General features: G+C 43.5%; 1 protein-coding gene across 1 annotated transcript; it reads left to right on the top strand.

The window, feature by feature from the left end:
• Positions 1-42,311: 42,311 nt before the first annotated feature.
• Positions 42,312-43,616, top strand: LOC139839040 (uncharacterized). The gene has a single exon (XM_071829084.1). It carries the CDS (start codon positions 42,312-42,314, stop codon positions 43,614-43,616), a length of 1,305 nt encoding a protein of 434 aa, XP_071685185.1.
• Positions 43,617-72,089: the final 28,473 nt, after the last annotated feature.

Below are 72,089 nucleotides of genomic sequence, written 5' to 3'. Positions count from 1 at the left end.
CCTGTTCCACATTTGGATGATTTTTATATAACAAAGATTGGAAACAAACGAGAGGGGGTAGCGAATTGTATGTACAAAACAGGTATTGTTGTTTTGATGACAGTCGTACATAGTAGGTGATGAATTATGGTGTACTGCTGTTTATAGATGAGTTGGCGTGGTGCATATATCAAGAAAATAGATGAAAATGAATAACCTACTCCTAGAAGGCTGGAATTGGTTTCTTGACTTGCGTCATATATACATGCTGATAGTACCGTATTAGTCAGCACTGTAAATACCGAGGAGTGGTTTTGCTCGCGTCAAGGAAGCTAGATTTTAAAAATAATAAATAAAAGTAAAAAAGACCCTACGTCGATATTTTTTCAATCGCTATCCTAGAGGAATTCTCAATCTTTTTCAGCGGGAACACAGCTCTCCTTCTGATAATTAGTTCCCTGTACACCTGGGGATCTCCTGGTTGTATGTAACGTAGTTTCTCAGTACCAGCATGTTTGCGCCATGTCTGTACACTACTAGAAAAATCCTCCTTTAGTACCGGTTTCAGAGAGCTTTTAGTAAGGCTTTTGGAACAGGTACTAAAGATTCGGGACTAAAGCCTCCCCCTTTGATACCGGTTTCTTACGAACTGGTACTAAAGGTGCCACCACGTGGGTACGGAGAAACCCGCGGAGCTGGACACATTTGGTACCGGTCTACTAAGGGTACCAGTGCTACTTTTTTATATCAATATTTTTATCTATTTTTTCGCTCTCTTTTTTATCTATCTTTTAGAATTTTTAATATTTTAGTTATTTGACAAGTTTAGTCTAACTACATTTATCTCTAGTCAAATTATTTACTTGTGGTCAAACTTCCCGCTCGGTCACCCATCCTCCCACTACTCTACCACTAGCACGCTTAACTTTCAAGTTCCTACCCATCTCACTTCCAAGTGCTTCGCGCGCATGTTATTCATAGTAGTATCATATCAATCCTATTAACATGTTGGTCACGACATCACACTTCTTTATTGTTTGCATTCCACATGATTACTTTAATAAACAAAAGTAAATATGTAAAAATAATATTAAATAAATAAATAAACAATAAATTTTTAATTATTTTTTACTTTTTAAATATATTTTAAATTTTAATTTGTTTTTGCAAAATAAAAAACCTGAAAATTTGTAAATCTAAAATTTTACTAACCTTTATGGTTAAGTAATAGTAATCTTTATGCAGGAAGGAATTGTTAATTTAAATTTAAAATATAAAATATAAAATCCTGAATTTCTGGTGAAAAATAAAATACTCCTGCTTTCATATTTCCATTTGGAATTTAAAAATTGGCTAACCAGGTAAACCCCGGTAGAATTGAATGTAACTTTTTCCCACGATTATTTTGATATATTATACGTTTTTTCCGATGTCGTATGTAAAAGTTAATGCCATTTTACCTTTTCCTAAACTTTTTATGCAAAAAAAGTCGAAATTTAAATTTGTTAATTTTTTCTAATAGTAGGTTGCGTACATATAGGAATCTCCAAACATTTTATTTTTAATTTTTTTTATCATTTTCTTTTATATTTTGCAGAGCTGAAAAAGACGATCCTCGTGTTTTATTTGGTGGCCGGTGAAGACGTTAGACGAACGGATTTGGCACTTAACCACGTAGGAAGAGAAAGAAGGAAAGAGAGATGTGCCAGATTGACAAGGTTCCAAATGCACAAATTAGTGTGGTTCAAACATAAGTGCCCACCTTTTTCAGGCATGGAACCCAATATTCTCCAATTCCAGTTTTCTTCAATATGCTCCGCAAACCACAATGACCATGAGAAGCAATTTTTGATGCTCGCTTAGGCAGTCAGGGAGATCCTATCAAACCATTACTAAAGTAAGTAATTGGAGTTATAGGCTACAAATTACGGTGTCGACCTCGTGTCGTGCGGGCGACGTGATTGCCATCAATGCTGGTCATTGGCGTTGCTTTGCCGCGGCTCCTCGAAGGGATTGTTTCTTCATTTGCGTTCAAGTTTCGCATGTCTACTCTTACGATAGAAGCATGTCAGGGAAAGCGCGCGCTCTTTTACTCGATCGAAAGCCATATATTCTTCTGGTGAGAGAATTCCTCAATCTGTACATGCGGTGATTCCATCAACAATCAAAATACAACTATTGTTTACTAGCGAGAAAGCCCAACAAGGAAAGGGGATGCCAATTGAAAGATAGAAAGAAGTTGATAGGAGAAGGAAGCCATTTCGTCTTATCTTTGCGGTGGTTAATGCCATATGTTCCTGATGGAGTGGCGTTTCGAGATTCTGGGCATGGCCCCATGGGTATTGGCTTTATTGTACTGTTTCTCCTGGTTTTTTGCTAATTAATTAGGCATCTTCTTATTAATTAATGGATAAAGCAAAGCTTCTTCCTCCATTTTTATTTAACATACTCGTTCACATAGCTTTCTCGTGAACTCTCCGCAGGCGGCACAGCATGGGTCTGTGAGGCTGACTCGTCACGAGCTAGTTGCCAAATGTCAGTTGATGAAACTCTTATTTTCGACCAATCATTTGAGGCCTGTGCTGATTAAACCATGAAACTGAGACCTTTTAGGTAGAGATCACCATGTACAAGTTGTTATTTCTTCAAATTAAGAGAAGACAGACACAAACATTAAAGCTTCCACAAACATATCTCACTAAAATAACAAAATAGGTGTGTCATTCGTAGCAGTTGATTACTAGTACCCGAGTACTTCCATGTCGTGTTCTTCGTCATTCGTGTTATTTGTTACGAGTGTAGATCCATGGTCTTTCTTTATGATCAACCAAAGCATTTGGTAGCAGGATGTGCCATAGAGCAGAACCAGATTATTTATGGATCGTGTATTTCGCAGAGGCCAGCATACTACATCAAAAGTTTTTGGATAAAATCAGGTAAACGGAACAAAAATGTGTGTTTAAAGTAATGTAAGCTGGATGAAGAAATATTGGGATGTCAAGCGAGCCTGTTCGCTGCCATCGACCGACCACGAGAGTACAAAGTTTGCCTGCGTGGAACAGATGGTTGCCAGCTAGACGAACAGGGATTGTGGCCGAACACGCGGTGGTCAGCTAGACAAAATCGCATGCATTTCCGCTGACTACGCGGGCCGAGCAGGATACACGGAACGAGTCTACGAGGCCCACTTAATTTTGGAAGTCTATTTACCATGTCGCGAGAAGCTTGTTTATGTGGCGCCGGCTAAACCAGTTCTATGAGCTCAAGCATCCCCTTGCATGATGTACTGAGTTTGGACCTTGATCGATGTGGAAACCATTTTGCTGACACATCCCAGTCTTACGTAGACAGTTGAATAAAGACAGTCAAATGACGCCTCGAGGGCATGTCCCAATGCATTTCTATATATCTTCTATTTTGTTTCTCCTCACGCGTTTTACATTTGGATACTTTATATAACAAAGTGTGGGAGCAAAAGAGAAGGGGGTAGGCTAATAGTACATACAAGTTACAACACAAGTAGTGTTGTTTTGATGATAGTCGTATATAGTAGGTAATGTATTATGATGTACTGCTACTTACAGATGAGGACGGGTTAGTACCTGCTATCAAGAAAGTAGATGAAACAAGAATAATGGATGGCCAATAGGTTGGAATTGATTTCTTGACTTCTGCCATACATGCTGGTAGTATGGTACTCCGTATTAGTCTGTACGACAAATAAAAAACCAAAACTAAGGTTATCGCGTTTCAAACAAAATTTGAATTTTGCATACCAACTTTAGAGATATTTCCCTTTACAATAGTACTAATAAGATACAGTAGTGCAATCGCGAGTAGCTTGCTCCATCTCTTTTGGTTTGTCAGATCCATCTCTTAAATCACAATATCCAGATAGGACCTAACTAAATGAGAAATCATAAATTCGGTTGATTTTACATTAAGAACTGGTATTAGATAGAAATTCATGTGACTATAGACCTAGAGTTAATGTTTGTCCATTTCAGAAAAGAAGGAACTTACAAGAGGACTAAAAATTTGGAAGTACTTCGTCCGTCCCCATTTGAGGTGGCACCCTTGCTTTCCATGAACTAACATTGACTGGCAATTTAACCCTTAATACATTAGTCATCATAAACCACATACATATAGAAATTTTATCCGAATGTGAATAGAGTACTATAATTATTTTGTCATATAATTCATGTTTACTTGGTCAGATTATTGGTTAAACTTGAACATTAAATAACGTGTGTGCCACCTAAATGGGGATGGAGGGAGTATTTTTGTTGGGAGTCCAAAAACTAAAAGGAAGGGAGAAAGCTACATTCACGTTGGTGTGAGCCACCTAAATGGGATGGTGGCTTTTTCTAACAGAATCATTTTTATTGTTGTTGGCTTTTCCAATAGTCATCTTAGTGTAGTTCAGCCACTGAAACATGTATTAATGTGTGGTCCTTATGTTTCAGTTTCTTACTTTTCTATGTATCAGATGCAGCAACGGCCTCGGCAAGTGAGAGCGATAGCACCGGAGGAATTCAGTTTTGGTGAAGCTCCTCGAGCGTGGAGCTCCTCGCGCATCGAGTCGTATTTTTCCGGGGGTAAAACCCAAGCCCTGGACTTTCTTGGTTGTACTTGAACATGGCCTTGTTGAAAACATTTTTTGGGAAACTCTGACTTTGTATAGGGTTAAAATCTAAGATCTTAGATTAGACGATGATAACGCTTGTGCATTGTTTTCTTCTCAGAAGTGTTGCTTTTGGAGAGACTTTTTTGTAATCCGGGTGATGTCTTTGGTATTTATTGAAGTGTTGTTGCAGCGTGTGACTGATCACCGTGGTGTGGTATTTTTATCTTTTTTTATTTTTTTTATTTTTCATTGGACATATTTGTTGGATCTCGTTGAAGATGAAGGGCTTCTCAAGGATCTCGTTGTAATTTTCATTTTTCTTGGCCTGCTTTGTACCGTTCGATTTATTTTTTAATGCCAGTGTCCTATTCGCAAAAAAAGGCTCCGAGTGTTCCTTAATAAAAAAAGTGTAAATAAGGAATAAACTATATGAAAAAGAAATTGTATCCATATCCTGCAAGTTCAGATGAACACTACCACCCAATATAACGAACTGCAACCTGTTGTCAGCTTCGTCCGAAAGAACTCACAAATTGGGCGTACCATGCATGCACATGATATACTTACAATAAAATAATCAACTTGTAGCAGAAAATAATTATTGCAATTGTATTACCTCTCTGCTATGTTCTTGGCCATTTGAATCTTAGATTTTTCGCTACTAGAAAAACAGCTACCAATAGCCCAATGTTTTTTGATATTAGTGGCGCACCGGCGGCACGTACACCTCCTATTGCGCCACTGATATTTGCACTAGTGGCACACTTTAGGGTGCGCCATTGCTACACTTTTTACGATTTAAAATTTAGATGCCAACTGACCACGGGTGACATACAAGAATATTCCCTTCGCTCACACAAAAGTCTTTTCGACAACATGGGAAAGGCAAGGAGGTCGAGGCCTCTTTGTCCACTGCGTGAGCGGGCCACGCCTCCGGCGATTGGAGGAGCCAGCTAGCCGGATTTTGTCCAGCGCATCGCTTCCCTGCCGAGCTGCTCATTCTCGATGCCGCACTCCCTCAGTTAGCGGGGGAGGGATGAACTAGAGCACACGCCGCAATCGCCTCCGCGTGTCTTGTAGAGCAAGGAAGGGGAGGCCATCGCCGCGGGGGAGGTCCGTCGCCATGGAGCACACGATAGTGGGGCAGGCCGGCAACTGCAAGGGAGGTCCGCCGCCACCGAGCATGAAGCATCTGGGGAGGGTGTCCCCACGCGAGCATGGAGCGGATGGGGAGGGCACCGCTGCGCGAGCACAGAGCAGCTATAGACACTACCTCACGTACCCGGATTACCGGTAGTTTAGGGAACGGCGTTTTATGAAACTGCCACTAAGAGCAATTCAATAATATAGCCAACTGCTGGCTATAACAAGATATCATGTCATTTGTAGTCACCATAGCTAACATGTACAATAGTTGGCTATAACTTTACTAACATATGGCCCACCTTTCACTCTCACATAGTGCCTAGGAGCACGGCAAGAGCTGACTATTGCATAAGAGCTCACCTTCTTTCGCTCTCCCCTTCTCTCTCATCCAAGTCATCTAAAATATATTATTTAATGTTTTATAGTCAGCTGACTGGACTCTATTGTACTTGCTCTAATGCTAGCTTCTTGGGCATTTTCTTAAAGCTGCCGTTGATGTAGAGTTAATTTTAGGCAGTTTGGAAAGTGCCGCTAATGTTTGCAACTATGTAGGCAGTTTAAGAAAGTGCCGGCAATATTGGCGTGATTACAGGCATTTTGAGAACCGCCGTATGATGGAACAGCGGCATTACATCGTAGTAGTGCCGGCATTGTTTGCTAATTTTCTGAAAAACTCCTTGAAAGAATAACTTAGGAAGAAAGGTCCTACACCTCTCTCATCAGACATGCGTGCACGCGATGTCGCCGCCGGCGGCCGAATCCGCCGCCGCTAGCCTGAACTAGTACATCGCCATATCCTCCCTCGGTTCCCCACCGCTGCGGCGCTCACCATCGCCCACGCGCACGCGCACATGAAACCCTAGCCGTGGACCTAGGGCTCGCGGCACGGCTCCCGCGCATGCGCCTCTGGCTGCATCTCCGGCTGTCCCTCCTCGCCGAATAGCCCTTCTTATGCGCTCTCCCACGACGCTCTTCCAAGAGGCGCACAGGTTCATCGCACCATCGCGGGCTTGTGAGCTCGAGGCCATGGCGGTGGGCAGCGGACTGCCGGGAGGCGGGGCTTGGTTGGCGCTGCGCTGGCTAATCCCCGACCAGGTGGAACGAGCCCGGCGAGAGTGAGGATTTCGTTCAGCATCATGGTTCGCTCGGTTGCTCTGCGGTACATTGGAGGCTCCTTGCCGTCCTCGCGCGCTTGATGTTCGATCAAACGCCGTGTCCGGGTGAAGGTACACTGTTATCAACCAGACCATATGATGCTTTTGATCTTAAGATCGCTGTTGGTGTGAGGAGAGAGGCAGCACCCCATACCGCCCCTGCCGGCAATGGTTCGCTGACACCGCCTCCATTCGTCAGTGAAAGGCAGATGCAACGCGCTTAGAGGAACTGTGCTGGAGGCTGCACCGCATCTGCCACAAGCCTACTTAAGAGCAGGTCTAACAGACCCCGTAAAAGGGGCAAACCCGTATAATAACCGCCGATTTGAGGGTTTCGCGTCTATCCGGCCGTCTAGCACGCCCCGTAAAAACGTCCCCCGCATCGTTTTTTGCTGTTTTGGACTACGGGGCGGGTCGTCGCCCTCTACTTGTGCGGGGTGGGAGCGGGGATAGTGGGCGAAACCACTATCCCAATTCCGAAAGCGCGCGCGGACATTTCAGTTGTCCCCATCCATTTCCCCCCGCGCGCCGCCGCAGCCACCCGCGCGCCGCCGCCGGGATCCGTCAGATCCGCGCCCCTCCGCCGTCCGCCGAGCCGCGACCTGCGTCGACGCCCGCCGCACCTCCGCCGCACCCCCGCCGAAGTTCCGCGTCCCTCCGCGCGCGTCGCCGCCGTCCAGCCGTGGTCTTCTCCGCCGTTTGTCGCCGGTGAGTATTCCGCCGCGTTCTTCTTCGTTGCCGCCGGTAAATTGGTCGGATTTCGGGCTGATGTATGGTACCCCGTGGTAGATGGCTTCGGAGGATGTGCACATGGCGGATTTGGAGGCGACGTCGACCGATTGGTCGTCGTCGGATTCCGATGATTCCGACATCGACGAGTTGCTCAACGACGACGAGACGGAGATGATGGTGCTCCTGTTCGGCTTGAAGCAAACGGAGGACCGCATGAAGCTGCTGGATCCGCGGAAAGGATCCGTGATGGGGCGTATGTGCATTCCGCGGAACCGCGCGCTCGGCCACGAACAGCTGATGCAAGATTATTTCGCCGAGGTACCGACCTATCCTCCCCGCCTCTTCCGTAGACGGTACCGAATGCGTAGGTCTTTGTTCGAGAGAATCGTCAAAAATTGCGAGGCAAATTGCGATTATTTCAAGCAAAGAAGAAATACTGCCCAAGTCATGGGATTTAGCCCATATCAAAAAAATTCTGCCGCCATGAGGGTTATTGCATACGGTATACCAGCAGATTATACCGACGAGTACCTTCGCATAGGTGTGCAAACAACCACGGATTGCGTGCGTATGTTTGCCAAGATGGTGATCAAGTTGTATGGAGAGAAGTATCTCCGAGCTCCAAATGAGGATGATACAAAAAGGCTCATGGAGATCAATGAAAAGAGGGGGTGGCCGGGGATGCTTGGTAGTTTGGATTGCATGCATTGGACATGGAAAAATTATCCAAAAGCATGGCATGGAATGTATTGTGGCAAAAGCCGTGATGCTACCATTGTTCTTGAAGCTGTGGCCTCTCAAGACTTATGGATTTGGCATGCTTTTTTTGGATTGCCGGGGACACTCAACGACATCAACATCTTGAATAGATCCCCTTTGTTTGCAAGACTAGTTAAGGGTGAAGCTCCACCTTGTAACTACAAAGTTATGAACAATGAGTACACCATGGGATACTATCTCACAGATGGTATTTACCCTAACTATGCAACCCTTGTCAAGTCCATAAAAGAGAAAAAGGACAGGGCTTTGACAAGAAAGGAAGCTTGCTTCACCAAAAAATCAAGAGGCATGCCGCAAAGATATTGAGAGAGCTTTTGGTGTCTTGCAAGCAAGGTTTGCAATTGTTCGGGGTCCTGCTAGGTTTTGGGACAAGGAAACTCTTGTTGATGTCATGACATGTTGTGTCATTCTTCACAACATGATCATTGAAGATGAAAGAGGTTTGAACTTGCCATGTTTCTATGACAATGTTGGCACCCGAGTGCAGCCCGAGAGGAACCCTGATCGGATTGAAGCTTTTCTTGCAGCTCATCGAGGCATTGAAAATGCCGAGACTCATCACCAGCTCACCCAAGATCTAATTGATCACCATTGGCAGTTGCATGGCCAATGAGTTTTTACATTCATTTCCCATTGTTGTATGTGTGAAACATTCATTTCCTATTCTTGTATGTGTGAAACAATTGTTATTTGTTTAATTCTTCCATTAGAACATTTATTGTAATAATTATGACGATTATTGTGTGATGTAAAACATTTATTTTATGTGAATGTTGTGTTGGTTTTAATATCCAAATTGTCAAAACACCCTGTTTTGAGGGGCCGGAAACTCGGACGAGCTAGCAGAGCCCGTATCCCCACCCCGTAAAACAGAATATTCTGTTTTACGGGGTGGGGATACGGGCTCTGCTAGCTCGTCCGAGTTTTTGGCCGGCGAAAACCGGATACAGGGCCCTTTACTCGTGTTATACGGGGCGAAAAAATACGGGGCCTGTTAGACATGCTCTAAGAGAGTGGCGTCGCCTCGAGTCAGAGGGATGTAGCCCGAGGATCGCGGCTGCGGCTGCGGCCATGCCATCCACTACACTTCTGCCGCAGGAGACCGCGCCGTTAGGGATCCTCTTGCTCATGGTCCTGTACCTCTGCATCTGCCTCCACTTGGGTTTTCTACACCTCGTGGCTCTTGTAGTAGATCGTGATAGTTAGGTATTGGTAATTTCTGAAATTATTTGATATCTTTCCATTCTATTATGGCCTGTCTAATTCTTTGAGTATCATATCTGAATTTTTTTGTGTGTACTAGTTAAGAAGATTTATGGGCTCTGAATGTAGTTCCACCTCAGATAATTGTTTCCTTAGCTGTAGCTATATTGTGTATTTGATCATTATGTGCTAGTCACATAACATGTCCACTGTAGCTATATTGTGTATTTGATAAGAGTGCATTGCTGCATACATTTTGTTAGTTGACTGTTCACTTCTTTGTGCACGAGTTTTTACTCTATATGATTTGGATGAACATTTGGATGTTCTTCATTTCTGAAGAATCATGCACATCAATCTATGCATATTTCAGGACTATGTGTCCTAAATCATAATATTAATATTAATGAGAGTAGTTACTAACTTTTAAATTTTCACTCTTTTGTATTTTAGCATGTCTGATGCTTTCCATTTTTGTACTTTTTTTCTATCTTCTATGATAATTTCTTCCAAAATCGATCATCATTTGACCCTCAAGTATAACTAGTCTGAAACTTGTACTCCATTTCACGCCTTGGATAACTGTCTGATATAGTGATATGTGTATTTTGATTCATCTAGTTGAAAATCTGATATCGAACTTTCCTATGCTTCACGTCTTTCCCAGTACTAGTTTCTTACTTACAAAATCCAACAACTTACTTTCAGGCAGTCTGATAGTCACATTCATGTTTTTTTTTTCAACACTTCACTGATGTACAATTATTATTTTAGTTGGTACCATAATTATCTGTCTTAATCCCAACAACTTTCTTGTATTCTACATTTCTACTCCTACTAGACATGGTGGCTCTGTTTTTGATATCTACTGTGGTATCCATATAGTTGAGCTAAGCATAGCTACTGGGCTTTCAAATCACGAAATTACAAGCATATTCTTCTTTAGTAATGTCATTTCTTTTGAGCTGTGCATATATGCGTATCTCTTTCATAGAGAATTAAATCTTGTGTATCTACATTCTCTGCTTTTAGTGCAGAATAATGCAACAGTAACACTATGCCACTGATTTTACTTTGGACCACTGGTCTATGAATTGTTCTAATTTAGTGCTAGTTGATAAAAGTGCATTGTCCTACATGATAATAAGCGCAGCAGTAACATTATGTGGTCTTGAACGAAACTTCATATTGGAAGTATCATTCAGTAGACTTCAAAAATAAATTGTATAGTGCATGCTTGTTATATCTCGTGAAAAGTTGATATGGTTACTGCTATTAACTCTTGTGTTCATTAATTTGCCTTGACAGGGATCTTGGAAGTCAAGGATTGAAAGGTTTCATTACTGATGAAATAAGTCATCTGACAGACTTGGTATGCTTGTAAGTATCATTGCACACACTTCAGTCGATTTCAACTTGATCCAGGTCAACATTGGTACTCAGAGTTTCCATGTATCGATGAGCTTGAGTTCCATGCTTGAATTAGCTTTACAGGAACACATGGACAGTACTTTGAAATTTAAAATCTTCTAGTATTATAGAAAATTGGTTGACCTTCTACTTGGTGTTTCCAAATTCAGTTTTGAGCTTCATAGGTTGAGTCGGTACTACTCTGAGTGTTAAGAGTAATGTTTTCTTATTTGAATTTACTATGATGTTTTCTTATTAGAGGCCAGAACAATGTTGATTGACAGATAGTGACAAGACAGCAGTCGCAAATTTTTCCAAGTGTTCCAAGTGAATCTTTTGGAACATAAGAGCATCTCCAGTTGCGTCCCCCAAACCGTCCCCCAAACGGCGTCGGATTAAGCGTTTGGGGGACGTGTTTTGTTCGTGCCGCGTTTGGGAGTCGTTCCCCAGTCGCGTCCCCCAAACGCCACCAGCAAACATTAAATAAGGATTCAACCATTTATTAAATATAGCATACAAATAAATATGTTTGCGGATATTGTTTTCAAATTAAAATACAACAAACAATAAAACAACTAAACAAATGTAAATAAATAGGGCTAGATCAATGTGTCGCGGCATTTGCTGATAATCCTTTGATCCTCCACAAATGCTCAACGAGATCAGCTTGAAGTTGCTCGTGAACATTGCTATCATGGATCTCTGCGTGCATGGCGAGAAAATCAGCAAAATCCGCAGGCAACTCATGATCAACCTCCGCAAGAGGGCCTTCACACTCATAGGAACCAACATGTGTCCTGGCATGATTCTTGCGGTCATCCTCGATGATCATGTTGTGCATGATCACACAAGCCTGCATCACCTCCCACATTTGGTCGTGAGACCAGCTTAGAGCAGGGTACGGACAATTGCAAATTGAACTTGAAGCACACCAAATGCCCGCTCGACATCCTTCCTGCAAGCCTCCTGTCGCGCAGCAAAGTGGGGATTCTTGGATTCGATATTGTTTTGACAAAAGTGGCCCATGTTGGATATATGTCATCGGCTAGATAATAGCCTTTGGTATATTGGTGGCCATTGATCTCATAGTTGCATGGTGGAGCATGCCCTTCCACTAGTCTGTTGAACACCGGAGACTGCTGCAACACGTTGATGTCATTGTGTGATCCCGCCATGCCAAAGAAAGAATGCCAAATCCACAGGTCATAATCTGCCACAGCTTCAAGCACCACAATGCAATATTCATGACGCCCTTTGTATATACCTTGTCAAGCAAACGGGCAGTTCTTCCATGACCAGTGCATGCAATCGATGCTTCCAAGCATTCCAGGGAATCCTCTGGTAGCATTTTGTGCCATGATCCTTGCAGTCTCTTCTTCAGTTGGCCCTCTCAAGTAGTATTTGCCAAACTTTCCCACCACAGCTCTACAAAACTTGTACATGCACTCAATGGCAGTAGACTCACTCATGCGAAGGTAGTCGTCCTATGTATCGGCAGGTGCTCCGTATGCAAGCATCCTCATGGCGACGGTGCACTTCTGAATCGACGAGAACCCGACATCGCCTACAGCGTCATGCTTGAGCTTGAAGTAGGGGTCGAACTCTCGAACACCGTGGAGGATATTCATGAACAAACCCTTGCTCATCCTTTACCGGCGCCAAAAATTGTCGGCATGTGTTGCGTCATCTGCGAAATAGTCGTTGTGCAGCATGGTATGCCCCTCCATCCTCTGTCGGGGCTTCGACTTCTTTCTCCTCGGCCTTGATCCTCCGCGGCATGGCCTCTTCCTCTTCTCCGCCTCGGCGTTAAGCACGTCCTGAAGGGACGCGATGATCAGCAAATGCTCCCGGAGGTCGTCGTCGAAGGCTTGCTCGTCCTCCAGCAGTAAGGCAATCATCTCGTCGTTGCTATCCATGTCTGAAGCAAAATCAATGGTTAAAACTGTGCCGCGGCAGACGACGCAACGAACATCGGCCAATCGCACGTACCTGGCAAGTCGTCGAGCACCTTGTGTGCGCGGAGGCGGGGCGGATTTGACGCCGCCTGGGACGTGCTGGTGAAGCTGCAGCGGCGGAACGACCGGCGAGAGTGCCAGCCGCGACGACGGTGCCGACTCTCAGAAGAGATCAGTCATCGAAACGATCGGCAAATCCAGCGACGGCGTAGGGGTGGGAGGCGCGGGAGGGAAGGAGCGACGAGAAAAAAGGCGCGAACCAACGTTTTATGGAAATAGTCGCCGACATGTGGGAGCCCGCCTCGCTGTTCGTTGTGTCCGGCGTGCCCGGAGCGTCCCCTGTGGGGCGGGGACGGCCTCGGGGCGCCGGACACCGTATCGGGGCGCGCCAGACAAAAAGCGGCTTTGGGGACGCGGCTGGAACGGTTTTTTTGTCCGGCGCGCCCCAAATCCCTTTGGGGGATGCGACTGAAGATGCTCTAAGGTCGTTGGTTTACATATGTAGAAATTACTAATATGGCACCTCATGTTCCCTTCACATGCTTGGTGCCTCATCTGTTTTTAGGCCTCTGACACTATCCTGGCTTACTAATCTGGGCATTTTCGTGATGATGCTTACCTACTCATGTATTGGTTTCCAAGTAATTTTCATGACGGTGCTTAAATACTCATGCACCGATGCACATGCCTACTATCTGTACTGTACACTATCTTGATCATTCCATCTGCACTAGCTTGATCATCATATTCTATGAACTTTCTCTGAATTTATATACATATTCACTATGGATACTGAGATTCAGAGACGATTTAGCACATGACAGTAGAGATGATTTTTTTCCATCCATATTTCATACTCCTTCATTGAGTACCTCCATTTTTTGACTTCTTGGTAATATCGATTCGGAGAACATGATTTACTAATTCTAGCAGTATTCTGGAACTTGTCTACTAATTAAATTCAGAGAAAGGAAAGCAAAACAATCTGCAACTTGTCTACTGAATAAATTCAGATGAAATTCAGAGAAACTACAGAATTCGGATTATACCTTCATGTTGATCTTCTTCATGTATGATGCTTTCAGGTGGACTGAAATTCAGGTCGGGAAGAACCATGAGTCAATGACTGCAAGTTTCATATCAGGAATAATGAGAAAACTGGGATGCGTTGTTGCTGCTTCTGCAGATCGTCAGTGGTGAGGCGTTGTGCAAGTAGGATCAAGGGGGGCAGCGACCAGCGAGCTGATGTTGGGTGGAGGCCAGCGTGCTACTCTACTGAGGGTCGTCGGCCGGTGATCCTCTGCTTGGTGCGGCGTCGAGCTGCTGCTGGGGAGCAGCTAGGTGAGATATAGGTGACGCTAGGAAGAAGGGAATTACCACAATTGCTATCGTTATTATTAATTTGTGGAATTCACTGTAATTTTAACAGCCGAGGCACTAGAGCATGTTCTAAATATTGTTTCTGGACAATGTTCCAAATGTTGGTTCTAGACCTGTTGGTTGCATCACCATGATAACTGCATATACTGATTCTAAATTTGGTATCCTGTAATTTGGGATGCGGAATATATACTGAAAATAGCCTTACAATATAATAGAAGTCATCTTTCAAAAGTTTTTTGTTGAAAGGAATACGGTAGGGGAAACCCCTACAGTGATTTTGTTTTAAAATAATAAGAACCCAAATTCGTGTTCTTGGAAACTTGAACCTAGATGGCTGGGTTGTACATCCACTTCCCTAAACAAGTAAGTTAGACTCACTTCTTATTATCTTTCAGAAGTGCCAGAAAAAAGATTCCATAGCATCTTTTAAAAGGACTGGCAAAAAAATTTCATGACATTTTTATAAGTGCCAGCTAAAAGATTTCATGGCATCTTCCAAAAGTGCCGGCAATAAAATTTCATGGCATCTTTTGAAAGTGCAGGCAAAAAGATTCCGCATCATATTTAAAAGTGCCTGAAATAGTGAATGGTGGCATTTCGGCTGTCTAATTGTCCAGGCGGTAATGATAGTATCTTGTACCTGAACCGGTGGCTCACTTTTTCTAAGTAATGGGGAAGAGGACTGAAACATGCCACTGAAAGACTCTACTGAGATAAAAAGATGGGCTGTCAAAAAGGTAGAGGAGGTAGGATGGGCAGTTGGTCAGATCTAGTATGGATCGTACATGGACGATAGTTGGAGTCGGCGGCTCTCCTAGGCTTCCCTCATCTGGGATCCCTGCGGAAGAGGATCAAGTTGGCCCTTGCGAATAACTTGATGCACTATCTCCCTTCAACCCTTTGAGCGAAATGTAGCAAAAGGAAGGAAAATCCATGGACCGACCCCATTGTCTCCACCCCGTAGGAACTACGAGATCACCCCAAGGAAGTGCTTAAAAAACAATTGACGGCATTTTTCGAAAAGTGCCTGCAAAGAGCTATCTCGACGGAAGCAAATCCAACACTTTTTTTGTGCCTCCAAAAACAATTACGGTACTTTTAGTAGATTTGGCGGCACTTTCAAGTGCCGGCAATCTACGTACGTTAGGTAGTGGGAAGGCAACGCCGCGCTGACGAGCAAGTCGAGCCACTTCGCGAGGAGTCCTGCGCAGCCGCCTTTTTTTCTAGGCTTGCCGTGCATGAATGGAGGATGCATGCATGCTAATGGAGGAGGAAAGGAGGATACGGCTGCGCTAGCTCCCTCACCTCCTTTCTCTCTTTCTCTCTCACTTCTTTCTCTCTGGATTCTGGAGAATGCACACATTGGTTCAGCGTAGTGTTGTGACAGAATTATTGGAGAGAGGAGAGAGAGAGTCCACTCGAAGAGACATTGCGCTGAATTATTCGAGAGAAAAGGAAGAACGAGGTGAGTGGCTCACGATATGTGGCAGTGAGCCGCAGATATCTAACATACCAATGGCGCACCTATCTGTGGTGCGTCATTGGTAAGTTTGACACTTTGACAGTTGTGGTCAATCATACCTATAAATAGTGCCGCGTCCCTAAATTAGTGCGCTATTGGTAATTTGCTATCAGTGACGCACCACTAAGACATGTGCCACTCCTAGTAATGTTGGGGCTAACTGTTTTCCTAGTAGTGTTTCTTTCTGATCAACCACATCATTCAGTATTGGACATGCCATAGAGAAAAACCAGATTTATTTTCATGTCATATTTGACATGGGCAAGCATAGCGTACTTCAAACAAATAACGATACAATCGGCTGAACTGAAAATGTGTGCGCAGCTAGCGTATAGTAAGCACTAAGCAGGCAGGATCCTATAGAGACAACTATAATTTTGGTGGTACAGTTAGTACCTTTTGGCCCGTTATGACAAACTCATGGACATGAGCCCTTTAGGCGGAGCTCATCATGTACTGGTGATCGGTTATTCAAATTCAGACAAGACAACCATTATATATAGATCCTAGTTTAGATGTATTTGTATTATTTATTTATTTTGCCACACAAACATATGAACACTGCCATTCAATATAACGAACTGCAACTTGTTGCCATCTTCGTCGAAAGAACTCACAAATTGGGCGTGCCATGCATGCAGATGACATACGAACACTAAAATAATCAACTTGTAGCAGTCAATAATTAGTGCAACTGTATTATGATATTTACCATTCTTTTATGTTTTATGTATGTGAATCTTTGATCTTTCTTTCTGATCAGCCACATCATTCAGCATTGGACATGCCATAGAGAAAACCAGATTTATTTTCATATCGTATTTGACATGGGCCAGCATTGCGTTCTTCAAACAAATGAGGATACAATCAGATGAACTGAAAATGTGTGCGCAGCTAGCGTATAGTAAACACTAAGCAGGCAGGATCCTATAGAGACCACTATAATATTGGGTTATCAAGCGAGTCTCAGAGACTAGCATACCGTTCATAATCATCAGGGGTGTTTACCTGAAACAGACCGTTGTCAACTTACGAGTACGACAAGATCTACACGCATGCTACACAGGCCTAGCAGGATACACTGAACAACGAAACGAATCAGTCAATCAGCTAAGTCATGCCGTGATTGAAGATGAATTGGAGCGTGCGTCCGCCTACCTCTCGTAATAGGCTCGGCCGTTAACGGGTGTACCAATCGTTTTGCTGACACCTCGCACTCTTACGTAGACGGCATGAATAAAGACAATCAAAAGTCCATAGTCCACATCTCTCACACCTTGACAGCATTTCTCGTGTTTCTCTTCTAGTGTGTCTCTCCTTTCTTGTTTCACGTTTGGATGCTTTATATAACAATGCATGAGACGCTAGACAAGAAGTGGGTACCGACTTATTTTGATGATAGTCCTACAAAGTAGGTGATGTTTTATTATGTGCCGCTGCTTACATGTGAGACGAGTTAATGTGTATGATGTATGAAGAAAACAGGTGAGACAAGAACAATACATGGCATATAGAAGGCTAAAATTTATTTCTTGACTTTTGTCATACATGTTGGTAATACCATATTAGCTAGTCCAACAAAGAAAAAAACCGAAATACCGAGGGTTCTCACGTTTCAAACAAGAGCTGAATGCTACGGCGCCAACCTGAAGTACTTTATACTAGTACTATGCAGTCATACAATCGCGAAGAGCTTAATCCATGTCTTCTGCTTTCTAAGGGTCAGCTCTATAAACACAATAGCCAAAAATAACCTAATTAAATGATGGATCGTATACTAATGACGTATGGATGGTCACGTTTTGGTTGATTCCACGAAACTTTGGTGATATTCATGTGACTGTAGTTTTTTTTAGACAACTCGTAGGAGATCTGCGCGTTATTGTATTAAGCTTAAGGAGCGGACGAAAGAAGGTCCGAGACAAAGATAGCGCATAGTACAACCCACTAGGGGACACGACGCACACCCTGCCAAACCACCACTGTCTTACGAAGCCTACTCTACCTCTCTCGTTGTCCCGCCGCAGATAACCAACCAGGACGTCCACTCGTCTAACATGAGGGATAGAGTGGAGGTCATGGCCATGTGCTTGTTCTCGAAAACACGCGCATTGCGCTCTAACTAGAGGGCCCTCATCGCGAGCATGATCAGTGAGTTTGCTTCTCTCCTTCTACCTTTACCAAAACGGGAGGCAGCCTGCACCCACCAGTCGCCTATACCCAGGTTGCCCACCGGCACAATGTCGGGGAGATCTAGGCGCTGCACTAGCCCCCGCCATATGCCATGCGCAAAGCTGCAGTGCAAGGAGATATGGTTGATAGTCTCGTCGATGATGTCGCAGAGTGGGCACAAGGTGTGGGATGGCAGACCCCGTCTGAGCCGCCGGTCGACAGTCCAACATCGTCGCCTTAGCGCCAGCCAAGCATGGAACCGGTGCTTGAGCGGGGCAAAGGACGCCCAGATCAAGGGCGCCACCTTGAGCCCGATGGAGCCATCACTACTAGGAAAAGACCTATAGATGGAAATAACACTACCGGCGCACCAGCAAAACCATGCGCCAGTGGCAAATAGTGTCGGCGCACCAATATGTCACCGCGCCGGCGATGGTGTCTTACTGCCGGCGCACAAGCAAGACAGATGCGCCGGCGATAAATTTCAAAGAGAACCAGACCAGGTCAAAAAAATCGAGCCCCTTACTACCGACGCACCACCATGTTGGTGCGCCGGTGGTAAGTGGTGCGCCGGCGGTAAGGGGAGCCATGATTTTCCCTCTCCACACCCACCCCCCCCCCCCCCCCCCGTGGACCGCCTTTTCAGTTTTGAAAAAAATAAAATAAAATGGTAGAAAATTCAAAAAATAAAATCCTTTGAACTGCCCATGTATTATGTAATCTAGTTTTAAATAAAATTTGAAAAAATGAATTTCGATATATTATGCAAAATGGCGTCATGTTTCGGTAAAAACGGGATTTCTGGTTGCATACGACCTCCGGTGAAAAACTTTTTTATATCAAAATCTATCTACGCGAAATTTCCTATCCAAATTCAACGGCCAGCCGTTTGGTGAAAAAATGGATTCGTCAATTGGATAACAGAAATAGGACTTTTTTCAGGTTTAAGATTTGGGTGAAAAAAAGAAAAAAATTCCCCCGGCGCACCACCATACTAGGTGCGCCGGCGGTAAGCTGTACTATATATTCAAGCTGGCCCTCCTCCCTCTTCTCCTTCCTCACTTCTCCCCCTTCTTCTCTTTCCCTCCTCCTCTTCTCCTTGCAATACTCATCGACGGCCACCTCCTCCTACTACTCCGGTGACCTCCTCCTACTCCGGTGACCTCCTCCTCCTCCGGTAACCTCCTCCACCTCGGGACTCTACCTCCACCTCCGGCCTTCTCCTTCTCCTCCTCTTCCACCACCTCCACCTCAGGCCATCTTCTCCTCCTCCTCCTCCTCCTCCTCCTCCTCCTAAACCACCACCACCTCCGGCCTCATCCTCCTCCTCCTCCTAAACCACCACCTCCGGCCTCATTCTCCTCCTCCTCCTACACCGGCGCGGCAACGACGACAAGGCGACGCACGGCCACTGTTTTTGAGGACCCGAGCTAGATGAACCCGAGCTAGATGTAGATCTAGATCTGGATCGGGCTTTTTTTTGAATTTCGAAAAAACGTACCGCCGGTGCACCAGGCCTGGTTCGCCGGGGATAATTCATGTTACTGCTGGCGCACTAGCTGGTGCGCCGGCGGTAACTCATTACCACCGGCCTGTTCCCGCCGGTGGGCTCTGGTGCACCGGCAATAGCCGTTTTTGGTGCGCCGGCAATAAGGCTTTTCCTAGTAGTGCATGGAAGAGCATCCTGTAGGCAGTGCGAGAGGAGAAAGATCCGTCTCCACTCCACTTCCATCTGAAAACGTCATTACCAAGGTCTTCGTCGCAAACAACAGCCGCCGCGCGAACCGCATCCCACAACCGTAGGTACTGCACCGTGGCGTCCACGGACAGCTCACTGGCAATGTCGAGCACCCATGTGTTGTTTGCGAGGCCATCCTGGATGGATCGCCGTCTGCGAAGCGCCGGCTTGACAATCAGCACTGGCGCGATGGCACCAGCCATGAGGCCGGCTAGCCATGGGTCTTTCCAGAATAGGGCAGCCCTACCGTTGCCCACGACGATCTCCACAGACGCGTTAAAAAGGGCCCAGGAGTCCAGACCAACCTGCAGGTCCAGACCAGCCCATGGCTTGGTAGCCTCCGTCTTCTGGAACCAAATCCATCGCGAACGCAGCGCCGTGTTCATGCGATGCAGGTCCAGCAGTCCGAGCCCACCCAATGACTTGGGCTGAGAAACGAGACGCCAAGCCACCGGACAGCAGCCGCCCTTGGCGTCGTCCTCGCCCAGCCAGAGGAAACCTCTCCTCATCTTGTCGACCGCGTGGAAAAACCAGGGATCCAGGTCCAGAGCTAGGAGGTGATACACGAGGGAGGACGTCATCACCGCCTGTACGTAGACGGCGCGCCCCTCGCGAGACATGAGCCTGGCCTTCTAGAACGGCAGCTTGGCCGCTAGCTTGTCAAGGACCGCCTGGAGGTCCTCCTTACGTGGCTTCCGAAGCGACAAGGGGAGGCCGAGGTAGGTGCATGGGAGCTGAGAGATGGGGCAAGGCAGCGTCGCCGACAACTCCAGGACTTCCTCCTGCGAGCAACAGATCAGCGCGGCGGAGCTCTTCTGGTAGTTAACCAGGAGCCCGGACCTGGCCTCGAAGGATCGGAGCACACCCCAAACGGCCGCGATCTCTCCACGTCCGGGTTTGGCGAACACCACCACGTCGTCGGCGTAGAGGGAGACGCGGTGTCGGAGGCCCACCGCAGCAAGATCCGAAAGCAGCCCCGCCCGCACCGTGGCAGAAAAAAGGGCCTGGAGAACCTCCATGGCGATGACGAAGAGCAACAGCGAGATCGGGTCTCCCTGCCGTAACCCTCGACCATGCTGGAACGCGTCATCGGCGACTCCGTTGACTAGCACACTCGTGGAGGCTGTGCGCAGCAGGAGCGCAATCCAACCAAGCCATCTTGGCCCGAAGCCTCGCTGCCTTAGGACACTAAGCAGGAAAGGCCATGATATGGAATCAAACGCCTTTGCCATGTCGACCTTGAGGAGAAAGGAAGGAATCCTCTTCCTATGCAGGAGCTTGGCCGACTCTTTGACCAGGAGGAAGTTATCCTGGATACACCTCCCACGGATGAAAGCCGTCTGGTTCGGGCTAACAAGCTGCGACATCTCCGGCGCCAGGCGTCTCGCCAATACCTTAGTCAATAGCCGCTCAAAGCTGTGGACTAGGCTGATGGGGCGAAAGTCCTTGAGTCGAGAGCTCCATCTCGCTTAGGGATGAGAGTGATGAGAGCCTCATTGAGGTCCTCAAAGCCTTGGTGTCGCCCCAACCAGACCTCGAGGAGAGCCGCCATGACATCCACCTTGACCAAGGGCCAGCAATGGCGGTAAAACTCCCAGGTGAAACCATCCGGCCCCGGCAACTTGTTGGAGGGCATCGCACAAAGGGCGGCCCACACTTCCTCCTCCGTGAAACGGGCCTCAAGATGTGCCAGGTCCACCCTTGGCAGCCCAAGAGCTTGCAGGGAAAGGTCGAAATCCCTGGGCCGGGCAGTGCCAAGCAGATCCACGTAATAATCCCTGTGACTGTAGTTAACGTTCATCTATTTCAAAAGCAATGAACTTGCAACTAATAATTTGGATATGTTATTTTGAGATGGGCCTAAGAAACTAAAAAGAAGAGAGTAAGATTTTCTAACACCGTTATTTGTATTGTTGGGTGTAATTAGTGTTAAGTTATCTTGGTGTAGTCCAGCTTTGCATATTTTAGTGTGAACTATATACATACTAGAATGAGCGAACAGACACATTGGAATGTATCTAGATACATACAACTCAGAACAAGGTAGATCTTATAATTTGATATGGACGCATACTTGGTGGTCCTTATGTTTCAGAAGAAAAACAAGTGTCTTCTTACTCCTCTCTATATGTACTAGATGCATTTAGTTGACTATGATTTCAATTTTCCTACAAAGGATGCTCCTAGGTGTGTCGTCTATAAAATATCCATCACACTTATTAGGCACTTGAACAGCCTTACACGCGGATTTGTTCACTGCCAAACAAGCAATCATGATTCTTAGGGTACAAATGGTTGCAGACTAACCCTCCTCTCCCGAGCGAGTAGAATCTCGTAACTTCCCGACCCCCTCCTCTCCCGACCCCCTCCCCCAACCCTAACCGCCGCCGCCGGTAGCGCCGCCGGGGCAAAGACCCACGGGGTGTGGCGGCGGCAAGGGCCTTTCCTCGCCGTCGTGGGGGACGGCGGACGGGCTCTCCCCTCCTCGACGCATACGGCGGCGGCCTGGCGCGGATGGTGATGGGCGGCGGTGGCTCTTGCGCTGCGGTCCCCCCTCCCCTCCCGTAGGCTTCCACCCGCAGCACACCGGCAGGGGCTGGTGGTGGGCGGTGGCCAGGCCCTCGGTCTGCGCCATGCCCTCTCCCCCTGCCTCTCGTCGGTGCGTGGAGGCGATATCGGGCTTCTTCCGTGACACGAGGGCGCCCAGGGCAGCAGCCTTGGGTTCGACGGAGGAGGTGGCCCTCTTCTTCGCCGGAGAGAGTCGGCCTGCGGTTGGTGGTGGTGGATCTTTTGATCTATCACCGCGATTCGGCGGCGAGATGGAGGTTCATGGAAGCCAGCGATGGTGTCGCCGGTAGAATGTTGGTTTCGCCAGCCTGGGATGGTCGCCGACGTGGGGGTCTGACCTGAATAAAGGCGGCGGTCCTAGGGCCTCTCTTGCGTGAAGAGGAGGACCTACCGGAGGCCTGGACTCGTGATCTGGCCGGGGGGTTGAGTTCCGGAAGGCTCCGCCGGCGAATGTAACAGTGCTTTGCTTGGAGTTTGCTGGATCGGAGGTATTCGGTCGTGCGCACCCATGTTTTTATTCCGACCGATTGGTTCTGGAGGGAGCGGCGCGAAGCTCTTTTTCTGTGTTGACATCAAGTGACTATGGATCCATGATGAAAGTCGGAAGAAGAGAATTTCATGAAGGCCGGAGGGGAGGACTAGCTAAGGGAGGTTCAAGTCTCCGCGCTGTTGAGGGACTTACTTGGTGTTTCGGGCTTCACAGCGGCGGTATGAAAGTGGGGGTGACAACACATGTGAAGTGAAGAGTTCTACCTTTCAGGGTGAAAACCCAAGGTCTGGCCTTAATTGGTTGTGCCTGGCAATGACCTTGGTGGACGCATTGTTTTGAGAGCGGGGACTATCTTCAGGGTGAAAACCTAAGATCTTTCATCGGGCGACGACGGTGTTTGTGATGGGATTCGTAGCATAGAAAACAAAACATTTCCTACCGCAAGAACGAAAACCAAGCCAAGATGCAATCTAGAAGATGGTAGCAACGAGAAGATCATGAGACTAACCCTCGAAGATTTCCAAAGCCTACGAGATTAGATCTCGTTGTTTCTGTAGTCGATCACTTGCCGCTTTCGAAAGCGCGTAGAAGATCTTGACGGTGCCACAGTCGGGCAGCACCTCCGTACTCGGTCACACGTTCGGTGTTGATGACGACGTCCTTCTCCCCGTTCCAGCGGGCAGCGGATGTAGTAGATCCTCCTCGGAATCCCGTCAACACGACGGCGTGGTGGCGGTGGTGGTGGAGAACTCCGACAGGGCTTCGCCTAAGCGCTACGGGAGGTGTATGAGGAGGGAGGTGTGCTAGGGTTTGGGAGAGAGGGAGTAGGGGCCCCCTATGGTGGTGCGGCCAAGTACAAGGCTGCCCCCTCCCTCTCCTCCTCATTATATAGGTGGAACCCCAAGGGTTTGCCCACAGTCTTCGAATAAGACCCCAATTCAAAAACTGCCTTATGGACGAAACCTAGAGGGACATGGACTCTCCCCTTCCCCCTTTCTTTGGCCGGCCAAGGAGGTGGAGTCCTCCATGGACTCCACCCTCCCACTTGGTTAGCTGGTTGGGTTTGGTGGAGTCCAACCGGGACTCCACCTTCCATTGTGATTTCATCCGGAAGGTTCTAGAACATTCTAGCGCCTTCCATAAATGCACCGGATCATTTCCAAACTTGGAAAGTGACTTCCTATATATGAATCTTATTCTCCGGACCATTCCGAACCTCCTCGTGATGTCCTGGATCCCATCCGAGACTCCGAACAAAACTTCGAACTTCATTCCATATTCCATATCTACTTAAAACGACATCAAACCTTAAGTGTGTCACCCTACGGTTCGTGAACTATGCAGACATGGTTGAGACTCTTCTCCGACCAATAACCAATAGCGGGATCTGGAAATCCATAATGGCTCCCACATATTCAACGATAACTTAGTGATCGATTGAACCATTTACATACGATACCGATTCCCTTTGTCTCACGATATTTTACTTGTCCGAGGTTTGATCATCGGTATCTCTATACCTCGTTCAACCTCGTCTCCGACAAGTACTCTTTACTCGTACCGTGGCATATCATCTCTTGTGAACTATTCACATGCTTGCAAGCTAATCAGACGATATTCCACCGAGAGGGCCCAGAGTATATCTATCCGTCATCGGGATGGACAAATCCCACTCTTGATCCATATGCCTCAACTCATACTTTTCGAATACTTAATCCCACATTTATAACCACTCATTTACGCAGTGGCGTTTGATGTAATCAAAGTACCCTTCCGGTATAAGTGATTTACATGATCTCATGGTCGAAGGACTAGGTAACTATGTATCGAAAGCTTATAGCAAACTGAACTTAATGACGTGATCTTATGCTACGCTTATTTGGGTGTATGTCCATTATATCATTCATTCAATGATACAACCTTGTTATTAATAACATCCAATGTTCATGATCACGAAACCATGATCATCTATTAATCAACAAGCTAGTTATACAAGAGGCTTACTAGGAACTCCTTGTTGTTTACATAACACACATGTATCAATATTTCGGTTAATAAAATTATAGCATGGTATGCAAACATTTATCATAAACACAAAGATATATAATAACCACTTTATTATTGCCTCTTGGGCATATCTCCAACAGTCTCCCACTTGCACTAGAGTCAATAATCTAGTTTATATTTGTAAAGATATAACACCTTGGCCTTTTGGTGTTTTATCATGTTTTGCTCACGGGAGAGGTTTTAGTCAACGGATCTGACACGCTCAGAAACGTATGTATTTTGCAATTCATTTGCATCTCAACGCATCACTCATTTTCCAAATGAGTCGGCATTAATCATATATGTTTAGTCTTCTGGTAAAACCTTAATTCCGCGGTCTGAAATATGTCACTAATATTGTCACACACAATATAGCTTCAAAGTTCTGACACTATCGGAACTACACCAAGTTCTCAAAGGACTCCACGACTTAAACATCCTCAGTCATTGTCAAAACAATGACATACTCTGCCTTCGTTTGCAGAATCCGTCACAATATTTAGAACTCTTCTAAATCTAGCATTATGCTACCTTTTAAATAACACTTAGCCTAATTGAGATTTGAAATTCACTTTTATATGTGACCAAACTAATATCAGTGCAACACCTTACAACGATTTGTTTGTCAATACCTCATACAAAACTATATATATATCCTTGGTTCTTCTAAAGTATCCAAGGATATTCTTATTGTCGTCCAATGATCATCACATGAATCATTCTGGTACATGCTCATAACACTTTAGAGCACATGATATCTGAATGTGTACATATTAATTGTGATCTAAAATCACTCATGTGTTTTTACTCATTGAGTGTAAGATACACTCAAATCTTGTTAAACCTTCACATGAAAAGAACACCTTCTTAATATTTCTATATTGAACTACTTCAATATCCATTCTATGTACTTTGACTTAAACTTATTATGTGTTTCAATCTATCTTCATAGATCTTGACACTAAATATGTCTCAGTCCATATCCTTTCATTGAAGTTAATTCTCAATGAAACCTTTTATTCACATAAAGTATATAATTACATCATTTATAATCAACGATATGTCATCTACATAAAGTATTATAAATATGTCTCAGCGCTCCCACTTAATTTCTTGCAAATGCAAGCATCTTCATCGTTTCTGATGAAATCAAAAACTCTTTGACTATTTCATCCGGTGAAAATTCCAACTCCGCGATACTCACTTCATACAATTGAAGTTTGTATACTTATCTAGTATTCCACGGACTAGCAAAACTCTTTGGTTTGTATCTAGTATACATCCTTCATACACACTTCTGGTAAGGAATGTATTTCTGCCATCCTACTATCATATCTCATAAAAGAAATATGTAGCGATTACTAGAATAATCCACATAGACTATAAGCATCGCTACGGAAGATCTAATCTTATCGTAGTCAACTTTTTGAACTTTGTCGTAAAAAACTTTTCGATAAGTCGAGCTTCTTCAAGGATATTCTATCCAAGTCCATCAATTTTATAGATCCGTTTACTTTCAAAAAGTATTCACCTATCTTGGATTTCATGGCGCATAGCCATTTTAACGGAGTCAGGGCCCACCATAACTTCTTTGTATGTAGTTGGTTTATCATTGTTCAAAATCAATCCTTTGTTCACAAATCATTTATTTGATCACAAAATAAACCATACCTACAAGGTTCAATAGGTACTTCGATCTCCATGACTATAACACTTTGTAGACATGGGAGCCATCATCATTATGGCCGGTTCCAGAACCATTTCTGATGCTGCGCTACTCTGATCATCATGCTCATGTTCATAAACCTCATCAAGTTCTATTGTCCTCCCACTCAAATACTTCGCTAGAAAACAATTTCTTGGAAATAAGCAAGTAACATTAACAAACACTTTTGTCTTTTACTTCATAGTGAAAAGAACTCCCAATTTGTTCTCTGGGATAACCAACAAAGACATTCATCCGATTTTAGTTGTAAACTCATTTACTTATGCTATGCATACCAAAATTTAAGAAAGGACTACTAGGGTTTATACCCATGCCATAACTCGTATGGTGTCATTTCAACGGATCATGATGATGCTCTATTCAGTGTAAAAGCGGTAGTCTCTAAAGCATAATCCACAAAAATATAATGGCGTTATTTTATCTCATCATTAACCCAACAAGGTTTGGATACGTCTCTTGGATACTTCATCATCACTATGATACTCCAAGTAACGTGAGTTTGTAGAACAATTTCATAACTCTCTTAGATGTTCGCTAAAACCCGTAATTCAAATATTTCCACCATGATCCAATCATAGATATTTGACTTTTCTATTACGATGATTTCCACTTCATGCTGAAATTTATTTGAATCCATTCAAATGTTTCAAACTTCTTCCTTATCGAATATATCCACATATATATACTCAATTCATTGTTGGAAGTTTTCCTGAAGTAGAAGAATCTCCCGCACACAACTATGCCCAGTGAACCACATACATCATCATGTATGTTTCCACTAAGTTAGTTGCCCATTCAACTCTTGGCCTATGAACGGTATTTCAGTCATTCTCTTTAGAAAAAATTTGCAAGCATCAAACGATTCAAAAATCAAATGACTCCAAAAATCCATTTGCATGGAGTTCCTTCATGCGTTCCTTTCTAACATGACCTAAATGGCGGTTCCACAAATAAGTGGAATTCAAATTATTTGCCTCATGGCATTTTAGCTTCAGTGTTATGAATGTGTGTTTCACCATTAAGATTTATAATAACTTATCCATCGTACATGGAGTAATGTCATAATTTGAACAACTCATTGTTTTCATTTGACCAGAGCAAAATAACAATTATTAAGTTATTTATTATAAATTCTAAGGGCTAGGTAGAATGCCAACGACAAACATAATAACACTTTTTTATGTTCCAGACGTGCATTATTACCATATTCCTTATCAGTCACTTAGACCATTGTATTCTTGTATTGCGTTGTTTTGTATGACACTTCATACCAACCAATATGGTACAAATACCCAAGAATTTCATTGTGTGACCAAACTAGGAATACATTCATAACATGTATATCACCTATATACACCTGAGCTAGACTTTCTAGTATTTTCTTTCTTTCTGCCAATAATCTTTTGTAGTTTCTCTTTTAGCTTTCCTCATTCTCAGAAAAAACACTTCAACATCAATAACTTCTAGGTTTGTTGGTCAAATACCAATAACCTTGAGGTTCTTACTTTGAAGTTGATCATCATATGACAAGTGTTCCGAATTTCACTATTAGTAACCTTTTAATGTGATGAGCAATTTCACTCATAATTTTTATCCATCAAATCATGACGACTTTCTGAGACCATGTCTGTACATGCTAGGCTCATAAAGTTTAACCTCAGTATTTGCATGTGCAAATCTGGCTTGCACTCGTTGTATGCACACGTAGAATCTATAACACCCGATCATCACGTGATGCTTCTAAACGATGAGTCTTAGCAATGGTGCATACTAAGGATGATCAATTCATGGATATGCGAATATCGTTAGTGCCCAACTAGTTGGAGGATTTGGACGCCTGGCATCTTCAACCTTCGTACATTCCCATAAAACTTATGAGTTTATGTAGTCTCACCAAATTATATTCTATCACCTTGCAATAAGGTCTTATTTATCACATATATCTCATACCTCGCTTATTTCTGAAAAAATAAATTTCAGCTCCTTACTTTTCAAACAGATTTGAACTTCAAGTTTCACGGAGACAAGATGATTTTAGGTACTAATTGAAACCATTGTTCTTTGAATCAGCAATGTGAGGTTTACTAAAAGTTTGCAATAGGACTTAATCATTTCTTGATTCTTTAACAATACGGTATCAGTCCGTAAAGTTTCTTGTCAGACTTAACAGTATTTCTATCTCAATTAGAAGACTAGCGCATGGTAGAAAACGGATGCCAATTCTACAAATATAATTCAAAATACTATTCAGACTATGTTCATGATAATAAGTTCATATTTTAATCTAATTACTAATGAACTCCCACTTAATACAACATCCCTCATAGTTGTTTAGTGGTACACGATCCATATCCACTACATCAAAACCGATCATCACGTGAGATGATGTAGCTTCAATGGTGAACATCAACATGTTGATCATATCATCCATATGACTCGTGTTCAACCTTTCGGTTTCCTGTGTTCCGAGGCCATGTCTGTACATGCTAGGCTCGTCAAGCAAACCCAAGTATTTTCGCGTGTGCAACATGGCTTACACCCGTTGTATGTGAATGTAGAATCTATCACATCCGATCATCACGAGATGCTTCAAAACGAAGAACTGTAGCAATGGTGCATACGAGGGAAGAACACTTTATTATCTTGATATTAATGTGAGGGATCATCTTATAATGCTACCGTCGTGATCTAACCAAGATAAGATGCATAAAGGATTAACATCACATGCAATTTATATGTTATATGATATGGCCCTTTAGTCTTTGCGCCTTTGATCTTCATCTCCAAAGCACGGACATGATCTCCATCATCAACGGGCATGATCTCCATCATTGTCGGCGTAGCGTCAAGGTCCATGGCACCGTCTTCATGGTTGTTCACCACATGTAGCAACTATTACAACTACTTTGAAATAATACTACTACATGAAATATAAAGACAACCATAAGGCTCCTGCCGATTGCCATAATACAATAATGATCATCTCATACATATTCATCATCACATCATGGCCATATCACATCACCAAACCCTGCAAAAACAAGTTAGACGCCTCTAATATGGTTTGCATATTTTACGTGGTTTAGGGTTTTCGAGTAAGATCCAATCTACCTACGAACATGAACCACAACGGTGATACTAGTATTGTCAATAGAAAGAGTAGATTGAATCTTCACTATGGTGGGAGAGACAGACACCCGCAAAGCCACTTATGCAATACAAGTTGCATGTCAAGCGTGGAGCAAATCTCATGAACGCGGTCATGTAAAGTTAGCCCGGGCCTCTTCATCCCACCATCCCGCAAGATGAAAAGTACTCTAACTAAAAGCAACAAAAACATCAACGCCCACAAAACCATTGTATTCTACTCGTGCAACCAATCTATGCATAGACACGGCTCTGATACCACTGATGGGATTCGTAGCATAGAAAACAAAAAGTTTCCTACCGCAAGAACGAAAACCAAGCCAAGATGCAATCTAGAAGATGGTAGCAACGAGAAGATCATGAGACTAACCCTCGAACATTTCTAAAGCCTACGAGATTAGATCTCATTGTTTCTGTAGTCGATCACTTGCCGCTTTCGAAAGCGCGTAGAAGATCTTGACGGTGCCACAGTCGGGCAGCACCTCCGTACTCGGTCACACGTTCGGTGTTGATGACGACGTCCTTCTCCCCGTTCCAGCGGGCAGCGGATGTAGTAGATCCTCCTCGGAATCCCATCAGCACGACGGCGTGGTGGCGGTGGTGGTGGAGAACTCCGGCAGGGCTTCGCCTAAGCGCTACGGGAGGTGTATGAGGAGGGAGGTGTGCTAGGGTTTGGGAGAGAGGGGGTAGGGCGCCGGCCAGGGGCCCCCCTATGGTGGTGAGGCCAAGTACAAGGCTGCCCCTCCCTCTCCTCCTCATTATATAGGTGGAACCCCAAGGGTTTGCCCACAGTCTTCGAATTAGACCCCAATTCAAAAAATGCCTTATGGACGAAACCTAGAGGGACAGGGACTCTCCCCTTCCCCCTTTCTTTGGCCGGCCAAGGAGGTGGATTCCTCCATGGAGTCCACCCTCCCACTTGGTTGGCTGGATGGGTTTGGTGGAGTCCAACCGGGACTCCACCTTCCATGGTGATTTCATCCGGAAGGTTCTAGAACATTCTAGCGCCTTCCATAAATGCACCGGATCATTTCCAAACTTGGAAAGTGACTTCCTATATATGAATCTTATTCTCCAGACCATTTCGGACCTCCTCGTGATGTCCTAGATCCCATCCGAGACTCCGAACAAAACTTCGAACTCCATTCCATATTCCATATCTACTTAAAACGACATCAAACCTTAAGTGTGTCACCCTACGGTTCGTGAACTATGCTGACATGGTTGAGACTCTTCTCCGACCAATAACCAAGGGATCTGGAGATCCATAATGGCTCCCACATATTCAACGATAACTTAGTGATCGATTGAACCATTTACATACGATACCGATTTCCTTTGTCTCGCGTTATTTTACTTGTCCGAGGTTTGGGCCGACAAGTACTCTTTACTCGTACCGTGGCATATCATCTCTTGTGAACTATTCACATGCTTGCAAGCTAATCAGACGATATTCCACCGAGAGGGCCCATAGTATATCTATCCGTCATCGGGATGGACAAATCCCACTCTTGATCCATATGCCTCAACTCATACTTTCCGAATACTTAATCCCACCTTTATAACCACCCATTTACGCAGTGGCGTTTGATGTAATCAAAGTACCCTTCCGGTATAAGTGATTTACATGATCTCATGGTCGAAGGACTAGGTAACTATGTATCAAAAGCTTATAGCAAACTGAACTTAATGACGTGATCTTATGCTACGCTTATTTGGGTGTATGTCCATTATATCATTCATTCAATGATACAACCTTGTTATTAATAACATCCAATGTTCATGATCACGAAACCATGATCATCTATTAATCAACAAGCTAGTTATAGAAGAGGCTTACTAGGGACTCCTTGTTGTTTACATAACACACATGTATCAATATTTCGGTTAATACAATTATAGCATGGTATGCAAACATTTATCATAAACACATATATATATAATAACCACTTTATTATTGCCTCTTGAGCATATCTCCAATAGTTTGAGCATTGTCCCCTTCTTGGAGGCGTCATTTTTGGAGAGTCTGTAATTCAGGTGTTGTCTTGGCGGTGGATGTATTGTTGTTGTGAGGCCCGAGATACTGGAGTGGGACTTTTGTTTCTTAGTTTTCTTTTCTTGTTTTTGGTTGTGTGCATCCATAGTGCCATTAGGGTGGTGCGTTGTTGCAGAGGCTGGGTGTAATTGGTATCTTCTTGATATTAATATATTCCCTTTATCGAAAAAAGCCGCCTCGGTTAAAATCATTTGGGCCAAGCTAAACAAGGCTTAGAGTTTTTCTTATTTTTGTTTCTTCATTCACTTATTTCCCTTTTGACTTTTTTTTGTATTGCTGCATCTTTCTATTTATTTATTTATTATTAATTTTGAGAGCTACTAGGGTGAGAGCGCCCTTCTATAGGAACGCTGAAGGGCAACACGTGACTAGCGCAGGCCGCGGGGACCCACCACGTAGCATCGTAACAGCCCGAGGAAAGAGCGGGGTATGCACCACAAGTTGCCTTTTTTTTCTCTCTTCTTTTTTCCTCTAAGGGCAATCAAAGAAAAAAATTCAGTGTATAGATATGAAAAATGAAGTTCCTTGCCTAACCAAAGGCAATGCTTGAATACCGATGCAACACACCGCTGCATACCGATGCAGTGTACTGCCTTCGGGTAGGCAGTCTCCTGCACAACGAGGCGGTGTATACTTCCTATCCGAAGGCAGTGTCCTCCCTACCGACAAAGTGCACTGCCTACCCGATGAAGTACATTATCTACTCCAAAGGTAGTGCCCTACCTACCCCCATCAAAGTGCCGTGCCTACCCCTAACAAAGTGCCATGCCAACCCGAAGGCATATAATTGGTGAAACAAAGGCAGTAGTGCACATGAAAATGAGACAATGCGAACCTAGTGCTTTGTAAACCTAGAAGGAAGAGCAACTAATACACTCAAGTGGAAACAAAAAGTTTATCAAAAGATATCAATATGGGATCTACCTTTGAAGATATCAAGGTGATTAGCATAGCCGTGAAAAATGATCTTGATTTGGACAGTTTGAAAGATTTTGTTTTCCGTATTCGAATCTACACATAAAAATGGAAACAAACCCAGCGACACCCTCCACAGTCAACACATATCGAGGAGGGAAGGGGCGGAAGCCGCGGTATGAGCTTGGTTGCGCGTTTACTTTAGTTTGTGTGTTTTCCTACTTTATTTATTTTCATGTACTTTCTCACTTTAGTTTCCGTTTTGCATAGATCGCTGCAGAGAGATATTTTTATTCTTTATTTTATGTTACCTTTTGAAAACTTCATTTTAATTTTTCATGTTACTTTGTATTTATTATAGTAATATAAAAATTACACTTGTACATAGTTCTTATTTTTCTGAGCAAGGTTGACAACATTTTCTGAACTCATTAATGTTTATGTGAAGTACACATGATTTCCCACGAAAAGACTGGTACTATTTTTTAAAATACATTATTATTAAAACATGCATGGTACAAAACAATTGTGATTTTTACGAATAATTTTCAGTCATGAAAATTATATTTGACATACATTTGAAAAAATGTTATCCCGTAAACTATGGACACATTAAGAAATGAGTGATTATTTCTAGTTCTAAGCTATAAGATATTAAAAGCACATTTTCATTCAGTTATTTCAATTATTTTTAGAATAAATACACAATAAACATATTGTGTTAAATGGATTACATGATATTTAAGCTGACCTCACTTCATGTGGAGGCACCTCCCCTGTCTCCCACGTGAGAGTCCACTAGCATATAGAAAGCTCCCAAAATAGACATATAACAGCGAGCAAGTCTCCTAGGATTGGAAACATTAGGAAGTTTGCTCTAATTCTCCGCCTTTAGCGAGGAATAAGGGGCCTCCACCCAACCGTCCTGAAATACAATGTGGTCTCATTCCATAAGACCGCTCACATTCTTTATTAAATCCTAAAATAATTATATCGAATGAAATTAATGATATTCAGCAAAATAAGGTAGAAGAGAAAAGATTTTCAAAATTATAAAGGAATGCAAAAAAGAAATTTTGGTTATTCAATTTTGTTATTCATATATATAGCATTTATGATGTATTTTCTAATTGATCATAAAAAATTAGGCGCTCAAAAAATCGCTAGAAGAGTTATTAATGAAGAAAACGACTATATGAACTTTTCAACAAAAATGCTATGGGAGAAACATCTTTTTATAAAACATAACAACTCTAAAATTGAAGAGCATAAACCTTCAAAAATAACAAAACAAAAAGTAAATAAAGATAGCAAAGCAGTTGGCTAAATAAAATAAAAAACAAGCTAAAGAACCAAAAATTGATATAAAAATTGAAAATAAAATAAACCAAAAATATGTTAGGAAAAACAACTCGAAAAAACAAAAGAAATGTGATATAGAAACTAAATTAAAAGGATACACATAAGATTACTTCATCGTTAGGGATGTTCCAAATCAATAGAGGGTCACATCGCAACAACTAACCCATCTCAATTTGTCAATCAGGCCGACAACCTCATCACAGCCGTGGCTCGAGCTTGCCAGCCATGCCATACTGACGAAGTCACTTCTCCAGCCATTGTGCCATTGTTGCATCTCTACTTGAGGATGGCGACTTGCCGTACTACCACCAACAACTACCTTGGATCATTGTCCCGACGTCCACAACCCCAGGAGTTGAGACGCACGTGTAGCAATTGCAGGTACGCTTGATGCCTCCAAGAAAGGTAGCGTCGTATTGCCACCACTAGCTTCAAAACCTCGAAGCTAGGACTTCCATTGGGATATCCTAACCCCCCCCCCCCCCCCCCCCCCCACCCACCCACGAGGTGAGATGGGGTTCCACGATGACACATCCAAGGAAATAAATAAAGTGAAAGGTTTCGGATTTGCCGACAGTGGTTAAATATTGTGGCAAGGCTTTTAACCAAACCAGGCCCGCATACCACATCCAACTAGGGTGGGGAGGAGAAAAACAAGGGGTTTGACCATATAGAGGTGTCAACCAAGGGTGCTCACGCGCACAAGACATGTAAAATTGGAGCACCACATGTTAGGTTTGATGTTTGATCAGTTGGCGGTGGACGTCGTATTTGGTAGCCAACCATGTGTGGTGGATGAGTAAGAAAGAATGAAGGATAGAAAGGGATAGAAAATCGACAAGATTCTAGTGGTGCAAGTCAGTATGGAATATTTCAGACACCAGTGTTCACTCTTGAACCTTGGAGTTGAACATTTATTTCAGTTTTTTTCTACCATAAAGAAAAGTCAGAAATATTGGTTTGAATCTAATTTTCATGATTTCAGTTCAGTAGGACTATCCTCTACCGAACCACAATGAACAGTGTGAGACATATTTTATTATGCTTGCTGAGACAGCTGGCATATCATATCCACTCAGATAAGCGATCAGGGCTGTAGGCTACAAAGGAGGCTCGCAGTGGTACTCATATTTGTGAGTGCATGCACTTCTAATTTTAGTGGTCAAAGATCACTACCTATGGAGGTGGATTTCGTTTTCCTCGTGATTTCGGCACATGTTGTGTATGCAGTTTTTAGGAACCCCTCACGAGTAAGTTGTCAGTCGTATTGTGTTAGCCTAGCAGTCAGTCATTTGTGGTTCGCCCGGATCAAGCCAAGATAAAATTGAGGTAAGCTTCCCATGTACATGTCATCAATCATTACATCTAGGACAAGATTGTCATCATGGATTCTAACTGAAGAGGAACCAGAGTCTGGCATTTAATATGGCGAACTATAACCGAAAGCTTGTTTTCTCAGACAAATAATCCCTAATAGATCTAACCTAATCCACTACTGTAGAAATCATTTTCCCGACACCTTCCATTCTTACTTATGCATGAATGGAAAGACAAGAAAAATGCCATCAAGATGCTACCCTCACACCTTGACGGCCTTTCCCCTATGTGTTTCCTTTTTGTTTTATTTTTTTCCTTCGGTGGCACAAACTTGGGTGCTTTATATAACAATGATTGGGAACAAACAAGAGAGGATGGCGTAACCCAAAAAAAAGGACAGTAGTAGGTAGTGTCTTTTAGTATTGCTGTCTTGACGATATTGGTACATAGTACTGTAGTAGGCAGGGGCGGAGACAGAGCGAGATACAAATGATCTGGTGTATGTATGAACGGGGAGTACATACTAATTGACACAAATAATTACTCGTATTTGAAGGCCATGCCGATTACTTCTGCATAGCAGCAAATGCACATGTACGTACGTGTTAACAACGTACCTGACGAGGAGGGCCCACAAGCCGTGGCGATCAGGGAGAAACGCGACCGCAAGGAAAGCACCAGGTTCCCATCGAAGCACTGGGTGACACGATGAGCTGTCACCAGCTGATTGGTGGCTATAAGTACATCGACGTCGACCACTGGTCCAGTTGGCGAATAGGAGGTTGGCTTAGAGCATCCCCACTCGTTGGCGCTCCCCACGCTCAAATCCGGCGAAATTTTCGTCCGGATTGGAGGAAGATTTGGCCTGGGGAGCGCCGAAGTTCCAGCCGTCCCCCCGGCAGGAAACCCCCAACCTCGACCATTTGACTATTTCAAACAAATTTAACATAAAATTTAACAAGTTCGGCGACCAAGAGTACGAAAATTGCTGAAACAAATTCGGCGATAATCAGTACAATGTTTAACAAGTGCTGAAACAAATGAAGCACACAATTTCATAATTTTTCAAACAAATTAAGGCAGACTAGTTGGCGTCGGCGTTGGCGTTGCCTCGGAGCCTCCATATGTGCTCCACCAGATCATCTTGCAGCAGCTGATGCATTGTAGAGTCTCGAATCTCCTGGCGCATAGCAATGAAGGCGGCCCATGATGGAGGCACCTGGTGATTAGGCTGTGCAAGAGGACCCTCTCTCTCATATGGTGCTTCTTGCTCAGCCAGAGGAACCGGATGCTTTCGCTCATTTTCAATAATCATATTGTGTAGGCACACACAGCAGTTCATCACCTCCCACATCTGATCTTTGGACCAAGTCATAGCGGGGAACTGGACGACAGCAAATCCCTGCTGGAGGACACCAAATGCACGCTCGACGTCTTTTCGGCAAGCTTTTTGTTTCTGGACAAACTCGCAAAGTTTGGGGGTGCTAGGGTTCGAGATAGTCTTCACAAATGTTGCCCACTTTGGATAGATACCGTCTGCAAGGTAGTATCCTTTGTTGTAGTGCCGACCATTGATCACATAGTCCACCGGGGGAGCATGACCCTCAACAAGCTTGGAAAAGACCGGGGAGCAGTTTAGGACGTTGATGTCATTGTTGGATCCAGGCATACCAAAGAAAGAGTGCCAAATCCAGAGATCATGGGTAGGCACTGCTTCAAGTATCACAGTGCAGCCTTTTTTGTGACCCTTGTACATTTCCTGCCACGCAAACGGACAGTTCTTCCATTGCCAATGCATGCAGTCAATGCTTCCAAGCATCCCTGGAAAACCTCTAGCTTCATTTGTTGCAAGGATCCTCTGAGTGTCTTCGACAGTGGGTGATCTCAAGTAATAGTCCCCGAACACTGCTATGACGGCCCTGCAGAACCGGTAGAAACAATCAAGGGCGGTGGACTCCGCCATCCGAAGATAGTCATCTGCAGTATCACCGGGAGCTCCATACGTCAGCATCCTCATAGCCACTGTGCACTTCTGCAGTGACGAAAATCCAACCAAACCAGTGCAATCCGCCTTGCATCTGAAGTAGGGATCAAAGTCTCGGATGGCATACACAATTTCCAGAAATAACTTTCTGCTCATCCTGAAACGACGCCGGAAAACACTCTCACCGTGCAATGGATTGTCGGCGAAGTAGTCGGCGTACAACATGCAATAGCCCTCCATTCGCTGTCTCGGCTTGCACTTCCGGCGACCTGGTGCCGACCCACCACGTCGACCAGTTGCCAGTCCGCCATATATGCTTGCCAAGCAACCGAGGATCATCATGTGCTCGTCGTCTTGGGCGGCTGCTGCCATCTCTTTTTGCATAAGCTCGACGAACATCTGCTCCTCCTCTTCGTCCGAGTCCATGGCCGGCGAGGCAAATGGACGAACACCTGACGGGCGTGGTCGAGGCAACCTGAGCCGCGAGCGACGAGGAGCAGGCCAAAGTCGGAAAACAGGCCGGCGGAAGAGCAGCCAGATAGGCCGTCGTCGAAAGACGGCGGAGTATAGGCAGGTGGGGAAGGAGGGACGGCGGAATCTGGGCAACAAGCCGGCGGGGTGGTGCCGGCGGCGAGAGAGATACGAGGGGTGGCGGTGGGGTTCGTGTGTCGAGTCACCGACAGATCGGGCCCTTCCCCGCTTTTCACTCGTCCGGAGTCCCCGATAGGTCCCCGGGGGGCCGGGGATGGCGTGGGCTCGCCGGATGGATGAAGGGCCAAATCCGGACGAAAACGAGGAACCGGGGACGCGACTGGGCCGAATTTCGTCGTCCGGATGGGAAAAACGTCGCTCGGGGCCTCGTCGGGGAACGAGTGGAGATGCTCTTAGCCCACTTGCTTCTGTCCCTGACTCTGTAGCTTGCTTGTATCTCTGGACTCTGGAGGATGTAGCTGTGTGAGGATGTTTCTCTGAACTCCCTTCTCCTGTAATCAATTCGTGGAAGTAGACAATGAAATCTCCGTGAGCTTGAATCTCTGCTTGATCTAGTAGTCAGGTGTTAACAGTACGTACCGAAGCCTAGCCCAAGCAGAGCCATCCTCTTGGGGCTCGACTGTTTCTGCGCAGCCTGTAGTTTATTTGCCGAGGCCAATAGCTTCATATTTTATTTATTTTTACCGGGGCCAATCGGTTATCTCCTTGCCCTAATTTCAGATCGATCTACCATGGCGCTGCCGCAGCTCGCAAACCGAGCTAAGTGCCAGCTCTCTCGCGATGCCATCTTTTCAAAAGAAAAGCCCGCTGCGGCGCCTCATAACAGAGGACGTCTATCTCCCATATGGAATTATGATCCAGCTCAACACTCAAATAAGGGCACGCTGGTCGCTTGACGCATAATTTTTATCTGACAATCCTATACACATAATTGACCAATTGTCTCTACTTCCAGTCCTACTAACGTGCTAGCCGATCAGCACTAGTTTTGTGTTCAAACTCGGTAGAAACGATGGGAGAAATTTCAATAATTTTCATCCATAGGCTGCATATAAAATTGATAAAAAAACTTCAAATTCATAAGCCATACGTATTTCATTAAATGCTCTCTAAATTAGTGATTTGTTCATAAATGATAACTCCACAATTACTAGAGGATTATATGAGGAGAAAAAATCACCCGTCGTTTGCTTGAACAACGATTTTTATACTTCATCTGTGCCTCGCCCCCTACGCTTAAATCCTGGCTCCACCCCTGGTAGTAGGTGATGTAATGATGCAGCAGCATTGCTATACATAAGACGAGTCAATATGAGGAAAATCCATGAAATAGAGAAGGGTGCTCGGTGGGAGGTGACGGAATTCTTCCCGTACTCTTTTCGTTTTTCAGCGATGCATGTTCGAGCTCGCGCCATCTCCCTCCTCGTCCATGCTTGTGCAGAAAAAGATGTCCTTTTGCATCAACGGAGCACGAGACGAGGTTGGGTCGCTGGAAACGGCCGAATCAGCTGTTCGTCCCGTTCAGTCCTAGAGCTGTTTTGAGAACCGGTTCAACCATAATGCAGAAGGCTTCCGTTCAACCAAACGGTCCAACAACTTCTGCTCCACTGATGCGGGCCAAATGACATGTGAGCTAGCAAACGCGCTCGTTATGTCCAGCACGGCTCTTAAAGCACCCTTGGGCTAATCCCCGAGGAACGCCAGGATCAGCAGTTTATGTGGAGCCTTGCCCGTTGTCGCTGAAACATGCATCGACTCAGCGTGGAGAAGCATGGAAGACGCCCCATTTACTCCTTTACACACACTCTACTCCCATCACCGCCATCTTCTCTCACTCACACACTAACACATGTTATCAAGTTCCATCAACCGCATCTTCAATGTCTGCCTCGCAGCCTCCGCCTGCACCTCCATCCTCTCCGTCGCGTGCTACCCCGACCAAGCTTTTTCCCCGATGGGCCGCAAAGTGCACGCAGATGAGCCGGGAGTACAAAGCCAGCATGGTCCGCGACACGGCGGCGATTATCTCGATCATCGGGCCGGTGTTAAATTGGCCTTTCTCCGTAGCATCGAGGCCAATGGCGGGTGGCCATGGCGGCCGCCAGAATTTAATTGCCCTCCCCCCTCCTGATAGGGAGATTTGACCCCCTACGGGTATGCCGCGAGAAGAACGGTGGTCATAGCGGCAGGTGTGCCTGGCTCAAGACGGGAGATGGATATGCCTCTTGGATTCGATCCATTTTCGTGGCACACTCAGCCGAGCGGGCGCCACTTCTGTAGTTCCACCTCCAGCGCACATCAGGGCACCGCACACAGATGCATTGGCAATGCGACTTCGATTGCCTCCCCAGCGGGGCTCATGCACATCAAATAGGTAAGCCGCATGGGTTTTCATTGATGCATGATCAACGTGCCCATTGGTGCTAGACAACCAGTGGTATAATAGAATAGTAGAAAGAGAAAGATGGAAAGAGAGAGGCTGGCGGATCAACAAGAGTTCAAATATGCAAATCGTTGTACTCCCCTGTCTATAAAAAGATGTCTCAACTTAGGACAAATTTGAATGTATCTAGATACTAAAATAAGTCTAGATACATTCAATTTTTGACAAAGTTGATAGATCTATTTATAGACCGAGGGAGATTTCTTTGCGAACACCGATGTTCACTTTTGAGCCTTGGAGTTGAACATTTTAGCTTTTCCTTCTACATCCACCACCAGGTCATCACAATGATCCATGAAACGTAATTTGCGATGTTTGAGCAGGCACCTTAGAGTGTTAGGGTGGGATCCCGCTGGGATTTCACTTATAATATATTTTGCATTTTCTAATTTAAATTTTAGTGTCAAAATTTATAATAAAAAATAAAATGCACTACGAGTACGATTTAGGTGGAATCCCATTTAACATCCTAAGACACATAGCAGATCTTATCCCACCCACTAGTCAAGAAAGTAACCGGAATTTGGGGTACACAGGAGCAACCGATAGGTGTGTAAGGCCAACCTACTAGGAGTAAAGTTGTCAGCTGTCATTTTGGTGGTACAGTTATTAACTTGTGGCCTAACATGACAAAATCGCTCTAGAGAGATTACTATAACAAAGGCAAGAAATCTGAAGAATTTTCGGCCCATTAGCTTATGTAACGTGATCTATAAGATTGCTTCCAAAGTTTTGGCGAACAGGTTGAAAGTGATTCTGCCACACATCATTTCAGAACATCAGAGTGCATTTGTGCCAGGCAGGATTATCACTGACAATGTGCTTATCGCCTTTGAGTGCTTGCATACTGTCCGCCATCAAGATAATAAACGTCCTTTCTTTGCTCTTAAGATTAACATGATGAAAGCTTATGATAGAGTGGAATGGGATTATCTGCATGGATGTTTATGCAAGCTTGGTTTTGCCCCTGCATGGATTCAATCAGTTATGAGATGTGTTACATGTGTGAGGTACGCGGTTCATGTTAATGGTGAACTTACTGAGCCAGTGGTGCCCTCCAGGGGCATTCGTCAGGGCGACCCCATCAGCCCCTATTTGTTCCTTCTTTGCACAGAAGGTCTGTCTAGTTTACTGCAACAAAGCGAGAATCGAGGTGAGCTCCATGGTGTTAAAAATGGTAGACTCGGTCCCGCAATATCCCATTTACTTTTTGCAGATGACAGCATTTTCTTCGCTCGGAGTGACAGTAGGAGTGTGGAGTCCCTGAAAAATACTTTGAAGACTTTCTGTGATGGGTCCGGCCAGAAAATTAATTTGGACAAATCATCAGTCTTCTTTGGTAACCATTGTCAAGATCATATCAAAGAAAGGGTGGAGAACACGCTAGGGGTACAGAGTGAAATCCTTAATGATTTCTATCTGGGGATGCCCATTTCAGTGGGAAGATCTCCTACTGTCACCTTCAACTTTCTGCTTGATATGATCTGGAAGCGCTTGAATGGAGTGGTGGATCGGCCCTTGTCTAGGGCGGGTAAAGAAGTCTTTTTGAAATCTGTTATCCAAGCCATTCCAACATATGCTATGAGTTGTTTCCAAATCCCTATCACTAATTGCGACAAGATGAGATCCACTATTGCTAATGAATGGTGGGGTATGGAGGAAGGGAAGAGGAAACTTCACTGGAGGTCCTGGGAGTAGCTCTCAACTCCAAAGTCTCTAGGAGGTCTTGGGTTTAGGGACTTAACCTCGTTCAATCAAGCAATGCTTGGCCGTAAGGGTGGCGCCTTCTCACAGACCCGACATCGTTATGTGCCAGAGTTCTCAAAGGAAGGTATTTTCCCTTTACGGATTTTTGGCACGCTCCTAAACCCAGGACATTCTCTTATACCTGGAGGAGTATTTTGTTTGGGCGAGATCCTCTTCTCCGTGGTGTTCAATGGGGTATTGGCGATGGTAAGACGATGAAAATCTCTTCAGATCACTGGATACCGGAACGACCACCGTATATGCTCAAACCTCTGAAACCAATACCGGCTGTGGCGACTGTTAGCTGTTTGATTGATGAAGAGAATAGCTGCTGGATTCCAGAGACAGTGAATGCTTTCTTTGACTCTAAGACTGCTGAATATATTATGCGGATCCAGATCAGTCGACATGGAGGTGATTTTGTTCGTTGGCCGCACACTAAGCATGGTCTGTACACTGTTCGGTCTGCTTATAATTTGGTGAGAGCCGAGGGATTTTTCGTCGAGCGCAGTCGACGGGGCAGAGGTACGTCTTCTGCTGTGGCAAATGATGAGAAACATTGGAAGAATATCTGGAAGATAAATGCTCCTGGGAAGATGAAAATTCACTTATGGAGATTTGCCCAAGATTGCCTTCCGAGTGGTGTGCAAATGCAGCGTCGACAAATTCCGACAAGTGACGCCTGCGTTTTCTGTGGACGAGAGGAGGATGTAGCACATGCTATGCTACTCTGCCAGTTTGCAATGGAGGTGTGGCGTTTGGTTAAACGGAAATATATGATTCAGTTACAGCGGCATGATCTTATGTCAACCAAGTATTGGCTGTTCGAGTTCCTTGCTAATGCAACTGAGTTGGAGGCCACGGTCCTTGCTGTTGGATGTTGGTATATTTGGGAGGCACGTAATGATGCAAGAAATAATCGAGGCCACCCTGATCCAACCAGAACGAGTGTGAAAATCCTCGCATATATTGACATGATCATTCAGCAATGTTTCAAGGCGAAACCTAGCAATAGGCGTGAGACTGATGTAGCTCCACGATGGTCTCCGCCGCCTCCAGGTGTTGTCCTTGTTAACTCTGATGTTGCGCTTTTCGCGGACTGCAGGCAGATGGCCATGGGAGCAGTTTTTCGCGACTCCGAGGGGAAGTGCTTGGCTGCGGCAAGCTTACCCCTCCAGGGTTTTACATCTCCAGAAATGGGTGAGGCACTAGCTCTACGCGATGCGGTGATGATTGCACGCGACAAGGGTTTCAAAAATGTGATCTTTGTCTCAGATTGTTTGTCTTTGATCCAGAGGCTCAACTCTCCAGCACCAGATCGCTCCGAGGTTGGTTCAGTGGTCAAGGACATCAAGACCTTGGTGGCAGGCTTCTTCAGTGCTAATTTTCGGCATGTGAAACGTTGTCTGAACGAAGTGGCACACATTTTAGCTAAAACTTGTAATTTAGCTTCACTAGGTTTTATTTCGTTTTCTGTCCCGGAATGTATCCGGAAGACTCTTTGTATTGATGTGTGTTGATCAATAAAGTGTCGCTTTCCTGTCAAAAAAAAACATGACAAAATCATTAACCTGAGCCCTTAGGGGAGAGCTCATGATGTCCAGGTCATCGGTTATTCAAATTCAAAGACAACCATTGTTGAAATATTGGGCCCACATTTGGTGGCCCATACTAGATTTCAGATTTTCCATATAAATCTCAAAGCCCACTTAGTGGCAGCCTTGTGAGTTTGAGCTCAAGTTGGTGGCAGCTCACTAGGGAGTGGCAAGAGGTGGGAAGTTTAGTCCCACATGGAAAGTTGGGAGGAAGTTAGACCACCTTATAAGGTGGGTTGTTCCACCACTAGTAAGTGAGTGAGAATAGGAGTGCTACACGCGCGCTCCTTGATGCTGTCCAGGACTGGCGCGGGGTTGACGAGGGAGGAAATCCCTGTGGTGTAGCTTTCTGGTCCCCGGCAACGGCGCCAGAAAATAGCTTGATGTCTACGTTCCCCCTCCTTTCCTGTAGACAGTGTTGGGCCTCCAAGAGCAGAGGTTTGTAGAACAGCAGCAAGTTTTCCCTTAAGTGGATCACCCAAGGTTTATCGAACTCAGGGAGGAAGAGGTCAAAGATATCCCTCTCATGCAACCCTGCAACCACAAAGCAAGAAGTCTCTTGTGTCCCCAACACACCTAATAGGTGCACTAGTTCGGCGAAGAGATAGTGAAATACAGGTGGTATGAATATATATGAGCAGTAGCAACGGTGCCAGAAAATAGCTTGCGGGCGTGTAGTTGATGGTGGTAGTATTGCAGCAGTAGTAACGCAGTAAAACAGTAAACAAGCAGTAGTAACGCAGTATTTAGGAACAAGGCCTAGGGATTACACTTTCACTAGTGGACACTCTCAACATTGATCACATAACAGAATAGATAAATGCATACTCTACACTTTTGTTGGATGATGAACACATTGCGTAGGATTACACGAACCCTCAATGCCGGAGTTAACAAGCTCCACAATAATGCTCATATTTAAGTAACCTTATAGTGTAAGATAGATCAACAGACTAAACCAAGTACTAACATAGCATGCACACTGTCACCTTCATGCATATGTAGGAGGAATAGATCACATCAATATTATCATAGCAATAGTTAACTTCGCAATCTACAAGAGATCATGATCATAGCATAAACCAAGTACTAACACGGTGCACACACTGTCACCTTTACACACGTGCAGGAGGAATAGAACTACTTTAATAACTTTGCTAGAGTAGCACATAGAATAGTAGTGATACAAACTCATATGAATCTCAATCATGTAAAGCAGCTCATGAGATTATTGTATTGAGGTACATTGGAGAGAGATGAACCACATAGCTACCGGTACAGCCCCGAGCCTCGATGGAGAACTACTCCCTCCTCATGGGAGCAGCAGCGGTGATGAAGATGGCGGTGGAGATGGCAGCGGTGTCGATGGAGAAGCCTTCCGGGGGCACTTCCCCGTTCCGGCAGCGTGCCGGAACAGAGACTCCTGTCCCCCAGATCTTGGCCTCGCGATGGCGGCGGCTCTGGAAGGTTTCTGTGGTTTTCGTCGAACGTATCAGGGTTTTCGATCCAGGGGCTTTATATAGGCGAAGAGGCGGCGCAGGAGGGTCGAAGGGGCGACGAAACCATAGGGCGGCGCGGCCAGGGCCTGGGCCGCGCCGGCCTAGGGTCTGGGGGCCCAGTGCCCCCCCCTCTGGTCCTTCCCGGGTGTTCTGGATGCTTCCGGTGAAAATAGGAACTTGGGCGTTGATTTCGTCCGATTCCGAGAATATTTCGTTACTAGGATTTCTGAAACCAAAAACAGCAGAAAACAGGAACTGGCACTTCGGCATCTTGTTAATAGGTTAGTTCCAGAAAATGCACGAATATGACATAAAGTGTGCATAAAACATGTAGATAACATCAATAATGTGGCATGGAACACAAGAAATTATCGATACGTCGGAGACGTATCAGCATCCCCAAGCTTAGTTCTGCTCGTCCCGAGCAGGTAAAACGATAACACAGATAATTTCTGGAGTGACATGCCATCATAACCTTGATCATACTATTTGTAAAGCATATGTAGTGAATACAGCGATCAAAACAATGTATATGACATGAGTAAACAAGTGAATCATATAGCAAAGACGTTTCATGAATAGTACTTCAAGACAAGCATCAATAAGTCTTGAATAAGAGTTAACTCATAAAGCAATAATTCATAGTAAAAGTATTGAAGCAACACAAAGGAAGATTAAGTTTCAGCGGTTGCTTTCAACTTGTAACATGTATATCTCATGGATATTGTCAACATAGAGTAATATAATAAGTGCAATATGCAAATATGTAGGAATCAATGCACAGTTCACACAAGTGTTTGCTTCTTGAGATGGAGAGAAATAGGTGAACTGACTCAACATTGAAAGTAAAAGAATGGTCCTCCATAGAGGAAAAGCATCGATTGCTATATTTGTGCTAGAGCTTTGATTTTGAAAACATGAAACAATTTTGTCAACGGTAGTAATAAAGCATATGCATCATGTAAATTATATCTTATAAGTTGCAAGCCTCATGCATAGTGTACTAATAGTGCCCGCACCTTGCCCTAATTAGCTTGGACTACCGGATCATCACAATGCACATGTTTTTACCAAGTGTCACAAAGGGGTACCTCTATGCCGCCTGTACAAAGGTCTAAGGAGAAAGCTCGCATTGGATTTCTCGCTATTGATTATTCTTCAACTTAGACATCCATACCGGGACAACATAGACAACAGATAATGGACTCCTCTTTTATGCATAAGCATGTAACAACAATTAATAATTTTCTCATTTGAGATTGAGGATATATGTCCAAAACTGAAACTTCCACCATGGATCATGGCTTTAGTTAGCGGCCCAATGTTCTTCTCTAACAATATGCATGCTTAACCATAAGGTGGTAGATCTCTCTTACTTCAGACAAGACGGACATGCATAGCAACTCACATGAAATTCAACAATGAATAGTTGATGGCGTCCCCAGTGAACATGGTTATCGCACAACAAGCAACTTAATAAGAGATAAAGTGCATAATTACATATTCAATACCACAATAGTTTTTAAGCTATTTGTCCCATGAGCTATATATTGCAAAGGTGAATGATAGAATTTTAAAGGTAGCACTCAAGCAATTTACTTTGGAATGGCGGAAAATACCATGTAGTAGGTAGGTATGGTGGACACAAATGGCATAGTGGTTGGCTCAAGTATTTGGATGCATGAGAAGTATTCCCTCTCGATACAAGGTTTAGGCTAGCAAGGCTTATTTGAAACAAACACAAGGATGAACCGGTGTAGCAAAACTCACATAAAAGACATATTGTAAACATTATAAGACTCTACACCGTCTTCCTTGTTGTTCAAACTCAATACTAGAAATTATCTAGACCTTAGAGAAACCAAATATGCAAACCAAATTTTAGCATGCTCTATGTATTTCTTCATTAATGGGTGCAAAGTATATGATGCAAGAGATTAAACATGAGCACAACAATTGCCAAGTATCACATTACCCAAGACATTAATAGCAATTACTACATGTATCATTTTCCAATTCCAACCATATAACAATTTAACGAAGAAGTTTCAACCTTCGCCATGAAAATTAAAAGCTAAGAACACATGTGTTCATATGAACCAGCGGAGTGTGTCTCTCTCCCACATAAGCATTTATTCAAACAAAAACAAAAACAAAAGCACACAGACGCTCCAAGTAAAGCACATAAGATGTGACCGAATAAAAATATAGTTTCAGGGGAGGAACCTGATAATGTTGTCGATGAAGAAGGGGATGCCTTGGGCATCCCCAAGCTTAGACGCTTGAGTCTTCTTGATATATGCAGGGATGAACCACCGGGGCATCCCCAAGCTTAGACTTTTCGCTCTTCTTGATCATAGTATATCATCCTCCTCTCTTGACCCTTGAAAACTTCCTTCACACCAAACTCGAAACAACTCATTAGAGGGTTAGTGCACAATAAAAATTAACATATTCAGAGGTGACACAATCATTCTTAACACTTCTGGATATTGCATAATGCTACTGGACATTAATGGATCAAAGAAATTCATCCAACATAGCAAAAGAGGCAATGCGAAATAAAAGGCAGAATCTGTCAAAACAGAACAGTTCGTATTGACGAATTTTAAAATGGCACCAGACTTGCTCAAATGAAAATGCTCAAATTGAATGAAAGTTGCGTACATATCTGAGGATCATGCACGTAAATTGGCTTAATTTTCTGAGCTACCTACAGGGAGGTAGACCCAGATTCGTGACAGCAAAGAAATCTGGAACTGCGCAGTAATCCAAATCTAGTACTTACTTTTCTATCAAAGACTTTACTTGGCACAACAAAACACTAAACTAAGATAAGGAGAGGTTGCTACAGTAGTAAACAACTTCCAAGACACAAAATAAAACAAAGTACTGTAGCAAAATAACACATGGGTTATCTCCCAAGTAGTTCTTTTCTTTATAGCCATTAAGATGGGCTCAGCAGTTTTAATGATGCACTCATAAGAAATAGTAATTGAAGCGAAAGAGAGCATCCAGAGGCAAATTCAAAACACATTTAAGTCTAACATGCTTCCTATGCATAGGAATCTTGTAAATAAACAAGTTCATGAAGAGCAAAGTAACAAGCATAGGAAGATAAAACCGGTGTAGCTTCAAAAATTTCAGCACATAGAGAGGTATTTTAGTAACATGAAAATTTCTACAACCATATTTTCCTCTCTCATAATAACTTTCAGTAGCATCATGAGCAAACTCAACAATGTAACTATCACACAAAGCATTCTTATCATGAGTCTCATGCATAAAATTATTACTCTCCACATAAGCATAATCAATTTTATTAGTTGTTGTGGTGGGAGCAAATTCAACCAAGTAGCTATCATTATTATTCTCATCATCAAATATAGGAGGCATATTGTAATCATAATCAAATTTATCCTCCATAACAGGTGGTACCAAAAGACTACTATCATTATAATCATCATAAATAGGAGGCAAAGTATCATCAAAGTAAATTTTCTCCTCAATGCTTGGTGGACTAAAAAGATCATGCTCATCAAAACCAGCTTCCCCAAGCTTAGAATTTTCCATATCATTAGCAACAATGGTGTTCAAAGTGTTCATATTAATATCATTGCTACTAGCATGCAAATGAGATTCCATGGGTTTTTTAATTTTCGCATTAAACCATTCATGTCTTGACTCAGGAAATAGAATAAAAAGCTCACAGATGTTGTCCATTATGCCTTACTAGTGTAAACAAGAAACAAAAAGTTGCAATTGCAGGATCTAAAGGAAATAGCTTCGAGTACTTACAACGCCGGAAAATAGCTTAGTAGCCGAGATACGGAGTGTGAGTACCTTTTACCTTTCCTCCCCGGCAACGGCGCCAGAAAATACTTGATGCTGTCCAGGACTGGCGCGGGGTTGACGAGGGAGGAAATCCCTGTTGTGTAGCTTTCTGGTCCCCGGCAACGGCGCCAGAAAATACTTGATGCTGTCCAGGACTGGCGCGGGGTTGACGAGGGAGGAAATCCCTGTGGTGTAGCTTTCTGGTCCCCGGCAACGGCGCCAGAAAATAGCTTGATGTCTACGTTCCCCCTCCTTTCCTGTAGACAGTGTTGGGCCTCCAAGAGCAGAGGTTTGTAGAACAGCAGCAAGTTTTCCCTTAAGTGGATCACCCAAGGTTTATCGAACTCAGGGAGGAAGAGGTCAAAGATATCCCTCTCATGCAACCCTGCAACCACAAAGCAAGAAGTCTCTTGTGTCCCCAACACACCTAATAGGTGCACTAGTTCGGCGAAGAGATAGTGAAATACAGGTGGTATGAATATATATGAGCAGTAGCAACGGTGCCAGAAAATAGCTTGCGGGCGTGTAGTTGATGGTGGTAGTATTGCAGCAGTAGTAACGCAGTAAAACAGTAAACAAGCAGTAGTAACGCAGTATTTAGGAACAAGGCCTAGGGATTACACTTTCACTAGTGGACACTCTCAACATTGATCACATAACAGAATAGATAAATGCATACTCTACACTTTTGTTGGATGATGAACACATTGCGTAGGATTACACGAATCCTCAATGCCGGAGTTAACAAGCTCCACAATAATGCTCATATTTAAGTAACCTTATAGTGTAAGATAGATCAACAGACTAAACCAAGTACTAACATAGCATGCACACTGTCACCTTCATGCATATGTAGGAGGAATAGATCACATCAATATTATCATAGCAATAGTTAACTTCGCAATCTACAAGAGATCATGATCATAGCATAAACCAAGTACTAACACGGTGCACACACTGTCACCTTTACACACGTGCAGGAGGAATAGAACTACTTTAATAACTTTGCTAGAGTAGCACATAGAATAGTAGTGATACAAACTCATATGAATCTCAATCATGTAAAGCAGCTCATGAGATTATTGTATTGAGGTACATGGGAGAGAGATGAACCACATAGCTACCGGTACAGCCCCGAGCCTCGATGGAGAACTACTCCCTCCTCATGGGAGCAGCAGCGGTGATGAAGATGGCGGTGGAGATGGCAGCGGTGTCAATGGAGAAGCCTTCCGGGGGCACTTCCCCGTTCCGGCAGCGTGCCGGAACAGAGACTCATGTCCCCCAGATCTTGGCCTCGCGATGGCGGCGGCTCTGGAAGGTTTCTGTGGTTTTCGTCGAACGTATCAGGGTTTTCGATCCAGGGGCTTTATATAGGCGAAGAGGCGGCGCAGGAGGGTCGAAGGGGCGACAAAACCATAGGGCGGCGCGGCCAGGGCCTGGGCCGCGCCGGCCTAGGGTCTGGGGGCCCAGTGCCCCCCCTCTGGTCCTTCCCGGGTGTTCTGGATGCTTCCGGTGAAAATAGGAACTTGGGCGTTGATTTCGTCCGATTCCGAGAATATTTCGTTACTAGGATTTCTGAAACCAAAAACAGCAGAAAACAGGAACTGGCACTTCGGCATCTTGTTAATAGGTTAGTTCCAGAAAATGCACGAATATGACATAAAGTGTGCATAAAATATGTAGATAACATCAATAATGTGGCATGGAACACAAGAAATTATCGATACGTCGGAGACGTATCACTCCTCCTCCTCCTCGCTCGCTCGTCTCGACTCGAATCGACACGACACGACACGTCGCGTGTGCCGCGCTCGTGGTCAGTGGATTGAGCCTCTAGCCGAGACTTTCCTTACTTTTTGCAGCTCAGGAAAACGAACAGAGTCCTAGACGGACGCGTCGCAGTTAGTCGGTTCGGGTCGCTCCTGGATCGTGGGCTATCTGTAACCGACTCGAAACGTTCGTGCGACGTGGGCGAGGCCCATGTTGCCTAGGGTTTCCCGAGCCTATATAATCTCTTGCCCGGCTACCGTAGAAACATACTGAATACACGAGTTAGGGTTTTCACCTCTCTCTGCTTGCGCCGCCATCGTAGCCTACTCCATCCCGCGCGCCTACGTGCATCGGCGAACGGGAGAGCAGGTCTCCGGAGCCGCTCGTCCTTGCGATCCTGTACAGGAGAGGGCGAATTAGGTTTTTGGGAAGCGCTCTGCGCGACTGCTCAAGCTCTTCATCACGGGTCGCCTTCCGTCCAAGTCGGGCGGTGCTGCCTACCGTCGTCTTCAACGCCGTCTACTTCGACCCGTCGTCCCTGTCGTCAACAACGTTGTCATCAACAACGTTACTGCTGCGACATCATCTGCTACACCTCCACCGTCACCTCCACCAGATTGGTACGTGCGACATATCTCGATCTGTTTACCGATGGATGCTTTACCATTTGCGCTGCTGCTACTCATGTTGATTAATGCATCTAGTATGTTTGAGTTTCACATGATAGTAGTTGCTGTCATTATGTTTTATATTCTGGAATTAATCATGGAAATTGTGCCTAATTATCCAACAATCCAAAAACCTAATTGTAGGCAATTTCCTGAGTTAACAATGGCTGGTTTTGCTGATGCACTGAGGCCGGATAAGTTTACCAGTGTGCACTTTAAGAGGTGGCAGGTTAAGGCCACGCTCTGGCTTACTCATCTGAAAGTGTTCGAAGTTAGTGATGGTTTACCTGAAGGAACTATATCTGACCAAGATCAGAACAAATTCAAGGAAAACAATACTCTCTTCGTCGGATGCGTTCTGAGTATTCTTGCTGATCGTCTGTGTGATGTGTACATGCACATAACAGATGGTAAAGAGCTCTGGGATGCACTGAATGCTAAATTCGGTGCAACCGATGCAGGCAGTGAACTGTACATCATGGAGAGCTTCCATGACATCAGGATGGTTAACAACCGTTCTGTAGTCGAACAAGATCATGAGATACAGTGCATTGTGAAAGAGCTTGAACTCCTTAAGTGTGCCTTACCTGACAAGTTTGTGGCTGGATGCATCATCGCTAAGTTGCCCCCTTGATACGTCTCCGACGTATCGATAATTTCTTATGTTCCATGCCACATTATTGATGATATCTACATGTTTTATGCACACTTTATGTCATATTCGTGCATTTTCTGGAACTAACCTATTAACGAGATGCCGAAGAGCCAGTTGCTGTTTTCTGCTGTTTTTGGTTTCAGAAATCCTAGTAAAGAAATATTCTCGGAATTGGACGAAATCAACGCCCAGGGTCCTATTTTGCCACGAAGCTTCCAGAAGACCAAAGGAGAGTCGAAGTGGGGCCACGAGGTGGCCAGACACCAGGGCGGCGCGGCCTAGGCCCTGGCCGCGCCGACCTATGGTGTGGGCCCCTCGTGCCGCCTCTTTACCTGCCCTTCCGCCTACAAATAGCCTTCATCGCGAAACCCCCAGTACCGAGAGCCACGATACGGAAAACCTTACTGAGACGCCGCCGCCGCCAATCCCATCTCGGGGGATTCTGGAGATCTCCTCCGGCACCCTGCCGGAGAGGGGATTCATCTCCCGGAGGACTCTTCACCGCCATGGTCGCCTCCGGAGTGATGAGTGAGTAGTTCACCCCTGGACTATGGGTCCATAGCAGTAGCTAGATGGTTGTCTTCTCCTCATTGTGCTTCATTGTTGGATCTTTTGAGCTGCCTAACATGATCAAGATCATCTATCTGTAATTCTATATGTTGTGTTTGTCGGGATCCGATGGATAGAGAATACTATGTTATGTTAATTATCAAGTTATTACCTATGTGTTGTTTATGATCTGGCATGCTCTCCGTTATTAGTAGAGGCTCTGGCCAAGTTTTTGCTCTTAACTCCAAGAGGGAGTATTTATGTTCGATAGTGGGTTCATGCCTCCATTAAATGCGGGACAAGGATGAGAAAGTTCTAAGGTTGTGGATGTGCTGTTGCCACTAGGGATAAAACATTGATGCTATGTCTAAGGATGTAGTTATTGATTACATTACGCACCATACTTAATGCAATTGTCTGTTGTTTTGCAACTTAATACTGGAAGGGGTTCGGATGATAACCTGAAGGTGGACTTTTTAGGCATAGATGCATGCTGGATAGCGGTCTATGTACTTTGTCGTAATGCCCAATTAAATCTCACTATATTTATCATGTCATGTATGTGCATTGTTATGCCCTCTCTATTTGTCAATTGCCCGACTGTAATTTGTTCACCCAACATGCTTTTATCTTATGGGAGAGACACCTCTAGTGAACTGTGGACCCCGGTCCATTCTTTTATACTGAAATACAAATCTGCTGCAATACTTGTTCTTTACTGTTTTCTGCAAACAATCATCTTCCACACAATACGGTTAATCCTTTGTTACAGCAAGCCGGTGAGATTGACAACCTCACTGTTTCGTTGGGGCAAAGTACTTTGGTTGTGTTGTGCAGGTTCCACGTTGGCGCCAGAATCCCTGGTGTTGCGCCGCATTACATTCCGCCACCATCAACCTTCAACGTGCTTCTTGACTCCTACTGGTTCGATTAAACCTTGGTTTCTTACTGAGGGAAAAACTTACTGCTGTGCGCATCGCACCTTCCTCTTGGGGTTCCCAACGAACGTGTCAATTATACGCGCATCAAGACTGTTTTCTGGCGCCGTTGCCGGGGAGATCAAGACACGCTGCAAGGGGAGTCTCCACTTCCCAATCTCTTTACTTTGTTTTTGTCTTGCTTTATTTTATTTACTTACTTGTTTGCTGCACTTATATCAAAACACAAAAAAATTAGTTGCTAGCTTTACTTTATTTACTGTCTTGCACTCTATATCAAAAACACAAAAAAAATTAGTTTACTTGCATTTATTTTATCTAGTTTGCTTTATTTACTACTGCTAAAATGGCCACCCCTGAAAATACTAAGTTGTGTGACTTCACAACCACAAATAATAATGATTTCCTATGCACACCTATTGCTCCACCTGCTACTACAGCAGAATTCTTTGAAATTAAACCTGCTTTACTGAACCTTGTTATGCGAGAGCAATTTTCTGGTGTTAGTTCTGATGATGCTGCTGCCCATCTCAATAACTTTGTTGAATTGTGTGAAATGCAAAAATATAAGGATGTAGATGGTGACATTATAAAATTAAAATTGTTTCCTTTCTCATTAAGAGGAAGAGCTAAAGATTGGTTGCTATCTCTACCTAAGAATAGTATTGATTCCTGGACTAAATGCAAGGATGCTTTTATTGGTAGATATTATCCCCCTGCTAAAATTATATCTTTGAGAAGTAGCATAATGAATTTTAAACAATTGGATAATGAACATGTTGCTCAAGCTTGGGAAAGAATGAAATCTTTGGTTAAAAATTGCCCAACCCATGGACTGACTACTTGGATGATCATCCAAACCTTTTATGCAGGACTAAATTTTTCTTCGCGGAATTTATTGGATTCAGCTGCTGGAGGTACCTTTATGTCCATCACTCTTGGTGAAGCAACAAAGCTCCTTGATAATATGATGATTAATTACTCTGAATGGCACACAGAAAGAGCTCCACAAGGTAAGAAGGTAAATTCTGTTGAAGAAACCTCCTCCTTGAGTGATAAGATTGATGCTATTATGTCTATGCTTGTGAATGATAGGACCAATGTTGATCCTAATAATGTTCCGTTAGCTTCATTGGTTGCCCAAGAAGAACATGTTGATGTAAACTTCATTAAAAATAATAATTTCAACAACAATGCTTATCGGAACAATTCTAGTAATAACTATAGGCCATATCCTTATAATAATGGTAACGGTTATGCTAATTCTTATGGGAATTCTTACAATAATAATAGGAACACACCCCCCTGGACTTGAAGCTATGCTTAAAGAATTTATTAGTACACAAACTGCTTTTAACAAATCTGTTGAGGAAAAACTCAATAAAATTGATATTCTCGCTTCTAAGGTTGATAGTCTTGCCTCTGATGTTGATCTTTTGAAATCGAAAGTTATGCCTAATAGGGATATTGAAAATAAAATTGTTACTACAGCAAATGCCATCCAAGTTAGAATTAATGAGAATATAAGATTAATGGCTGAATTGCGTGCTAGGTGGGATAGAGAAGAAAATGAAAAACTAGCTAAAGAGAAAAATGTAGCTAAAGTTTGGACTATTACCACCACTAGCAATGCTAATGATTCACATGTTGCTGCACCTCCTACTATTAATGGTAAAATAATTGGTGTTGGCAATGTTTCTACTCCTAGTGCAAAGCGTACAAAACTGCCTGAAATTGCTAAAACTGCTGAAATTGCCTGTGATAAAACTGCTGAAATTTTTTCCAACATTGGGGATGATGATCCCATTGTTGTAGCTCATAATGATTTAGATTTTGATGATTGCCACATCTCTGAAGTTATAAAGTTCTTACAAAAACTTGCTAAGAGTCCCAATGCTAGCGCTGTAAACTTGGCTTTCACAGAACATATTACAAATGCTCTCATAAAAGCTAGAGAAGAGAAACTAAAACTTGAAACTTCTATTCCTAGAAAGCTAGAAGATGGTTGGGAGCCCATCATTAAAATGAGGGTCAATGATTTTGATTGTAATGCTTTATGTGATCTTGGTGCAAGTATTTCTGTTATGCCTAAGAAAGTCTATGATATGCTTGACTTGCCACCATTGAAAAATTGTTATTTGGATGTTAATCTCGCTGATAATGCTAAAAAGAAACCTTTGGGGAGAGTTGATAATGTTCATATTATGGTTAACAATAACCTTGTCCCCGTTGATTTTGTTGTCTTGGATATTGAATGCAATGCATCTTGCCCCATTATATTGGGAAGATCTTTTCTTCGAACCGTTGGTGCTACTATTGATATGAAGGAAGGTAATATTAAATATCAATTTCCTCTCAAGAAAGGTATGGAACACTTCCCTAGAAAAAGAATGAAGTTACCTTATGATTCTATTATTAGAACAAATTATGATGTCGATGCTTCATCTCTTGATAATACTTGATACACACTTTCTGCGCCTAGCTGAAAGGCGTTAAAGAAAAGCGCTTATGGGAGACAACCCATGTTTTTACTACAGTACTTTGTTTTATATTTGAGTCTTGGAAGTTGTTTACTACTGTAGCAACCTCTCCTTAAATAGTTTTGTGTTTTGTTGTGCCAAGTAAAGTCTTTGATAGTAAAGTTCATACTAGATTTGGATTACTGCGCAGTTTCAGATTTCTTTGCTGTCACAAATTTCGACCTGCCTCTCTGTAGGTAGCTCAGAAAAATATGCCAATTTACGTGCGTGATCCTCAGATATGTACGCAACTTTCATTAAATTTGGGAATTTTCATTTGAGCAAGTCTGGTGCCTCAATAAAATCCATCTTTACGGACTGTTCTGTTTTGACAGATTCTGCCTTTTATTTCGCATTGCCTCTTTTGCTATGTTGGATGAATTTCTTTGATCCATTAATGTCCAGTAGCTTTATGCAATGTCCAGAAGTGTTAAGAATGATTGTGTCACCTCTGAACATGTTAATTTTTATTGTCCACTAACCCTCTAATGAGTTGTTTCGAGTTTGGTGTGGAGGAAGTTTTCAAGGATCAAGAGAGGAGTATGATGCAATATGATCAAGGAGAGTGAAAGCTCTAAGCTTGGGGATGCCCCGGTGGTTCACCCCTGCATATTCTAAGAAGACTCAAGCGTCTAAGCTTGGGGATGCCCAAGGCATCCCCTTCTTCATCGACAACATTATCAGGTTCCTCCCCTGAAACTATATTTTTATTCCGTCACATCTTATGTACTTTGCTTCGAGCGTCGGTTTGTTTTTGTTTTTGTTTTTGTTTGAATAAATGGATCCTAGCATTCATTGTGTGGGAGAGAGACACGCTCCGCTGTTGCATATGGACAAATATGTCCTTAGGCTTTACTCATAGTATTCATGGCGAAGGTTGAATCTTCTTCGTTAAATTGTTATATGGTTGGAATCGGGAAATGCTACATGTAGTAATTCTAAAATGTCTTGAATAATTTGATAGTTGGTAATTGTTGTGCTCATGTTTAAGCTCTTGCATCATATACTTTGCACCCATTAATGAAGAAACACCTAGAGCTTGCTAAATTTGGTTTGCATATTTGGTCTCTCTAAAGTCTAGATAATATCTAGTATTGAGTTTTGAACAACAAGGAAGACGGTGTAGAGTCTTATAATGTTTACAATATGTCTTTTATGTGAGTTTTGCTGCACCGGTTCATCCTTGTGTTTGTTTCAAATAACCTTGCTAGCCTAAACCTTGTATCGAGAGGGAATACTTCTCATGCATCCAAAATCCTTGAGCCAACCACTATGCCATTTGTGTCCACCATATCTACCTACTACATGGTATTTCTCCGCCATTCCAAAGTAAATTGCTTGAGTGCTACCTTTAAAATTTTCATCATTCACCTTTGCAATATATAGCTCATGGGACAAATAGCTTAAAAACTATTGTGGTATTGAATATGTACTTATGCACTTTATCTCTTATTAAGTTGCTTGTTGTGCGATAACCATGTTTCTGGGGACGCCATCAACTACTCTTTGTTGAATATCATGTGAGTTGCTATGCATGTCCGTCTTGTCTGAAGTAAGAGAGATCTACCACCTTAATGGTTGGAGCATACTGATACGTCCAAAACGTATCTACTTTCCCGAACACTTTTGCTATTGTTTTGCCTCTAATTTGTGTATTTTGGATGCAACTAACACGGACTAACGCTTTTTTCAGCAGAACTGCTCTGGTGTCTCGTTTTTGTGCAGAAATCCAACTTTCGGGAAAATCCTCGGAATTTATGCAGAAGGCCCTATTTTCCCAGGAAACTAACGGAGCCAGAAGGACAATTGAGGTGGAGGCCCGAGGGCCCCACACCATAGGGCGGCGCGGCCTGTGGGGCCCGCGCGCCCTGTGGTGTGGCCCCCTCGGCCGGCCTCCGACGCCCTCCTTCGGACTACTTATCGGCCTCGACCTAAAAACGCACGGAGAGAAGTCGAAGTCGCCGAAACCCTCCGTAACGCCGCCACATCGCGAAACTCCGTCGCGGGAGCCGAAGTCTCGTTCGGCACTCCGCCGGGACGGGGAATTGGAGGAGATCATCGCCGCCATCACCGCCAACGCCTCTACATCAACCAGCCATGTTTCCCCCATCCATGTGTGAGTAATTCCCCCGCTGTAGGCCGAAGGGGATGGTAGGGATTGGATGAGATTGGTCATGTAATAGCATAAGATTGTTAGGGCATAGTGCCTAGTGTCCGTAATTGGTACTTTGATGATATTGTTGCAACTTGTTATGCTTAATGCTTGTCACTAGGGCCCGAGTGCCATGATCTCAGATCTGAACATGTTATTGCTTCATCAAGATATTCATTGTTTATGGTCTTACCTATAAGTTGTATACACATGTCGCTGTCCGGAACCAATGGCCCCGAAGTGACAAGAATTGGGACAACCGGAGGGGATGGTAGCGATGTGAGGATCACATGTGTTCACGGAGTGTTAATGCTTTGCTCCGGTACTCTATTAAAAGGAGTACCTTAATATCCAGTAGTTTCCCTTGAGGCCCGGCTGCCACCGGCTGGTAGGACAAAAGATGTTGTGCAAGTTTCTCATTGCGAGCACGCACGACTATATATGGAACACATGCCTATTGATTGCTTTGTACTTGGACACCGTTTTATTATTATCTGCAAATGCCCTGCTATGATTGTTACATGAGTTTCTCTCATCCATGCAACGCCCGTCATCCGTCCCCGTGCCTACAGTATTTTAATCCTGCTGTTTACTAAAATCACTACTGCTGTTTCTGTTACTCTGCTGCTGTTATTTCACTACTGCTACTGCTATAAAACTGTTACTACTGATAAACCCTTGCGAGCAAGTCTGTTTTCAGGTGCAGCTGAATTGACAACTCCGCTGTTAAGGCTTCCAAGTGTTCTTTGTCTCCCCTTGTGTCGAATCAATAAATTGGGTTTTACTTCCCTCGAAGACTGTTGCGATCCCCTATACTTGTGGGTCATCAAGACTATTTTCTGGCGCCGTTGCCGGGGAGCATAGCTTTATTTGGAAGTTCACTTGGATTAATATTGTTCGCTGCAAATTCTCCATCATGGGTAAACCTCGCGATACTAAGATCGCCATATTACCATCCACTACAAGAAAAGGTACAATTCTGAATACCTCTGCTGCTCTTGATTCACCATCTGTGATTGATAAACTTGTTTCACCGCCACATGCTTCGCATGCGGGTACATCTGCGGAATCTGAACACTCTCATAATATTGATAATGTTTCTGCTGTGCTTGATGATAGTGGTTAATTGGGATCTTTTCTAGATGCTACAATTGCTAGGTCTAGACAAATTGAAAATACTGAAACTCCTAATGCTACTACACCTGTTAGTTCACCTGAACTTGATTATTTTAGTGATGATCCTGATGAAGATTATGTGGAGCTTAATGATGATTTTATTGAAAAATGCAATGCTACTACTGATGCAAGAAAAATTAAAAAGTTGCTTGCAGAACATGCTGTTAGATATAAACTGTCTCCTGATCCTAAATTTGCCACATCTCCTATAAACATTAGGGATAAAGATTATGATTTTTCTCTAGATCTATCTCATATAGCTATTGTTGAGAAAACACCCTTTTGTGGTACTGAAAAAGAAAGTGCTGTTGAACACATGACTGAGTTATCTACTCTGAGTAGCTTGTTTTCTGATGATGTCAAGATGCGTACTTACTTTGTTGCTAAAATCTTTCCATTCTCATTGAAGGATGACGCTAAAACTTGGTATAATAATTTGCCACCAAATTCTATTAAAAGTCCGAAAGAATTGCTTGATGTTTTCTTCCGCAAATACTTTCCTGCTAGTGCTCAACATATTGCCTTGCAGAGAATTTATAATTTTGACCAGGGAGATGAAGAGAAATTGCCTGAGGCTTGGGCGAGATTTTGCTCTCTTATTAGAGCTCGACCTGAGCATGATCTGGAAAAGCATGATTTACTTGATATATTTTATAGTGGACTAACCATTGAGTCTAGGGCATACTTGGATAGTTGTGCTGGTTGTGTTTTCAGGAAAAGAACTCCGGATGACGCTGAAGAATTATTGGCTAAAATAAGCCGGAATCATGATGATTGGACTACGCCTGAACCAACTCCAACGCCAATATTGAAGAAGAGGGGTTTAATTAAATTGAATGATGAAGATATGAGGGAAGCCAAGAAGTCTCTCAAGGAGAAAGGTATTAAATCTGAAGATGTGAAGAATCTACCTCCTATAGAAGATATATGTGAGATAATTCCCCCTTCATCCATGATTGAGGTAAACTCCCTTCAACGCTTTACTAGGGAAGATATTCCGTATTCGAAACCTCCTGCACAATGCTTAGATGAGTTTGATAATTATATTGTTAAGCAAGAAAATTTTAATATGAGAGTAGAGGATCATTTAATGGAAAATTCTCGAGCTATTAGTGAATTGCATGATATTGTGGAGAGAACCTCCAATGATGTTAAGATGCTTGTTAAACATTTTCATATGATTCAAACTCAAATTGATCAACTCACTAAAGTGCAAAATGACTTGTTAGGGAATAATTCTAAAGAGAAACATGCTTATGAAGTAACAACTAGAGGTGGTGTCTCTACCCAGGATCCTCTATATCCTGAAGGGCATCCCAAAAGAATTGAACAAGATTCTCAACGCATTGAACCTAGTGCTCATTCTAGGAAGAAAAAGAAGAAGAAACATAATAATGTTGTAGAATCCTCTGAACCTGTTAATGATCCTAATAGTATTTCTATTTCTGATGCTGAAACTGAAAGTGGTAATGAACATGATAATGATAATGATAATGATAAGAATGATACTCCTGATAAAGAAGAGGTTGAAGAAGAACCTGAAAAGTATGCTAAAAATAAAAAGTATACTAAAGAAGACTTTATTGCTGAGAAACATGGTAATGAAAGAGAACCTTGGGTGCAAAAGCAAATGCCTTTTCCTGCTAAGAAACTAAAATCAAAGGAAGAAGAACACTATAATAAATTCTGTGATTGGATGAAACCTTTATTCTTGCAAATCCCTTTGACTGATGCTATTAAATTGCCACCTTATTCAAAGTATATGAAAGATATTGTTACTAACAAAAGGAAAATCCCCAATGAGGAAATTTCCACTATGCTTGCTAATTACTCTTTCAATGGCAAAATTCCAAAGAAGTTGGGCGACCCAGGTATACCTACTATTCCTTGTTCTATCAAGAATAATTATGTTAAAACTGCTCTATGTGACTTGGGAGCCGGTATTAGTGTTATGCCTTTTTCTCTTTATAAGAGACTTTACTTAGATAAGTTGATACCTACTGATATATCTTTGCAAATGGCTGATAAATCTACTGCTATTCCTGTTGGTATATGTGAGAATGTTCCTGTTCAAGTTACTACTAACTGCTTGATATTAACTGATTTTGTTGTGTTGGAAATGCCTGAAGATGATAATATGTCTATTATTCTTGGGAGACCTTTTCTTAACACCGCAGGGGCTGTTATTGATTGCAACAAAGGAAAGGTTACTTTCAATGTTGATGATAGGGAGCATACCGTTTATTTTCCCAAGAAGATTGAGAAAGCGTGTGGAGTTAATACTATTTCTAATGTGAGAACTATCAAAGTGGGAACTATTGATTGTCCTATATATGAGCCTAAAGAAGAATATCAAACTCTCGTGATTGGATCCATATCAATACAATTCAAGGTAACATGATTGATTTGAGGTTTATTTCTTCTTATGCTATGTAAAATTTATTTGGTGACAAGACTTGATCAACCTTGTTAACGGATACTTTTTATATGCATAGAGGAGGTAAACAACATATCTTTCTTCCTCCACTTGCTCTAGTTGCTGTAGCATTTTTAATTTGCAAAGTTCTTTAGTTATTTGAAGATTTCGAAATTTTTCCTGGCCAGTAATAATAAACTAAATACCCAGAAATGTGCGTTTTTCAAAGTTTTCAAAAATTCACAAAAATTATACCGTTGGTCCTATTTTTCGACGAGGCACCTGGGAGCACCAGAGGATGACCTGTGGGGCACCAGAGGGCGCCAAACCACAGGCCAGCGTGGCCAAGGAGGTGGCCGCGCCACCATGTGGTGTGGGCCCCCCTTTGCCCCACTTTGTCATCTCTTTCTCCCAGCACCTTCTCTCTCCCGAAAAAACTCGTACCAAGTTCCTCTCACTCGCGTTTTTGCTCCAGAGCTCCAGATTTCTCGATCTCTTTGCTCAGCCCAGATTTCTGTCTGAAATTTGGCACATTTGCTCTTCGGTATGTGACTCCTCCACCCATCCAAGTAGAATTTCGTTTGGTTGAGTATATCTTGAATATTTTGCTGCTGTAGGTAACATGTTTAGTGAGCTTGCATGCTTGTTCTAAGTGGTAGAAACTAGTTTTGATGCATGATTAGTACTCTAGCAAGTTCCTATGGTAGTTTCCCTCAATTATATGTCACCAAATCAAATTTTTATATTGGGTGTTGAAATTTCAGAAAATGGAGTGGAATAGATATCACTTGAACCAGCAAGAATTGGAAGTCCAACAAGTTATGATAGTCAATCGTGAAGAGGGAGTATACCCCTCTTACTACCCGTGCGCGGATTTCATGAGAAGCGCGGGGATATTTGAAGATGTTCAAACTCTAATTTCTCGTGCAGGGCTGAGTGACTTTGTTGAAGGAGAGCCAAGACAATATGTAAAATTAACTATGTCTTTTGTGCAGGACTTCAAGTTCAATTGGTCGCGATCTAACCCCACGGTCCAGTATAAAATTTACAATAAAGCTGTCAACTTGCCATTTAGTGCTTTTTGTGCAGCAATTAGAATACCGCAATGGGGGTCGTGCGAGAAGATAAGGGGATCGCCGCAAGAACTCTCGGATCTCTACAAGATGATTTGCGATGGAAGGAGTTTCTCAGGTGATAGTGGTAAAATCACTAGTATTCAGCTCCCGGCTATCCGCTACTTTGCCTATTTTATTACCAAATGCGTTCTTGCTAAAAGGATTGGTGGTAAACTTTCTATCCCGGATTTGGCTTTTCTAGCTGCAGCACTGCAAAATAGTAGGGCTTATAATTTGGGGGCATTAATAGCTTATAGACTTGCTACTAACCGTGAGAAAGGTGGAATTTGTGGAGGTCTCATCGCCTCTCGTTTACTAGCTTTTCATAATGTAGAACCTCATCATTTTGATATTCCGTTCCCCATAGAAAAACTTGACATAGCCTCTATGATTAAACATGAATTTGTTTCAGATTCCTCCAACTTGGGTAACCTGTATTACAAGATGATATTTTATAAGAAAGTCTGGAGAATAACTAAGAAAACTGAGAAATTAGTAAGATTGCCTGCGCCTGTTCTGTCTAACCTTGATTCCAGGGGAGATTGGTCGGTCACAGAAGGTGCACTGGATGCACACATAGAGAGAGGAGGCCATCATGCAAGAGACGACATGGAGGTCGAGGAGCACCTCGACTCATCATCCGATGCAGCAAGTTCCTCGCATCAACATGGTGGATATGCGGAGCCTCCACGCTTTTCTTCTGCACAGGAGCTTTACTATGACTACTCCATGGACTACCCACCGGCGAGGAACAACGACCCTCGTTGGGGTTGAACTCCACTTAGGCCAAAAGCCTAAGCTTGGGGGGAGGTATACCGGCATCACTCATTCTTTGCATATTATGGTTGCTGGATACTTGTGCATACTTGTTTTGTTCGTTTGAGTGGTTTTCTAATGAGAGGAAGATGATATTTGGGGAAGTGCTGCCTGAAAACAGATTCTGGAGCGTTACCGTAAAAAATTTTAAAAATAGCCAGAGCGTCATTTTAAGCTGCCAATTTTTGTGCAGGTTCCCCAGGTTGTTATCTAACTTCCATTAGTTGAACACTTTTCGATCTGAGCAACGTAAGATTTTTGTAAAAATCGATTTCTGTACTGCTGTCAGGTTTTGGCAGATTTCTGCCATCTCGCTTTTCTGTGTTTCTTTTAATTTGCTATTTCTTGTTCTTGCTTTGTTTCCTTCCCAAAACACAAAAAGACCAAAAATATTTCTGTTATTTCTCTTCACCATTTGTTTGCTTTGGTTTCTTGCATTTGTTTCGCTTTATTTGCTATTGCTAGTTTGCTATAAGAAAACCCAAAAAGATTTTGCTTTGTTTGTTTGTTTCCTCTTGTTCTTGTTTCTAATTCGAAAACACCAAAAATATTTGCTGTTCTTCTTTGGTTTGTAAAGTTCTTTATGAATTCAATGGTCTTCGGTGGCTGGAGCGTGGTTTTCATTTCATATTATCCAAGCTGCACAAGTGAAAAGGCAATAATGACGATCTACGACAATCTGATTGTGGTGAGAGGCTGGTATGAACTCTATTTGTTTTCATTTTTGTACATATACTCATCCATGTGAGCATGCTTAGTTGGTTCATGTGAGGTATATGTTATTTGAGAAAGTCTAGTAGTTTATGATCTCTCATGTTTAGCTCCAATTTATTAATATGAGTAGCATGTCATGGATGTTTGCTTGCATTGTTTTATTCATAAGTAAGTATGGCATTGTGGTATCCTCCTCTGAATAATTCATTTATATCGACTTGGCACATGCTCACGCATGCATATGACTGAACAAAAAGTCAATTAAGCCTCGATGATTTATATTGCTTCAGAGTTCTTGTATCACTTTTATGCCTCCGTTAATATATTTTGCCGCAAGCATGATTATGACAGTTACTGCTCTCTTGATTTGTCGCTCCCTAGTCTATTGCTAGCCTTCACTTGTACTGAACGGGAACGCTGCTCGTGCTTCCAAACACATGAAAACCAAGTTATTCCAAAGTGTCCACCATAAATACCTATGCATGGCATTTCAAACCATTCCAAGTAAATTCTCGTGCGCTACCTTTAAAACCTTCAAAATGCTTCTCAATTTGTGTTTATGTTTCATAGCTCATGAGGAAGTATGTGGTGTTTAGCTTTCAACCTTGTCATTTACTTTTGACGGACTCTCATATGGACTAGTGGCACATCCGCTTATCCAATAATTTTGCAAAAAGAGCTGGCAATGGGATTCCCAGTCCCGAATTAATTAACTTAAATAGACACTCCTCCATGGTTTGTGATTGTTGGACGGCACCCGAAGGATTCGGTTAGCCATGGTTTGTGTAAGCAAAGGATGGGGAGAGTGTCATCATCATAATAAAACTAAAATAAAAAAGGCACTCCTTCATGGTATGAGATTGTTGGCAGGCACCCGAGGATTCGGTTAGCCATGGTTTGTGAAAGAAAGGTTGGAAGGAGTGCCAAATAAATATGCAATAATTCATGGGAGCCGCTCTTGAAAGTCCGGTTGGCGAGGTAGTTGGTGTACCCATTACCATTCGTTGACAACAACAAACACCTCTCAAAATAATTTTACTCCTGTCTTTATAAAAATGAAAAGCTCTAGCGCATGTTAATCCCTGCTTCCCTCTGCGAAGGGTCAATCTTTTACTTTTATGTTGTGTCTCCATTATTTCTTTGAGCACTATCTTGAGAGCACAACTATCATTCTTAGTACAATATGCTTGTCTCAAAATATGATTGATTGTGGTATAACTTTGATGCATTTATCTTTTGACAATCACTACTTCTAGTCTTTCTATGAACTCCAGAGGTGCCCGGGCATTTATGTTTTGCCAATCAAATACAGGCAAGCGAGATACCACTTTATCATACTCTCTTATGAACATTGCAATCCTGCTTATATACATGATTCATGATGCTTATTATTAATTGTTGGTACCTCTCCATGATTGACATAGCTGTTAGATGATCTTATTTGCATGTATCTCATTATGAACTGCTCGAGTATTAGCCATTGCATGAGAATATATACATCATATGAGCAAATGTGTTCGTGAAAGTTCTTTTATCGCTCAGTTGTTAACTGAATTGCTTGAGGACAAGCAATAAGCTAAGCTTGGGGGGAGTTGATACGTCCAAAACGTATCTACTTTCCCGAACACTTTTGCTATTGTTTTGCCTCTAATTTGTGTATTTTGGATGCAACTAACACGGACTAACGCTGTTTTCAGCAGAACTGCTCTGGTGTCTCGTTTTTGTGCAGAAATCCAACTTTCGGGAAAATCCTCGGAATTTATGCAGAAGGCCCTATTTTCCCAGGAAACTAACGGAGCCAGAAGGACAATTGAGGTGGAGGCCCGAGGGCCCCACACCATAGGGCGGCGCGGCCCAGGGGGGGCCCGCGCGGCCCTGTGGTGTGGCCCCCTCGGCCGGCCTCCGACGCCCTCCTTCGGACTACTTATCGGCCTCGACCTAAAAACGCACGGAGAGAAGTCGAAGTCGCCAGAAACCCTCCAGAACGCCGCCACATCGCGAAACTCCGTCGCGGGAGCCAGAAGTCTCTCGTTTCCGGCACTCCGCCGGACGGGGAATTGGAGGAGATCATCGCCACCATCACCGCCAACGCCTCTACATCAACCAGCCATGTTTCCCCCATCCATGTGTGAGTAATTCCCCGCTGTAGGCCGAAGGGGATGGTAGGGATTGGATGAGATTGGTCATGTAATAGCATAAGATTGTTAGGGCATAGTGCCTAGTGTCCGTAATTGGTACTTTGATGATATTGTTGCAACTTGTTATGCTTAATGCTTGTCACTAGGGCCCGAGTGCCATGATCTCAGATCTGAACATGTTATTGCTTCATCAAGATATTCATTGTTTATGGTCTTACCTATAAGTTGTATACACATGTCGCTGTCCGGAACAAATGGCCCCGAAGTGACAAGAATTGGGACAACCGGAGGGGATGGTAGCGATGTGAGGATCACATGTGTTCACGGAGTGTTAATGCTTTGCTCCGGTACTCTATTAAAAGGAGTACCTTAATATCCAGTAGTTTCCCTTGAGGCCCGGCTGCCACCGGCTGGTAGGACAAAAGATGTTGTGCAAGTTTCTCATTGCGAGCACGCACGACTATATATGGAACACATGCCTATTGATTGCTTTGTACTTGGACACCGTTTTATTATTATCTGCAAATGCCCTGCTATGATTGTTACATGAGTTTCTCTCATCCATGCAACGCCCGTCATCCGTCCCCGTGCCTACAGTATTTTAATCCTGCTGTTTACTAAAATCACTACTGCTGTCTCTCAAGTTACTCGTCGCTGTTATTTCACTACACTACTGCTATAAAACTGTTACTCTTCGATAAACCCTTGCGAGCAAGTCTGTTTCCAGGTGCAGCTGAATTGACAACTCCGCTGTTAAGGCTTCCAAGTGTTCTTTGTCTCCCCTTGTGTCGAATCAATAAATTGGGTTTTACTTCCCTCGAAGACTGTTGCGATCCCCTATACTTGTGGGTCATCACATACATATTGTTAGAGAAGAACATTGGGCCGCTAACTAAAGCCATGAATCATGGTGGAAGTTCCAGTTTTGAACATATATCCTCAATCTCATATGAGAACACTAATTGTTGCCACATGCTTATGCATTAAAGAGGAGTCCATTATCTGTTGTCCATGTTGTCCCGGTATGGATGTCTAAGTTGAGAATAATCAAAAGCGAGAAATCCAAAATGCGAGCTTTCTCCTTAGACTTTTGTACAGGCGGCATGGAGGTACTCCATTGTGACACTTGGTTAAAACATGTGTATTGCGATGATCCGGTAGTCCAAGCTAATTAGGACAAGGTGCGGGCACTATTAGTATACTATGCATGAGGCTTGCAACTTGTAAGATATAATTTACATAACTCATATGCTTTATTACTACCGTTGACAAAATTGTTTCATGTTTTCAAAATAAAAGCTCTAGCACAAATATAGCAATCGATGCTTTCCTCGTTGAAGGACCTTTCTTTTACTTTTAATGTTGAGTCAGTTCACCTATTTCTCTCCACCTCAAGAAGCAAACACTTGTGTGAACTGTGCATTGATTCCTACATACTTGCATATTGCACTTGTTATATTACTCTATGTTGACAATTATCCATGAGATATACATGTTATAAGTTGAAAGCAACCGCTGAAACTTAATCTTCCTTTGTGTTGCTTCAATACCTTTACTTTGATTTATTGCTTTATGAGTTAACTCTTATGCAAGACTTATTGATGCTTGTCTTGAAGTACTATTCATGAAAAGTCTTTGCTTTATGATTCAGTTGTTTACTCATGTCATTACCATTGTTTTGATCGCTGCATTCATTACATATGTTTACAATAGTATGATCAAGGTTATGATGGCATGTCACTCCAGAAATTATCTTTATTATCGTTTACCTGCTCGGGACGAGCAGAACTAATCTTGGGGATGCTGATACGTCTCCGACGTATCGATAATTTCTTATGTTCCATGCCACATTATTGATGATATCTACATGTTTTATGCACACTTTATGTCATATTCGTGCATTTTCTGGAACTAACCTATTAACGAGATGCCGAAGAGCCAGTTGCTGTTTTCTGCTGTTTTTGGTTTCAGAAATCCTAGTAAAGAAATATTCTCGGAATTGGACGAAATCAACGCCCAGGGTCCTATTTTGCCACGAAGCTTCCAGAAGACCGAAGGAGAGTAGAAGTGGGGCCACGAGGTGGCCAGACACCAGGGCGGCGCGGCCCAGGCCCTGGCCAGCCGACCTATGGTGTGGGCCCCTCGTGCCGCCTCTTTACCAGCCCTTCCGCCTACAAATAGCCTTCGTCGCGAAACCCCCAGTACCGAGAGCCACGATACGGAAAACCTTACTGAGACGCCGCCGCCGCCAATCCCATCTCGGGGAATTCTGGAGATCTCCTCCGGCACCCTGCCGGAGAGGGGATTCATCTCCCGGAGGACTCTTCACCGCCATGGTCGCCTCCGGAGTGATGAGTGAGTAGTTCACCCCTGGACTATGGGTCCATAGCAGTAGCTGGATGGTTGTCTTCTCCTCATTGTGCTTCATTGTTGGATCTTGTGAGCTGCCTAACATGATCAAGATCATCTATCTGTAATTCTATATGTTGTGTTTGTCGGGATCCGATGGATAGAGAATACTATGTTATGTTAATTATCAAGTTATTACCTATGTGTTGTTTATGATCTTGCATGCTCTCCGTTATTAGTAGAGGCTCTGGCCAAGTTTTTGCTCTTAACTCCAAGAGGGAGTATTTATGCTCGATAGTGGGTTCATGCCTCCATTAAATCTGGGACAGTGACAGAAAGTTCTAAGGTTGTGGATGTGTTGTTGCCACTAGAGATAAAACATTGATGCTATGTCTAAGGATGTAGTTATTGATTACATTACGCACCATACTTAATGCAATTGTCTGTTGTTTTGCAACTTAATACTGGAAGGGGTTCGGATGATAACCTGAAGGTGGACTTTTTAGGCATAGATGCATGCTGGATAGCGGTCTATGTACTTTGTCGTAATGCCCAATTAAATCTCACTATATTTATCATGTCATGTATGTGCATTGTTATGCCCTCTCTATTTGTCAATTGCCCGACTGTAATTTGTTCACCCAACATGCTTTTATCTTATGGGAGAGACACCTCTAGTGAACGGTGGACCCCGGTCCATTCTTTTATGCTGAAATACAAATCTGCTGCAATACTTGTTCTTTACTGTTTTCTGCAAACAATCATCTTCCACACAATACGGTTAATCCTTTGTTACAGCAAGCCGGTGAGATTGACAACCTCACTGTTTCGTTGGGGCAAAGTACTTTGGTTGTGTTGTGCAGGTTCCACGTTGGCGCCGGAATCCCTGGTGTTGCGCCGCATTACATTCCGCCACCATCAACCTTCAACGTGCTTCTTGACTCCTACTGGTTCGATTAAACCTTGGTTTCTTACTGAGGGAAAACTTACTGCTGTGCGCATCGCACCTTCCTCTTGGGGTTCCCAATGAACGTGTCAATTATACGCGCATCACCCCTTCATGGAGGAACTTTGCCACAACTCTCAAACACAAGAGACAGGAGATATCAGTTGAAAATCTGATAGCGTCTCTTGATGTTGAAGAGAAAGCTCGGGCTAAGGATATTACTGAGAAAGGAGAGGGTCAGTCTAGCGCCAACATGGTGCAGAAGAAACCCTACAGCAAGAACAAAGGGAATAACAAGCCCTCCTTCAATAAGCCTATGAAGACTACAACCTTCAAGAAGAAGAAGATGATAAACAAAGCAGATCTGAGCTGCTTTACCTGTGGAGAGACTGGCCACTTTTCTAAGGACTGTCCAGAGAGGGCAGACCGCAAGAAAAAGGCGAGGCAAGTCAACACAGTGACTGCTAGCAATGCTGATGGGTACGGTAATCTCTTTACTGTTCTTTCGGTATTTCAATCTCCATGTTGGTGGATTGATACAGGTGCTAATGTTCATGTGTGTGCTGACATATCCATGTTCACTTCTTACCAGGTCGCCCGGGATTCTTCCGTCTTGATGGGGAATGGGTCACATGCTTCTGTTCGTGGTGTTGGCATGGTAGATCTTAAGTTCACTTCGGGGAAGACCGTGCAGCTGAGGAACGTGCAGCATGTCCCTACTATGAACAAGAATCTCGTTAGCGGCTCCCTTCTATGCAGAGATGGGTTTAAGGTTGTTTTAGAGTCGAATAAAGTAGCTGTTTCCAAGTTTGGACAATTTATTGGTAAAGGCTATGAGTGCGGAGGCTTGTTCCGCTTTTTGCTTTCTGATTTCAGTAATAAGTCTGTGAACCATATTTGTGGCAATGTTAGTGATGATACCAGTGTTTGGCATTCTCGTTTATGTCACATTAATTTTGGTTTAATGTCTCGGCTATCCAGTTTAAGTTTAATTCCGAATTTCACCATTGCCAAAGGTTCTAATTGCCATAGTTGTGTGCAATCGAAGCAACCTCGGAAGCCTCACAAGGCGGCTGAGGAGAGAAACTTGGCACCTCTAGAACTCATACATTCTGATCTATGCGAGATGAATGGTGTGTTGACAAAAGGTGGAAAGAGATATTTCATGACATTGATTGATGATGCGACTAGATTTTTCTATGTTTATTTGTTGCGAACTAAAGATGAAGCTTTAGACTACTTTAAAATTTATAAGGCCGAAGTTGAAAATCAACTAGAGAGAAAGATCAAGCGTCTTAGGTCGGATCGTGGTGGCAAATATTTTCCTAAAATCTTTGATGAATTCTGTGAGGAACATGGCATTATTCATGAGAGGACGCCTCCCTATTCACCCCAATCAAACGGGGTTGCCGAGAGGAAAAACCGCACGCTGACTGCCTTGGTGAATTCCATGTTAGCCACTGCTGGTTTATCAAAGGCATGGTGGGGGGAGGCTTTGTTGACTTCATGTCATGTCCTGAATAGAGTTCCTAACAAGAATAAAGATAAAACCCCTTACGAGGAGTGGGCTAGGAGAAAACCATCACTTTCGTATTTTGCGCACATGGGGATGTTTGGCGAAAGTCAATATTCCAATTACAAAGAAGCGCAAACTTGGACCAAAGACAGTGGATTGTATCTTTCTAGGATATGCTCCGCGGAGTGTAGGATATAGATTTTTAGTAGTTCAATCCGAGGTACCTGATATGCATGTTGATACTATTATGGAATCTCGTGATGCAACATTTTTTGAGAATATGTTTCCTATGAAATATATGCATAGCATTGCTAGAATTTCTGCTGAGATAATTCCTGAGTCTAGTACATCTAATGAGTATTTTGAACAATCACATGAGAATGTTACTGAGAAGGATGACAATGAAGCTCCTAAACGGAGCAAGAGACGAAGGATTGAAAAATCCTTTGGTGATGATTTCATTGTGTACCTTGTGGATGATACTCCCACGTCCATTGCAGAGGCATATGCGTCTCCAGATGTAGATGACTGGAAAGAAGCTGTCCATAACGAGATGGACTCGATTCTTTCTAATGGAACTTGGGAGCTATCAGAACGACCCCATGGATGCAAGCCTGTGGGCTGCAAA

Source organism: Lolium perenne, chromosome 4 (genome assembly GCF_019359855.2).
Source record: "Lolium perenne isolate Kyuss_39 chromosome 4, Kyuss_2.0, whole genome shotgun sequence".
NCBI lineage: Eukaryota > Viridiplantae > Streptophyta > Magnoliopsida > Poales > Poaceae > Lolium > Lolium perenne.
This window is presented reverse-complemented; position numbering and strand designations above follow the sequence as displayed.

Excerpts from the sequence above, each read along its gene's own strand:
- LOC139839040 (XM_071829084.1), top strand. The coding sequence starts at position 42,312 with ATGAAAATCTCTTCAGATCACTGGATACCGGAACGACCACCGTATATG.